General features: G+C 40.4%; 5 protein-coding genes across 7 annotated transcripts; all 5 read left to right on the top strand.

The window, feature by feature from the left end:
- Nucleotides 1–1405: 1405 nt before the first annotated feature.
- Nucleotides 1406–3672, top strand: hoxb13ab (homeobox protein HoxB13ab). The gene is given in 2 exon segments (NM_001139578.1): nucleotides 1406–2586; nucleotides 3060–3672. Coding segments are annotated over 2 exon segments (915 nt in total). The 5' UTR covers nucleotides 1406–1919; the 3' UTR covers nucleotides 3308–3672.
- Nucleotides 3673–25932: 22260 nt separating this feature from the next.
- LOC106607488 (homeobox protein Hox-B10a) lies at nucleotides 25933–32856 on the top strand. Its single transcript, XM_014204484.3, has 2 exons — nucleotides 25933–27398; nucleotides 28955–32856. Exons 1-2 carry the CDS (start codon nucleotides 26777–26779, stop codon nucleotides 29230–29232), a joined length of 900 nt encoding a protein of 299 aa, XP_014059959.2. The 5' UTR covers nucleotides 25933–26776; the 3' UTR covers nucleotides 29233–32856.
- Nucleotides 32857–38199: 5343 nt separating this feature from the next.
- Nucleotides 38200–42833, top strand: hoxb9ab (homeobox protein HoxB9ab). The gene is made up of 2 exons (NM_001141626.1): nucleotides 38200–38805; nucleotides 42224–42833. Exons 1-2 carry the CDS (start codon nucleotides 38292–38294, stop codon nucleotides 42457–42459), a joined length of 750 nt encoding a protein of 249 aa, NP_001135098.1. The 5' UTR covers nucleotides 38200–38291; the 3' UTR covers nucleotides 42460–42833.
- A 5598-nt stretch (nucleotides 42834–48431) lies between these two features.
- hoxb8ab (homeobox protein HoxB8ab) lies at nucleotides 48432–53260 on the top strand. Of its 3 annotated transcripts, none has more exons than XM_014204324.3 (3): nucleotides 48432–48552; nucleotides 50573–51452; nucleotides 52169–53260. In XM_014204324.3, exons 2-3 carry the CDS (start codon nucleotides 51029–51031, stop codon nucleotides 52483–52485), a joined length of 741 nt encoding a protein of 246 aa, XP_014059799.1. In that variant the 5' UTR covers nucleotides 48432–48552; nucleotides 50573–51028; the 3' UTR covers nucleotides 52486–53260.
- A 945-nt stretch (nucleotides 53261–54205) lies between these two features.
- hoxb7ab (homeobox protein HoxB7ab) lies at nucleotides 54206–59092 on the top strand. Its single transcript, NM_001141674.1, has 2 exons — nucleotides 54206–54871; nucleotides 58655–59092. Exons 1-2 carry the CDS (start codon nucleotides 54460–54462, stop codon nucleotides 58912–58914), a joined length of 672 nt encoding a protein of 223 aa, NP_001135146.1. The 5' UTR covers nucleotides 54206–54459; the 3' UTR covers nucleotides 58915–59092.
- Nucleotides 59093–60948: the final 1856 nt, after the last annotated feature.

Raw genomic sequence — 60948 nt, forward strand, 5'->3', positions numbered from 1 at the left:
TCGTTACCTGATAGCAATTCCAGACGCAGATTGACATATGTTTTCATAAAACTAATAACATCAGGCCTACCTTCAAAATGGCAGAGTCGGTGAGGTAACGGATTTTTCATCGCAGCATAAGGAGACATTTCAGATAAAACACCACTTTTACGCACACGCCCATGAGCATTTGCCCACTTATTCAATCTCGCGCAACACATTTGTGAAGATGCGATAACTTTGATAAAAGCTATATGAGTAACCAGTAACAATTTACTTATTCACTGTGTTTTCCATGTCGTTCTCTAAAAACTATGTGTAGCATTTAACGTATGGGCATAGCCTACACAGATTTTCCGAACTAAGAACCACTTCATGGCAGAATGAAAGCTTACTTTGCTTTTTTGAACCACTTCATTTCAGGTTTGACACGTTTGTGATATAATATTTATTTATTTATTTCGAACCTTTATTTAACTAGGCAAGACAGTTAAGAACAAATAATTATTTACATTGACGGCCTACCCCGGTCAAACCCTATCGCTGGACAACGCTGGACCAATTGTGCACTGCCTGGAATCGAACCAGGGTCTGTAGTGACGCCTCTAGCTTTAGCTATATCTCGAATAATGACAATAGGCCTATGCATTTCAGTATAAAATACTTAAATTCATAACTACAGTCATAACCACAGAAATAATGATTACACAAAGAATATTACTTTGAAGTGCCTCAAAACCCCAATAAATCTATTTGAACTTCAGCCGTATTTTAGAAATCTTAAGACCTCCAATCCCGTTCATAAATGATCTTTACGATTCCTTCAATAAGCCATGAAACATTGATCATGATATATTAAAAAAGCGCACATAATTTACTATTAAACGTTTAAAGAAGTTATTTTATGACCCCCGCTCCCCCCAAAAAATGTGGCAGGTATGTAATGCTATGTTATGCTTAGAGAATACTTTTATGACAACGATAAACTTTCTTCATGCATTTGGCAAGGACGATTATAAGTCTTTAAATATGTCCATAACCATTGGGAAATATTCAGCATTTCACATTAGCTAATTAAAGCCGAACCAAAAAGGCAAACGGTGTAACATAATCTGTTGGGTTTTGTGGTAAAATCTACATTAATAGTCATTTTGTGTGAAAGTAAAAAAAAAAAAAAAACATGTCTTAACAGTGTTCATTTTGAATTACCATTTCCCTATGTGAAGCCTATATTATTTTTATGCAATTATTTAAAGAAAAAAAGCAAACAGTGTTTTTCAAAGTAGGTTACATTATTACTGGACTTTTGATGGAGTGATTGCCAAAATGATTCATTCCCAGATTTTCTGCGCATTCAATAGATGTCATAGGCAAAATAGCCCTCATGCCATCATTGTATGGCGTTACTTAACATAGGTAGCCCTTTTCACGGTATTTGATTTAGATAGCGATAATTGTAATGGCTACATGCTCGTTGGTCTGCTTCCATTGGCCTTTGGAGAGGTAGACGCATGGAGCTTTGGGAAGCTTTATTCACCCTACAAATCCAGTACGAAATGCATGTAGAAAGGCTTTTGTACACCGTTTTTATTGTTATGCTGTGCTTCAGAATTGTAGTCAGAGGTTGAATTGTGTTATTTATTCGAGACAGTGTGTGTATGGAAACCGCAGAAAACACAACATTGGGGAATGGAAAATGACAAAACAATACGCGGAGAGCATCTCGTGCCATTTCTCCAAAGCAATAAAAATAATGAATTTGACTGACATCCCCAACAAGGGTTTGTTTTATTCATCACGTGGTAAGCTTTTCATCCAATGGCGATGCGCCTTTCCATGTCTTGGTCCGTTGCGTCAATACAGCTGTGGATGTAACCTGGTGTCCTACTCTGGACTTTGGTCTTTGAAACAGAATTCTCCGTCCGAATGGTGAGCGTGATATGACCACCTCCTTGGTCCTGAATCCTCGCTGGGCGGACACGGTTATGTTTGTGTATGAAAACAACTTGGATGAGTTGAACAAGAACATGGAGGGTCTGGTTGGTAGCGGCAATTTCGCGGCCAACCAATGCAGGAATCTGATGGCCCACTCCGCTCTGGGGGGTCACCCCTCTAGCTTGGTGCACACCTCCGGCTACTCCGCGTTGGATGTATCGGGCTCAAGCTCCGGGGAACCAGGCAAACAGTGCACACCATGCCCCGCGGTCCCTCAAGGCTCCTCCACAGGTCCCTTACCCTATGGGTACTTTGGCAACGGCTATTATCCCTGCAGAATGGGGCGGGGTTCGCTCAAGTCCTGCACCCAGCCCAGCGCGCTCAGCTACTCTGCGGAAAAATACATGGACACCCCGGTCACGTCTGAAGAATACCCGAGCCGGGCTAAAGAATTCGCGTTTTACCACGGGTACCCAAGCCCCTACCAGTCCATGGCGAGCTACCTGGACGTGTCGGTGGTGCAGACTCTCGGGGCAGGAGAGCCCCGTCACGACACGCTGCTTCCAATGGACAGCTATCAGCCGTGGGCACTGACGAATGGCTGGGGCGGCCAGATGTACTGCCCAAAGGATCAGAGTCAAGCCGGACACCTTTGGAAATCTGCGTTGGCAGGTAAAAACATATGCTCTGAACACTGTCTTAGTACATTATTAGATTACTGTAATGGGACACATTGTGACATGGGTTGGATAGCCTATATAAGGCAAATTAATTCACGCTTTTTTCTAATGCATGATTTCGCAATATAATTACCCTTCATGTTGTGCATTAATCGCAAGCCATCGAATACATGATGATTTTCAATCCCTTATTCTGTCACATGTTTGGGCTGAATATTGTATGTTAATGTATCTCTGTATAGGCACGCACGTTTATATGAGCGACCATTTTGGTCGTTGTAGTCTTCCTGGTTTTCTGAGTTTGTGAATACCTCATTGTAGTGTTAATGCATCAATATGTAGGCAGTTATACATTGCCGTTTCCCAAAAACGCAACGTGGGTTATCCCTTTCAATGAGAAAGACTGAATTATAGAATTAAATGCACATTTTCCAGACTCCAGTTTCTCTTTGTTGTCCATTACAGATGTAGTGGCCCACCAACACGATGGCAACTCCTTTCGTCGTGGTAGAAAGAAAAGAATACCGTACACCAAGGTGCAGCTAAAAGAACTGGAAAAAGAGTATGCCGCCAACAAATTCATCACGAAAGATAAGAGGAGAAAGATTTCAACTGGAACCAACTTGTCGGAAAGGCAGATTACGATCTGGTTTCAAAACAGGAGAGTTAAAGAGAAGAAGTTCGTGGCCAAAGTCAAGACCAGTGCGCCGTAGCCAGCCAGGCTTGAGCTAGACGATTTGGACGAGGGACATTGATTTTGGTGTATGAACCAAAAATGAAGGAAAGAAAACGTCGACGTGGTACCTTTTTTTGGATTGGGATTTGGTGTGCTATTTTGCCTGCGCAACTGCATCTCCAATTCGTCTTTTGAAAATAATAAATAAAACAAGAACCAAGCCCTCTAAAGACAATGTTTTAGAGGCCTGTAAATACAGTACTTGCCTGCTTTAATGTAACACTTAAATCTGCTTAACTGTTTAACTCGTGCTATACATGGGGGTATATATAGGCTATATGTTAGGTATGTCAATGTTGTTACTGCAGTAGAATAGGAAACGTATTATGCAATCATATTCCCAATATATACTGTTTATAACGCTTGTAAAACAGTACTTATAAAAATATAGCGTAATGCTTAATAAATTGTTTTAATCCCAGTATGTTGTATAAATTAAATGTTACTTCGTGGATTATATGTGTTACATATGTGATTCTGTTTGCAAACCCTGTTTATATAGGGATAGTTAAAGATAAAATAGAATAATGATTGGTAAAAGTACACATTGAAATATGGATGGTCTAAAACCAAGAAATGGAGTTCAGAAATTCCAGTGCAATGTAAAGTTACATTCAAACCGTTTATAATATATTTTAAATAGGAGTTTTACGCATTAAGTTAGTGATGTATTTTACATATTATGCTCCATCATGAAAGCTGCATAAAAACGTACATTTTCTAAATAACTTTTAAAGTGTCCATACCCTTTACAAATCATCTCGTGCTTTTCATGCCAAATAAACAGTCTTTCCGGGGCTCATGATTTTGGTGATGGGTAAAAGCTTACAATTGGCTCATTCATCCCCCTCCTCTCCCCTGAAACTATTCCCCAGGTCGTTGCTGTAAATGAGAATGTGTTCTCAGTCAACTTACCTGGTAAAATAACGGTCAAATAAAATAAATAAATAAAAAGCTACTGTGCCGTTTGTGCCAAATATATTATTTATTATAAACTGGGTAGTTCGAGTCCTGAATGCTGATTGGCTGACAGCCGTGGTATATCCGACAGTATACCACCGGTATGACAGAACATGTATTTTTGCTGTTCTAATTACGTTGGTAACCAGTTTATAATAGCAATAAGGCACCGTTGGGGTTTATGGTATATGGGCAATATACCACGGCTAAGGGCTGTGTCCAGACACTCCGCATTGTGTCGTACGTAAAAACAGCCCTTAGCCGTGGTATATTGGCCATATACCACACCCGTTATTGCTTAAATATACTTTGAAAGTTAAAGGCCTGCAAACACAGCCATTTTTTAAATGGCTAGCTATGATGTGTTGTATGTTATTACTTAGCCTTACTTGTATCAGCTACCGATGCTCTTATTACTGCTTCATTAATAGTCTTGGAACCCTTGGACAGTTTACGCAGGCCTAAGCCAATAGGCTACTTCAAAATATATATGAATGGTTTAGACAGGATTTTGTTAATTTGGTAGGCCTTTTTAAAATTAGCATAATTACTAGCCTATTCAATACGAAATCAGTCAAATACGGCTACAAAGCCTTTATATGCAAACTAAAACTAATGAAATTCACTTCAAGCGTCAAGAAATGAGTTGCATATTCAATATTGGTTGTTAGTCTATATATCCTGTTCTAGGTGGATACGAGAAATGTTTTGATGTTCAAGAAGAAAACAGAGCATGAGGCAACCTCAGACTTCCTTACTCCGGCCTTGACCTTGAGTGTCACGTGGTCACCATCTTCAGTTGTTGATATCTTGGATATACGGTAAATCTCACAACGTTAACAATATTTTGTGTCGTTCTTGTTTGGTGTGGCAGGTAGCCTAGTGGTTAGAGTGTTGGGCTAGTAACCGAAAGGTTGCAAGATCATATTCTCGAGCTGACAAGGTACAAATCTGTCGTTCTGCCCCTGAACAAGGCAGTTAACCCACTGTTCCTAGGCCTTCATTGAAAATAAGAATTTGTTCTTAACTGACCGGCCTAGTTAAATAAAGGAAGAAAAATGATGGAAAAGACTTAACGTAGCTTCTAGCCTTGGTTCCCCACACATGCTTCCATTCGTGTTGAGAAGACCTCATAGTGGCTATCCTCCTGCGTAACTATGAAATAATATTCTCCAAATGTTCACTCGTTTGGATAAGCAATTTTAGGCACTATAATCTGTTTTACAGTCTTTTAAGAGGTGATTTACGTATCTGTCCGGTTCAGAACAGTTTAATTGTTGGATAGTGAGCAGAGCTAAGGCGCACTCCGGCTGCATACTACTCTTAACGCCGGTCTAGATTAGTCAGGGTGTAAAAGGTGCTTCTTTATTCAAAGGTTTTACATCATCACCTTTGCATCGTCCTGTTGCTTTCTTTTTGCTGTGCTCTGTTTTAAAGTCAGTTGACACACCACTTAGGCATGCACTTCTCTCGTTGGTGAAATATAGACACTTTTGGGGAATGTTGCCAATGGGAAAATTTAGCAGAGCGAGATTTCGGATTAAAGCATATACTACCGACGCATTGATGAAGACGTAGGCGTACCATGCCGTATGTAGCCTAGGCAACACTGCATAAAGTAATGTAATAATAATAAACGACTACTAGCCACATAGCCCGAATGTAGGTTATTTCACTTTTCCATTGATAAATTCAACAACTACAAATACGAGCTGAAGCACTAGTCTTACGGTCCAACCTGGATTGGGAACGTTTGTGCTTGGTATGGATTCTGACAGAATTTGAGAGGAACGATATCAAAGCCCATTCAACACTGTAGATAATGATGCCAACGCTTCAGGTCATACCTTTCTTCTGCAGCTTTACTCATAGCGAGAGACGTTTGGAAACCCGTCTGAGTTTTTTGGTATTCCAACCCAAACCCACAAATGTTATCATATTATCCTGGTGCTACTCTCAGACCAGACATCACTTGACGTACGAGACCAAAATAAGACGATAAAAACATGTGGAGCTATTAGACCTCGTAGGTCCATTTCAACACAGCCTAAGGCGCTTGTATCACTTTTTTTGCTGACATAGAAACACATGGGCCTGAGTGTTCAGCTGTATGTGCTCCATAGCATTTCTATTCAGGTAAACCTCAGTAAATAGCAATGCCTGCCATTTGAAACCTTATTTGTAATGTTGTTATTTCAGTTCCATTGTGTTAAATACAATTGCATGATGTATTTTCCCCCAGTATATCTAATTAAGTTTGGGCATTATACTAAATGATTATAAACATGGCCTATAGCCAATTCATGGCGATTTTGAATGGACCGGTCATTTCTCAGTCCAGATTTCACGGCATGTGCAGTGCTGCTTTTCAGACCAACACAGCGTAGGCTAGACGTGTCTTGCACCGAACTGTGCTAGGCAATAAATGCAGAATAACATTCCTTCCACCGCTGGTTAACATTGAACTTGACAAAAGCATTCTAACAAATGGCGCGTCTGCTTTGTGTTTACGTTGTGGTTTAATGGTAGTTCCTTCTCCTCCTTTAGAAAACGCACAATGTGAGCATCAAGCACGGAAGTAGCTTTCCACCAGCAATACAATAAAGCTGCAATTTTCCCTTAGTTGAAATACCAGACCATATCATTAATTGTTTTACTCTTGAATAGTAAATTGTAATTGGTCGATATTTTATCAATGTATAGGAAATATAGCCATTTCCCGTTTCGTATGGCCTGCATCCACTTCAAGGACTTTAACGTGCATCTGGGCCTATCCCACTCTGGAGTGACGGATGATTGATGCTGTAGCCTATAGTGCCGCAGTACTGACGCAATAGTTTGGTTTTTGTTGAACGTTGTCTTCACTGTTATCATCATTTTGCTTTTGTCAATTGAAGATATTCTCATAACTCAAACGCTCCGGGACTTGAGTGTGCTTTATACCCAAATGACAATACAATATTAGTGTTAGGAGTATAGCCTATATCTTTGCTCAAGATTAACCGAGGTGTAACTTTAAACATAACCGTAAAGAATAGCATGTCGTGGATTTTTGAAGTAGGCAACAGATCTTATCATCATCACACAACATTCCAACTCTGAAGAAAATGCCATTTCAAAGTGTGACGCTCAAAACGAATTAATTGTATTACTGCTCTATTAATACTCATGGAACCCTTGGAAGTTTACGCAGGCCTAGGCCAATAGGCTACTTCAAAATATATATGAATAGTTTAGACAGGATTTTGTTAATTGGTAGGCCTATTTCATTTTAAAATTAAAATCAGCCAAATACGGCTACAAAGGTTAAACTGACTTCAGCTATAGGCCTTTATATGCAAACTAAAACAATTGAAATTCACTTCAAGCGTCAAGAAGTGAGTTGCATATTCAATATCGGTTGTTAGTCTATATATCATGTTCTGGGTGGATACGAGAAATGTTTTGATGTTCAAGAAGAAAATGAGGCAAATGCAGACTTCCTTAATCCGTCCTTGACCTTGAGTGTCACGTGCTCACCAGATCAGCAATACCGTTTGTCTCACGCTGATCATACATGTTATATTTATACGGGGAACGGGAGTTTCTACGTCCCTATGAATAGCCTATAGCCACCGTTATGCTAGATCTGATTATCTTCAGTTGTCCATATCTCGGAAATACAGTAAATCTCACAACGTAAACAATATTTTGTGTCAATCTTGTCATGGAAAAGGCTCTCAAAGTAGCTTCTAGCCTTGGTTCCCCACACATGCTTCCATTCGTGTTGAGAAGACCTCATAGTGGCTATCCTCCTGCGTAACTGTATGAAATAATATTCTCCGAATGTTCGCTCGTTTGGATAAGCAATTTTACGTACTATAATCTGTTTTACAGTCTTTTGAGACGTGATTTACGTATCTGTCCGGTTCAGAACAGTTTAATTGTTGGATGGTGAGCAGAGCTAAGGCGCACTCCGGCTGCATACTACTCTTAACGCCGGTCTAGATTAGTCAGGGTGTAAAAGGTGCTTCGTTATTCAAACGCTTTACATCATCACCTTTGCATCGTCCTGTTGCTTTCTTTTGGCTGTGCTCTGTTTTAAAGTCAGTTGACACACCACATAGGCATGTATTTCTCTCGTTGGTGAAATATAGACAATTTGAGGGAATTCTCATAATATTCTCATAACTCAAACACTCAGTGACTTGAGTGTGCTTTATACCCAAATACCAATACAATATTAGTGTTAGGAGTATAGCCTATATCTTTGCTCAAGATTAACCGAGGTGTAACTTTAAACATAACCGTAAAGAATAGCATGTCGTGGCTTTTTGAGGTAGGCAACAGATCTTATCATCATCACACAATATTCCAACTCTGGAGAAAGTGCCATTTCAAAGTGTGACGCTCAAAACGAATTTATGGATAGGACAGGCTATGTCACATATTGGCTATACATGTATGCTTTAATATCATAGTTAGGCCTACTTTACTTTACTCGATTTATTTGACAGGGACAATGTTTACGTCTGTGAAAATTGACGGGTATTTGGAAGCAAATGTAAAATATATATTTTAATACGCCTATTTTCCATTTGAGTGTTTTGTCTGAAAATATGAACTACTGCGATAGGAAAGTTACACAAAGTTAAATGAAATAAAGCAGTTTAATAATTGTTAACCTATTGAAACGACTTAATTCTATTAAATGTTTCTGGACATGGTAACTTTAGGCCTATTTTAGATTTGAGACATTCGGCTACTCAGGCTAATCTTTGAACCTCCTGAGTGTGCTTTAAAATAGTATATATATTTTTTTAAACAAGGCAGATTGACATATTAATTTGCAATCTGTCGATGTTAAAATATGAATGTTTTGACAGTGCTTTTGGTGGCTGGCTTGAAGACAAGAAGGAGAGTCCAAGCTCTATCCCGCGATGACTTCCAGGTCAATATCCCTCCAACTGGCCGTCCCAAGAGCATGCTTCATTTCTAGAATGCCAGACTCTTCTCTCTCAAGTTCACGTCCAGCCCCCCCCCCAGTTTACTACACTCTTTCACTTTGCAGACTCCTCCTCCCCCTAGTCTGCATTGCGGACAGTCTTTTGTTACACGGTGGACTTTGCAGTTGAACTTGAGACATCTTGTAAACAGTAAGTAGTCTGGCCCTTGTCTGGACAGAGGTGGTCAATGGACCTGAGGCTCAAAAGGTGTCCGCTGCATGCAGGAGGAAGAGGAAATGACTCTACACACCAGGCCTCCAACAATGCACCTAGTAATAGTGGTCAGCTCAGTCTGAGCTCCCTGAGATCCAAGGTGACACATAGGCCTACATGGTTTAATGAATTGAGAATAAGACCTGCATCCCCATATAGGCAAAAATGTGGACAAGGTCAAAATCACATAAAAACTTTGACGATATCTATATATTTGGGGCGGCAGGTAGCCTAGTGGTTAGAGCGTTGGGCCAGTAAGCGAAAGTTTGCTGGATTGAATCCCCGAGCTGACAAGGTAAAAATCTGTCGTTCTCCCAATGAACAAGTCAGTTAACCCACTGTTCCCCGGTAGGCCGTCATTGTAAATAAAAATGTGTTCTTAACTGACTTGCCTAGTTAAATAAAGGTAAAATAAATATACAATATTTACAAAGATAAACAATATATATATATGTAAGAACATATTGTGGGAAAAGATCATCGCTGAAAATCACCACCTAACGACCCGTTTAAAAAGGCACAACACTGATAAACTGTAGCTAAACTGTAGCTGAGCTAAAATTTCCCCAAATGTGTGCTTTAATAAAGAGCCTATAGATTGTAGAAACAAGTGATGTTTCTAACAACCACATCAGCTGCTGCCAACACTAGTCCAATAGGGTATGAACTCAACTGCAAATATTTTCTGCCGGTGCACGTGCTAAAGTTTACTGCCCATACAAGTGGTCAAATGGGTTATTTTGAACGGCTCACTAGAATATGGCCTCACCAGATTTTAGGATTGAAATGTCTTTTGTTGGCCTAAGCACTGTGTAGATGCTCAAACGTCACACACGTCTATCGTTTTCAACAATGTATCTGTTTACCCTAGATGTATCCAACATAGTATCATTATTATTAGGCATGTTAGCTCTGTAATAATTATTTAAAAATGAAATCCTAAAAAGCGTAGGGCTATTGTAATGTTTATTGTAGGTCTGTATCTTGAACTAATTATATGCAAGTAACAGTGATAATTGCAACCAATAACTCTGTTTTAAAACTATTTTATGTATTTGTTTTATGTCACTTACGCCCGCCACATATTACCATTAAGCTAACAAACTCCAAGCCAATAGCTGGATACTTACTTACTGACATTACACTTGTAAAGGAGAGTCATTAAGATTCATTGATACGCCTCTCGTCATGTTAGGTATCTATTCGTATGCCATTATTTACCTTCCTTGCATAGTGTCATGCCAAAGGTTATTGATAGGCCCATACGCCGCCAGCAAAGGGACTTTTGGATAGACACATTCAACCAGGCCTAGACTATTATATTTTCAGCTACCGGATATGGCTGAATAAATGGGGCTCTGGAAGACAAGGCTAGGCTACTTACAGGGAAAGAAATGAACAATATTTAAGATGAATAAAGACTATACTGAAAATAATATGAGAGGAAATTATACTAAAGGGTGACAGCATGGACTTGGCCTGCCTTTTGGCCATGTGCGAGGCAACTCAGTGTATATCTTGAATCTGGTTAGGTTTGTGCTTTCTTTTCTTATGTCGCCAGGGGATCTGGGAGCAGAGGGAGATGTGTTGGTGTTGACAAACAGGAACACGAGTTGGAACTCTCTAATGAACTCGCTAATGATCACCAGCCCACCCCCGTGCAATAGAACCACATCACAGCATCGTTCGGATTGAGAGGAAAAGCCCGCCTACTTAAACCGAGATCAACATAACTTTAGGACTACGCAGTAAAATAACCAATTGTATTGGCATGCAACACACAACTCATCTGTGAGATTTTACGGGGCACTACAATTATGTGGACCTTATAAATCGGAGTTGGTTTAGGAATAAAGTGAGGCAACGTTCTGCATTGTACTGGGCTAACTATTGGTTCCATTATTTTCCCTGTCATTGAAATCATTTACGCACCGACCTCCAGTTTTAGAGCCTAGTTATTATGTTATAACTGTTAGCTACATTTGGATGTATTTAGCCCACCAATAATTAATTTCAATAACATTATGCTGAATGTATTGTCAATAATCATATATGGCTATACAGGTTAACTCATGGCCTACAATTGCAAAAATAGATTTAACCATTTCGTGTATCGGAACCGAATAACACAAATATAGCTATATCTACCATGTTTATTAGGTAATTGTAAGCAACAACCTCCATCTTTCACCTTGACCTGTTGTGTGGAGATCTCCTTATAGGAACAGTTCACCCAAATTACAAAATTACACGTTGGTTTCCTTACATATGACAGAAATCCATGCTTTGGTTTAGTTTCTCTTTCCACGTGCGAATGTTTTAGCATTTGTGGCACAATTCCCATTCATGACATAGGACGGATATTAGCATTTTGTTCAAAACATCTAAAAGTTACTTTGTTAAGCTTCACACATAATTTGAGATACTTTGGATGATTTGGACATGATGCGCAAGAAATGCTGATATCGGTCCCATGACTTGAATGGGATTTGTGCCACGAATTCCTAAACATTAGCATGTGGAAACAGTGCCAGGGAAACTAAACCGAAGCATGGATTGCTCTCATACCTTGCCCATTGACTGCTTACAGGGTAAGGAAACCAATGTGTAATTTTGTAATTTGGATAAACTATCCCTTCAATCTTGCTCCATGCCTTGCACACGTATTAAAATCTGACTCGGTACATCTGGATGAGTTGTGTAACTAGAATCGTCATGAAAGGCGTGGATGTTTTTAGCAGCCCAGTACATTAGCCCGCTGGCATCGGCGTGGATGTGGTCCAGATGTGTTGGGCCGCGCCAGAGTGCAGAGGTGCCCTACACGAATCAGCAGCGTGTTAGAAGCCGAGGCCAAATTGACCTTACTCGCATTTTCTGGTCGCCGATTCCATATTTTGATGGCTAGTAAAAATTGAATTTTGTATCATGACGTGGGTGGTTTGTCAACACCTCGCGCCAGACATTGCTCTCCGGGGCGGTGGTGTATAATGGACAAGTGTTGATGCCAGGTGTTGGAGTGTAGCAGCGAAACCGCAGTTCACAAAATGGCCTGATATATTTATTGTGGTTTTTGCAGGCCATTGTGTTTTTTAACGTTTTTCCAAAACAATAACACACAAAATCGTCAATAACATGTACTTCGGTTAATTCATTCTCTACAGTCATAATTGATCACAGTTTTTTTCGGTAGACAATAGCTTCCCGGGTTATAAACCCTTAAATTAGCCTAAATTGGGATACACATAGTTGTACAACTTCAGAATTGTGCAGGTTTAAGATATATAGACAACGTTATATTAATGTTATATTATATTCATGGAATATTAATGGTTCTATGATATAAATTCTAAACGTAATATGCTACCAATTTCTTTATTTCGATAAGTGCGTAAACAAAGACTCATTTAGCCTTATTAGTTCTGGAGAGAGAGAGAGAGAGAGAGAGACTCGCAAATGCAAGCTTCAAAATGACCAATCGATTACAATTGAAAGTTGTTGAACTGTTAATACATTTAGCCTGAATATAGAAAGCGATAGGCCACAGTAAAATGATAAATGATCAATAACTACTGCACACACACTTCTTATAATGAAAAATCTAGGCTACTGAAAGAGCTACTGTCTAAATATTACAATGCGGGTTCTTATGCATCCGTCGAAATGTGCAATTTTTTGTTATGCCTAGGCATATGCTGTGTCATGTCAAATACCTCAGATTTTGCTGGAAAACATACATACTGGGTTGTAATTTTGCATTCTTAAAAATATTTGCTCTTATTGTCGCATGAAGTATCTCTAGAGGCTTTGCTAGTGGTTCAAAGACAAAAGCTGTTTATTTATCCTATTGCTTTTTTAACCAAGACAATAATATGCATTGTATACAATTCCGATTTTGAGTTTTTTCAAATCTTGATTAAAATGTTGTATTTGATCTGGTCCTACGTAATCTATTCGGAACAATACAAGAGGATCAGATGAAAATGGTAAAAACGTATTTATGTATGATCTAAGTTGTTCTTGAGTCGACCTACCTCGAGCTGAATTTCTCTCTTCCCTGTTCACCTTGTAAAAAGTAATTTCCAGCAATAATATCTATCGAAAAAAGTATACAGCAGAAGCTTTCTTATTTTATGGATGTTTAATTGTCCTTTTTTGAAATAGGATTTTGCAATTGAATACTCAAATGATATGGGCGTATTTTGTGCTCCCAGACACAGAGCTTAGGCCTATATTTTCTGACATTCAACAAGTTATCATTAGCTTCACGCACGTACCGATTAATCTTCATGAATCACGAATACCTTTTGGGACCTGAAGAACTTCACAGTTTTCTCTTTTTTTCTGTATGTAAAATTGCAATTTTGTGCTAGCCTTGTTATGAGTTAGCCAACTCATGTTTTTTTGCAGTGTGATGCTTGATGATTGACATGATAAAATAAATAATGTATTGAAATTGTATTCATATTTGATTTATAGCCTATTTCCCAATCGCTTAGTAAAGCAGGAAGGCTTAATTTGGACTTCTTGTCGGGGTAGCCTAAGTGTTTAAAATTGTTTATGCACTTCTAGGCTGCACTATAAACTTGTAGAATATAGTTGTGTTAAAATATGATTGCTACATTTGATATGAATTCGTATGCATAGTCAAAGAGACAGGCACTTTTGTGCAACATCCTTCTCTTCAGTAAGTCGGCTCTCTTCTGCCATCTTGCGTCGTTTTGAGTGACATGCAACCAGATAGTTGCATTAAACGTCCACTAGTAGGCTACCCATGAGGTCGGTGGAAGAATTTTCCTTCAAGGGAATTGTGCACAGACCGCACTCACAAACCAAATATACAAATCTTTAGATCGGGATTTGACATCAAATAAAATAAGGAGAGTTATAGAAACTATACTTTACACAGACAGAAGATCATTTCTTGGTTTTGTCTGCTTTCACGGTTACTCAAGGTCAAACGAGATCTTGAAGCGAGAGCCTCTGATTAGAGAACGGCCTAGTGTTTTACGATTTCTTCCCAGTGACGACATAGGCAGCTCGTTTTACAGGAAGGCTCTTTATTGAATTGTTCTCGCTCTGATAGGCACCCGGGACATTGAGCGTGTGTTCCCCATCTTAATTGTCTGTCGGAGGCAACGGAGTCACTGAAATACACAACTATAAAATACTTCACCCTTGTCCAATGATCTAGATTGGCTGTCACCAAATATATATGAATGAAAAATAAAACTCAGGAGGTATTGGAAAATACTTCTTCGCATTGTGCAGTTTTGCTTCCATTTTGAGAAGTAGTCCTATATGCCTACATGCGTTTTGCATGATTTTGAATTAATCAACTGGCGTAGTGGATTATTTATAAGTATCGGTGTTAGTCAGTCCTAGAAGTTGGTAATTCATCCATCATGAGATCACGGGTTGCCTATCATCATCTTTACATGTCGATGTTTGATTGCTTATCACAGGTGCTGGTAGGGCCTACTGTAGGCCATGTACAGTATACTATACACTGTGTAATTCTTCATAATGTTTGTGTGATGTACATTTGATGCACAGAGACAACAATATGCCCAACAGGCTAAACATGACTAAAACACTGTTTCCATTCAGAATGCAGTTTATTAGATATTGGGCTTTTGTTAAAATGAATAACGTACAAATAATATACTGCATGCATGACAAGTAGGCAAAGTGGAAACCAAGGGAAATACTTTATGAATATGCTCTTACCCTCGTTAAACGGACTATCTTACCGATCCATGACTTCGGTGATGTCATTTACAAAATAGCCCGAACACTCTACTCAGCAAACTGGATGTAGTCTATCACAGTGCCATCCGTTTTATCACCAAAGCCCCATATACTACCCACCACTGCAACCTGTATGCTCTCGTTGGCTGGCCCTCACTACATATCTGTTGCTAAACCCACTGGCTCCAGGCCATCTATAAGTCTTTGCTAGGTAAAGCCCCGCCTTATCTCAGCTCACTGGTCAAATACCTCAGAGCCAACACTTCCTTTGACCGCCTTTCCTTCCAGTTCTCTGCTGCCAATGACTGGAACGAATTGCAAGAATCTCTGAAGCTGGATTCTTTTATCTCCCTCTCTAATTTTAACAATAAGCTGTCAGAGCAGCTTACCGATCACTATACCTGTACATAGCCAATCTGTAAATACAGTGAGAGAAAAAAGTATTTGATTCCCTGCTGATTTTGTACGTTTGCCCACTGACAAAGAAATGATCAGTCTATAATTTTAATGGTAGGTTTATTTGAACAGTGAGAGACAGAATAACAACAAAGATATCCAGAAAAACGCATGTCAAAAATGTTATAAATTGATTTGCATTTTAATGAGGGAAATAAGTATTTGACCCCCTCTCAATCAGAAAGATTTCTGGCTCCCAGGTGTCTTTTATACAGGTAACGAGCTGAGATTAGGAGCACACTCTTAAAGGGAGTGATCTTAATCTCAGCTTGTTACCTGTATAAAAGACACCTGTCCACAGAAGCAATCAATCAGATTCCAAACTCTCCACCATGGTCAAGACCAAAGAGCTCTCCAAGGATGTCAGGGACAAGATTGTTGACCTACACAAGGCTGGAATGGGCTACAAGACCATCGCCAAGCAGCTTGGTGAGAAGGTGACAACAGTTGGTGCGATTATTCGCAAATGGAAGAAACACAAAAGAACTGTCAATCTCCCTCGGCCTGGGGCTCCATACAAGATCTCACCTCGTGGAGTTGCAATGATCATGAGAACGGTGAGGAATCAGCCCAGAACTACACGGGAGGATCTTGTCAATGATCTCAAGGCAGCTGGGACCATAGTCACCAAGAAAACAATTGGTAACACACTACGCCGTGAAGGACTGAAATCCTGCAGCGCCCGCAAAGTCCCCCTTCTCAAGAAAGCACATATACATGCCCGTCTGAAGTTTGCCAATGAACATCTGAATGATTCAGAGGACAACTGGGTGAAAGTGTTGTGGTCAGATGAGACCAAAATGGAGCTCTTTGGCATCAACTCAACTCGCTGTGTTTGGAGGAGGAGGAATGCTGCCTATGACCCCAAGAACACCATCCCCACCGTCAAACATGGAGGTGGAAACATTATGCTTTGTGGGTGTTTTTCTGCTAAGGGGACAGGACAACTTCACCACATCAAAGGGATGATGGACGGGGCCATGTATCGTCAAATCTTGTGTGAGAACCTCCTTCCCTCAGCCAGGGCATTGAAAATGGGTCGTGGATGGGTATTCCAGCATGACAATGACCCAAAACACACGGCCAAGGCAACAAAGGAGTGGCTCAAGAAGAAGCACATTAAGGTCCTGGAGTGGCCTAGCCAGTCTCCAGACCTTAATCCCATAGAAAATCTATGGAGGGAGCTGAAGGTTCGAGTTGCCAAACGTCAGCCTCGAAACCTTAATGACTTGGAGAAGATCTGCAAAGAGGAGTGGGACAAAATCCCTCCTGAGATGTGTGCAAACCTGGTGGCCAACTACAAGAAACGTCTGACCTCTGTGATTGCCAACAAGGGTTTTGCCACCAAATACTAAGTCATGTTTTGCAGAGGGGTCGAATACTTATTTCCCTCATTAAAATGCAAATTAATTTATAACATTTTTGACATGCGTTTTTCAGGATTTTTTTGTTGTTATTCTGTCTCTCACTGTTCAAATAAACCTACCATTCAAATTATAGACTGATCATTTCTTTGTCAGTGGGCAAACGTACAAAATCAGCAGGGGATCAAATACTTTTTTCCCTCACTGTAGCACACCCGACTACCTCATCCCCATATTATTACTTACCCTCTTGCTCTTTTGCACCCCAGTATCTCTACTTGCACATCATTATCTGCACATATATCACTACAGTATTAATGCTAAGTTGTAATTATTTTTGCCTCGATGGCCTATTTCTTGCCTACCTCCCTACTCCCTACATTTGCACACGCTGTCACATGCGTCGAAATGAGTAGACCAAAGCGCAGCGTGTATAGTGCTCATATTTAAACTTTTAATGAAGACACTCGAACCAAAACAATAAAATGACTGACAACAGTTCCGTAAGGTACACTGACAAAACGGAAAACAACTACCCACCAACAACAAAGGAAAAACAGGCTGCCTAAGTATGGCTTCCAATCAGAGACAACGATAGACACCTGCCTCTGATTGGAAACCATACCCGGCCAAAACATAGAACACAAAACATAGAATGCCCACCCACCTATCACACCCTGGCCTAGCTAAACAGATAAAACACAGCTCTCCTAGGTCAGAGCGTGACAGTACCCCCCCAAAGGTGCGGACTCCCGGCCGCAAACCTGAACCTATTGGGGAGGGTCCGGGTGGGCATCTATAATTGGCGGCGGCTCTGGTTCGGGGCGTAGCCCCCACACAGCCCGCTGATCCCCCCGCTTCTGTGTCGCCGGAGGAACCAGACCGTGGATCAACGCCGGAGGCTCTGGGCTGCAGGCCGCCGCTGAAGACTCGGTGCTGAGGAGCGTCGCTAGAGGCTCCGGACTGGAGAGCGTCGCTGGAGGCTCTGGACTGGAGAGCATCTCTGTAGGTTCCGGACTGGGGACCTTCGCTGCAGGCTCCGTGCCATGGATCATCACTACTGGTTCCGCGCCATGGATCATGACTGGAGGCTTTGTGCCATGGATCATCACTGGAGGCTCCGGGCCATGGATTATCACTGGAGGCTTCGTGCCATGGATCATCCCTACAGGCTCCGGGCCATGGATCATCACTGGAGGCTTTGTGCCATGGATCATCCCTACAGGCTCCGGGCCATGGATCATCACTGGAGGCTTCGTGCCATGGATTATCGCTGGAGGCTTCGCACCATTGATCATCACTGGAGGCTTCCCACGGGGAGCTGGAACCGGTCTCACCAGACTTGGGAGACGCACTGAGGACCGCGTGCTCAAAGCAGGCACTGGCCATACTGGGCTATGGAGGCGTACTGGAGGAAGAGTGTGAGGAGCAGGCACAGGACGTACTGGGCTATGGTGGATCACTGGAGGGAGAGTGCGCGGAGCAGGCACAGGACGTACTGGGCTATGGTGGCGCACTGGAGGGAGAGTGCGCGGAGCAGGCACAGGACGTATTGGGCTATGGTGGATCACTGGAGGGAGAGTGCGCGGAGCAGGCACAGGACGTACTGGGCTATGGTGGCGCACTGGAGGGAGAGTGCACGGAGCAGGCACAGGGTACACTGGGCCTTGGAGGCGCACTGGAGGTCTGGCGCTTAAGGCTGGCACAACCCGTCCTGGCTCGATGTTGATTATAGCCCGGAAAGGGCGAAGCGCTGGTACAGGACGAACTGGGCCGTGCTGGTGAATGAGGGGTACCGTGCGTAGAGCAGGTGCAGGATAACCTGGGCCGAAGAGATGCACTGGAGACCAGATACATTGAACCGGTGAGGTTAAGACCTGAGCCAACTCCCCGTGCTTACCGTGGGGAGCGAGTGACTGTAGAAGCACCGTGTCTCCCTGGCTGCTGGCAACGGTGAGGAGCTTGCACCGAGCGCACCAGGCTGTGAGTGCGCATGGGCGACACCGTGCGCACCACCGCATAACACGGTGCTTCTACAGTCACTCGCTCCCCACGGTAAGCACGGGGAGTTGGCTCAGGTCTTAACCTCACCTTCGCCAATCTACCCGTGTTCCCTAGGTCAGAGCGTGACACACGCTGTACATAGATTCTTTCTATTGTTATTTTATTTTGTGTTATTGACTGTACGTTTGTTTATGTGTAACTCTGTGTTGTTGTTTTTGTCACACTGCTTTGCTTTATCGTGGCCAGGTCGCAGTTGTAAATGCGAACTTGTTCTCAACTGGCCTACCTGGTTAAATGAAGGTGAAATAAAAAAAAGACCACATTTTTATCAGCATGTTTATTTCATCACAGGCTTTTTCAGGCTGAAGTAATAACCAATCAATGTCTCCGTCCTCCTGGATTCCAGAGAGATTGTGAATGATGGTTCATAGTGGACCCATCATTGCATCTTTCTCTCCCACTGCAGAGGGGCACACCAGAACAGTACATCTAAGGGCGGTGGACAGATAGAGAGAATGGAACAATGATGGAAAGAGGAAGATTTTTTGGATGACATTGAAAGTGCCCTTGATAAAATTGTGGGTTGAGTTTAATACCACGTCTATTGTGGTCTGATATATCAACATGTTGGAACAGTCTCTGCACAGGGTGTCATTGTTAAGCCAGATTTTGGCCATATTAATTGGATTAATATGCTAATTGCAAGCAGACCATCCAAATCATAAATGTTTGGGCCAAAAGTGTGCAAGCTAGTCAGATTGAAATTTGTTTGTTCATCAGCAGTTTTTGTCTTGTTTTGTTAGTCACTGACAGTCACTCAATTAGCCATGTCAGCTTCCAATTTTTACATTGGTAAGTTTTTCTAGCCAGTTATCTAAACTTAATCATAGTACACACCCGGCATGCAGGGCATGTGCCCAAGGGCCCTGACCTCCAGGGGGCCCCATTGATTTTGTTAGTCACTCTCACGCATGGCATAAGTCATGGCAAAATGTATAGAATTGCAGGAAATTAGCTTTAAAACTGCAACATTTTCTCTGCGCTCCATGGCAAAACGTGTAGAATTGCAGGAAATTAACTTCAAAACATACATTTTTTCTCTTCTGTCACAAAAAATGTTGCCCGCTTGGAAGGGGGACCCCCCCCAACCAAATATTACTTAGGGCCCCAAAAGGCTAGAGCCGGCCCTGGATGGAGTAGACAACATCTGTGATGAGTCTGCTTTTCACATTTGTTCTTGTGTAAAACAATGTTTGGTTGTTAATCTCCATGGACAGTCTGTTTACTGTGTCCGTCATAGGCCTCATTTATATACAGATGCTGCAGTGAAACTTAAATATCTATATCTGGGCATTTGTGATTAAAGCTAGTATCCTTAGTTGCTACATCCATTTTTGCACTTATAAATTGACAATATATACCCATTGATTCTTGAAGAATACAACTTAAATGCCTCATGAGCTTATTTAAGTGGTTGTATCCCATCAGAACCCAAAATATAAGCTTGATTTACTCCAATGTTTGTAAACAATGTAAATGTAAATAAACACAGTATAGCATGGTTAAAACGACCATTTTGACATCATGGATGGTCAGTCCTTGCATCCATACCTCTGTCTATGAATATGATAGTGGTTACACTTCTCCAGGCCCATCCCTGAGTTTTTTTCCAAAACAGAGGCGGGGTGTTGGCTTTGTTATTATTTCAATTAAGGATTCAAGCTTTAAAGGGTGCAAAATATATCAGTAATGTCGAATGAAAGGAGAGTAGATTTTCACTGACTTATTGTTTTGGGGCAGACACCAGTACCTTCCACTGCAAACTTTTGCATACATAAATCAGCTTTTAGTTTTCTTCCACCTTATTTGTGGAACAATCTTCAAAATGTTCTGACGTGATGTTTTGGTGCCTCTGGGGCAATTCAGAAAGCTGATTGAGGGCCTTATTGCCGATGACTGTGTTTGTTTTTCATGACCTTGTTTTTCGTTCTGCTTGCATTTTTGTATTTACATTGATTTGTGTATTTTCTGTAATTTATGTCATTCAGGGCTCACCTGTAAAAGAAACCTTGGTCTCAGTATGACTCCCTGATAAAAATGAAGGTTAAATTAAAATAAATACAGGAGTCAAAGTTAGGCAACACTGTCACCTTCTGGTCATAGTATAGTATTGCACACCGAAGGCAGACGTTCTCTCCAACAGTCAAGTCTCGTTTATTGGTCTTGGTTAACAGTATTTCAACTCAAAGTATTAATTCAAAAGCATAGCTCTTTGCAGATTTTTAAATGTTCATATATTCGTGGGCTAAATAAGATGGTTTCTACAAAATCTAAAATACGGAGCAATTTTGAAATACATAGCATATTAACGGGAAATACGTTTAGATTGAGTCCATCTCATTTTGATTGTGCTAATGGGTGACGTCAATGCAAATGATATAGAATTAATACATTGACATTTGAAAGGATAACTCATCACGCAACACAAATGATTTAAAGCATGCTGTTCTGAAATATATTTATAAACATGAAATTACATTGTCTTCTACACAATGAACACCCCACTACTAAGAAGCAAGCACCTTAATAATAATAAACACATAACAATAACAAATAACAATCAATTTACTTGTCTTCTTCTCTCGCCTCTCCTCGTTTTCGAGTTATGACAATAATAATAATGATAATAATAGTAATAGTAATGATAACAATAATAACGATGATCCTTAAAATAACAGACAACAATACTACAAACAACAACAACAATACTATTAGTGTTGTTTTTAAATTGTAATATTTACCACACCAATACAAGTATTAACAATACTAATGGGTTTATTTGTAAAGATTGGTGAAATGTAAAATTAGGATACACGCCTGCTTCATGCTTTAAAACCTATTGGTGACTAGATGCAGGATATTGAAATATCTCGGTCCTTGCAGAATGTTGATACTTTGTTGAAGTTCTGTTTGAAAATGATGAAATACATAGCACTACAGTATATAATATACTGTTCTTAGTGTGTGAAACGCCCTGCATTACGCACAAGATAATCGATTCCGTGTTGTTTAGTTTTCACCCTCTTATTTCAGCTTTTTAACTATAAAATTAGGATTTCATATTGAACGACTACTCTGCACTTCCAATCATGCGTTAGATGCCAAAATTGTAATCTGCCAGATGAGACTTGTTGAAGTTCAAATGTGGCATTCTATTTCTGGTTTACGGCACAGGAAACTTGTAATTGTTAGCAGAACTTGCATGTGGGTTTGTCCATGGCCGTATGTCCCAAAGTCAACCACTTACTGTAGTTCTCACTGCGCACAGACGTCCGTTTAACGTGTAATTTTCATTTACATTTGGTTGAGTTGTCAACTAACTCGAATGTATCGTGAAATCAACAAAACATGTCACCATGTCATTGGATTTAGGTTAAAAGTTGAGTGAAAAAAAAGAAATTCCCTTACATTGATGACTTTTTGCAAATCCAATCAGTTTTCCACGTTGATCCAACGTCATCACATTGTTTTAGTTTTTTTTTAAATGACGTGAAACAACGTTGATTCTACCAGTTTTTGCCTAGTGGGTTATTTCTCTTGTCTTTTGCAGAGAGGATGCTAGATCTATTTCCAGATAGTCTTTCAAAAGTGTGCACGTCTGAAGATTTGTACAGTATTGAACCTAAACTTTCAGTTCCAATAGCCTCTTTTTTTTGTATCAATTGCGTGACCAGTCGTAATGAAGAAAAACTGAGGAGATTCCGAATTTGGAAAAATTGTGAGGTAGGTAAGAACACTGGAAAATATTTTAAACTCCTATTGTCATTATTTACCATAGCCTGCTCATGGGCCTAGCCTACTAACGTTATGCGATTCGAAAATTGTTCAACCCTAGACTACGAATAGGCAACTTGATTTCGTCAACACCAGACAAACACGTATATCAATACCTGTGTCGGTAATTTGGCAAAGGCCCCATGCTGGAAAACATTGACTCGTTTTCCGTTGAGGAATTTAGATAAAGCCAAGTGAGTAGCACATAGCCTATGAATAGCCATTTCCAGTAATGTAGCCCATGCACTCAACTCTAGTGGAGGTGCTCGACCTTCCAACCTCAAGGTTAGACTTTCGAGTTGTGCTGATTATAAGATATGCAAAACAGCTCGTTATAATATGGTTTAATTCTACTAATGCACTATTCTACTATTCTCAGCAAGTAATTCACTCACAATTCTATTTTCATTCAAAAAACTATCGTTGCACGGATTCGTCTTTAAAAGAATCAGCCTTTGAGAGGAAATATCTGCATAAGATCGATTCCATTACCTTCCAGAGCAGTGACATAGCATTTAGAGCCTTTCTCAGTTGTAAAACGTTATAGCAATCTGGGGGCTCCGTAGTCATGGATACAGTTAAAGGAGTTTCACCGATGTTCCTCTCAGCATTTGGAGAGCAATTCTTTGTGATTATGAAAAAGGAATGTTAGGAATATGTAAATCGTCGGGCCTTCGTTGCACAAGAAAAAGTTGGGGCTTAAATCGTGCTTTGCCTGTAGAATAGTCTTCTATCTGGGCTCCTAGGACATGGCCGTCATTCCAAGTTCCCACACAAATGTTTATTTGCTTTAGTGCAGCCCGCCAGACAAAAAGTAAACAGCCGGGTTAGACTGGTGTTGTCAGCGTCAAAACTGTAGTGTCTGGGAAACTATTGGTTTATCTTTTGTGAAGGAAGATACAAATTCGTTTGGTTTAGCATCAAGAGGCCTATAGCTTTAAACCAATAATGTTTGTCATACGTCAACATCCTCGAAGTCTAGTAAGCTTAGGTTACTTTTTTGAGTGCAGTTTTACTGTAGGCTAATACGTCTTCCCATAGCTTATTGTTGTTATTGACTACCTACTTGCACCATGCCATATGCATCAACGTTCATCCCACGATGCTACGTGTGCAGTGCAAGTTAAAGCCACATTGAATGATGTAGCGTAGGCCTACTGTAGAATAGTTAAATTATATAGAATGTAAACAATTTAAACATAGGTGATGCTTTTAAAGTTGTATAGACAGACCTATGTTTAAGGACACATTTGCAGGCCTATGCAATACTAACGCGGTAGCAGTAGCGATGGTCGTTCTGCGCCCATGCAAACGTTAAATACAACCTTTTACATCTTTCTCAGTTGAACGTTTTTTTTCTTCTAATATAGGACATATTTTCCCTCAGACACGGTTCTTATGTATTCTTCTGTCGAAGTCTGACCTCAACATGTGTAGGCTAATAGCCTAATATTTATGATAAAGTCTATCAGTTTGCAATAGTGCTTTTTTTGACCAATGAGTTTTTTAGCAAAACGATTACCTGCAACGAATCTAAAATGTCTATCAAATGGACAGCCGCAAGGGCCTATTGGTTGACGAGAAAGAAAATGAGCTGTTATGTTTCTTAGCAATGTGTTTCATACGTACGAAATATGGTTATAGCACATGGACCTTTTGGTTTTGATCAGTTCTATACAGTTTAGTGAACTGTAAGAATTAGGCTACATATTTATGTATTAGTTGCACGCAGTCTTTGTTGTCTGTCCAACATATGGTATTAGTTAGCCTGTAAACGCAGAACATCAAGAAAGGCGTATAAACCTTTAGGCCCTACAAATTCACAATATTATATCTGTACCCAATATTCAACGTGTGCATTCGACGTGGCATGAGCCCTTCGATTGATTCAACTGTACAGCGACATCTGGAGGCCACAAAGGATTTTTGCTCGGGGAGATTTCCAAACCTTTCTAATTTCCCTTTCTTTTAGTAACCTCGGTTTTAACTATAACCGTTATATGCATTCAGAAGAATCTGTATTCTCAGTCAATTTTCAACATGCACAGTGTCCCTTAAATCTTTTTTTTTTTCATCAAACCTTTCACATCATTGCTGTAGACTACTCCACTGAGTGGGCCTTGTTGAATGAACACTAGGCCTGCCTATTTAGGATACATATTTTGCGCATACTTGGGCACCAAAGAGTACGTGTAAGTCTATCGTTGAGACATACAGATGTTTTTACTTGTTTCTAAATTCAGAATTTACGCACGTGTTTCGAAATGAAACATACCTGCTATGCCAGCTATTTTCTTTGGCCATATTGCCTAATGCATTAAAATGTTGCCGCTCAAAAAATATACATTATTATTACAATTTGAGGCTTAATTGTAACCCTGATTGTGGGCCGTGACATTTACTTTCTTGTAATTTCAAACATGTAATACTAGATAGCCTATATCGAAAATTATACAGTTAGTTTTTACTTCAGCTCGTTCGTGTGCCCACAATAGGCCTATCCTCTAGCTAAATATGAAAGTCAGTCCTGAATTAAATGATTGTTTTCATGCCAAATGTAAGTGTCTATAGGTGTGACTGAAATAATACTTTACATAAAAGAAAGGAAGCAATTTCATCATGTTTTAGGAATGTGTGTGACGGGTACTCTTCATTTATTAAAAAATGAAACAATTGTAGATTTGCAATGTGCTGCTAAGAAGGTAAGAACATTTTGACCATTTCTGTTGTAACTATAGGCCTTAGTTGTTACTATCATTATTGTATTATTACTAAACAATACAGCGTTAAAAACACATTTACAATATGAATGTAGAGTCCTTATATATTTTATCCATAGTTGGAAAAATTCAAGATTTTCTTTAAAGCTGTGGGGTTTATGTACAAATAATGAACAACGTTTACAGAATATAAATAATCAACAGCAATGACTCATTAGGTTATAAGGAGCCATGGCTAAGGTACTGTATATAACCTGTACTAAAACACAAATAAGTGTGTGATTGAACAAAGTATGAAGTAATCATCCATTTAAAATATGATATGAGGTCATAATATTTGTGCGTAAGGTAGTAATGTTTGTGCGTAATGATGTAAGTGATAGGCTATTGTTAGGCGTGCATTTGAGCTAATAACTATTGTAATGTGTATGACATTGCTGCACATTTCGTCGAATGTATAGGCATAAATCTGACTGATAAATTTGCCATTTTAACAAGGGATTGTAGCCGACACGAAACGCTGCTTAATTTTGACAACTGGTTTGAAAGCTTTAATTCTATAAAATCATACACGTTAGGAACGCACATGAATATGCTCATACAGCTTGGAATAGAGTCAAGTCAGGTGTATATATATTATTAAACCGAGTGAGTGAATTACACATCTGTGTCCAAAATATAATTTAATGCAGATGTTCCATCTAGCAGTGAATAACATGTCAATCTCTGCCATTTTGAAGCCATTTTGAAAACAACTTCGCTACTTGCATTGACACATTGGCGACATGCATTTAATTTAATTAAAGACGGATAAGATAATAAATGGATACGAAATCAATTAAACAGGAAGTTCTGGGAATAGGAGATTTAGGCACTTGAATCAACCAGCGCCGCAAGGGGAGGAGCCTGCCGGTGAACCCTAGACTCTATTGGGTCCCTTGCAGGAAGCTGCTCGACAGACTTTTCGTCAAAATATGTCCTAGCAATGTCAAGCTCTGAGAGATTCGTTTTCACGGCGTCCTTGGTTAACTCTTTCGTGGTCTGCCGTCCAAAGGAGCCCCCCTTTGTTGCCCACCCTCACTAGCACGCTGCCTGCTCTGACCCGGACTGCAGTGTCCAAAACAGCTGTGGTTCCGTGCCAAACACGGCCATACCCGGGACAATGAACCAGCACCAGCCGTTGCAGCCGCAAGAAGCAATGGCTCAGCCTCGATACCAATACCACCAGGGAATACTGAACTGGGACGTGCCACACTTGATTCCGGTCCGGGTGCCGCAGGTCAGTGCGTGCCCTTACAGCGCGTCAAACAGAAAAGACAACTCCTCCTATTTGCTTCTGGAACCTAACAACCACTCAAAACCGTCACCGGACGTGTCTGCCTTCACCAGACTAATGTCAGAGATGGGCTCCATGACGGGCGGTTCTGGTCCAATTCAAGGCTACTTCCGCCCGGAGCAGTCATACTCGGGGATCAAAGTCCAGGAGTACAATAACAGCGTGCACAGCTTGCCCACGACCAATCCACCGCGCTCTCCCCACTCAGACTCGCGCCATTTGTGCAACTTGAGCTTCCCGGTGCTGCCATATCCAGACACTGACATCAAGCGCGTTATTGATGACTTAGCGCTGGGCAGCAGTGAGTGTCAAGCCCAGAGAAGCGATAGCAGCAGCATCATCCTGGCCAGTCAGACCAACACGGGAGACTTAGTCATAGGTTTACGGCGAGACAAGCCCTCATCAGTCTTACCCGAGGGCGATAAAAGTCCCAGACAGGAGACGCAAGGTGGGTAAATGGAATGAAAAGGAAAAAAGCTCTGAAAAGATAGAACGCGACCATGGCAATAGCCACAGGAAAACATGATCCGGTCTATCGAGACATGGTGATTTTTTTTACTAAGGCTGTTAAAGGGATGAGAGAGGAGAGGACAAAGGGAGCCATTGCTCAACATTTATTTATTGCACGGAACTACCCTCGCCAGGCTAAATTGCACTCAATTTTACTGTGCGCTCTTTTGAACATCAAAACAGCGGAAGTCTCCTTTGTGTTTAGGGACAGTTAGCTAGGTGTAGCCTACAATTGATTGTGGGCCCAGGTTTATGTGAGGGTAGGCTATAACCGACTGACTCAGTCTCACAATAAAATCTAGGCTAAAGCTAATGCTAGCTTCCATTTGCCTGTTGCAATGCTAGATGCTACAGCTAACACGAATATAGTTTCGTAAAATGAGCACTGAGAGACGCCGTAAAATCTCTCATTTGAAAAAGGCACCATATAACACGAACGTTAACCAATGAACCAAATATTGACCTATTTCAACTCAGGTTGTAAAGTCATCACGCATGCCAATATTTGACATTGAGTGTTCAAATATTACGTCATTTTGTTCAAAATAATATTTTTAAGTACAACTATACCGTGCTTGTCAATAGTAAATATCGAAATAAGTTGTACAACGGCATTTGGCATATTAAAAATAAATTGTCATTATAGGCCTGTCATTATAGGCCTAGTGAAACAGATGAATGCATCAACAACAACCCATTTCTTGTATGTGAAATATTCTGATGTCTATAGCCTAATCAGAATAGAGCTTTGCCACATAATGATTTATTGAGTAGGCTAGCATCATTTAGCTTAACAATAGCCAATGCCTCGCTGTAAGGCTACACACCATTCACATCATCTGCTACATTCAGATAGACTACTACTTTTCTTTTTGTCCATTTACAATTTAAACATAGGAAAATATTTAGATTCGTTAAAGATTTGATCCAAACATGGGCCTAGCTTCGTTTTGTGTTTGACGCATGGGTTTCTAGACAAATGGATTTTACTCCAGTAGGCACGACAGTCGTTAAATTCAATACCAGAATTGTGAGACCTATTCCTATTCCTCTTCTATGCATGTGTAGTCCTACATTTTTCAATTTGTCCTTTTGATAATAGTTTGTTCTTTTGATAATAACCTATTCACGCCCAAGTAGAATGTAAGTCGTTTTTAGCTAAGGCCTACATGATAACTAACCTTGCATTTCAGAGAACTACCACACACACACACACACACACACACACACACACACACACACACACACACACACACACACACACACACACACACACACACACACACACACACACACACACACACACACACACACACACACACACACACACACAGGGGAGAGAGGCATGTCACGGGACATTATATCCCGTCATAAACTGAAATTATCAGCCAGGTAATGCCCGGGAGAGCATTTTCGAAATGTGCATATCCTAAAACAAAGAATTCGCGCTCTGCCAATCTATCACTAAATACATGTTTTGTCTTGTTTTGACAGAGGATGCAACATTCGAAAATGATGCGTCCTGTGGATGGCTGTGGGCGAAGGCGGGGAGGAAGAAGCGCTGTCCTTACAGCAAATACCAAACCCTGGAGCTGGAAAAAGAGTTCCTCTTCAACGTGTATCTGACTCGCGATCGCCGCCTGGAGATCGCTCGCAGTGTCAACCTCACTGACCGTCAAGTCAAAATCTGGTTCCAGAACCGCCGCATGAAGATGAAGAAGATGACACGGGAACACAGAACCAGGGACACGGTCACACATTTCCCCATCTGATTCCTCACAAACATGGTGCGCAGCGACAGGCCTACATGGACATGACTGAGTGCAGGAGCACGGGATGATGCAAAGTCAATAATAGGATGGACCATATACTGAAGGATGTGGCGATAGAAGGTTCTGATTTGAAGGATGTGGAGATAGAAGGTTCTGATCTGAAGGATGTGGAGATAGAGGTTCTGATCTGAAGGATGTGGAGATAGAGGTTCTGATCTGAAGGATGTGGAGATAGAGGTTCTGATTTGAAGGATGTGGAGATAGAAGGTTCTGATCTGAAGGATGTGGAGATAGAGGTTCTGATCTGAAGGATATGGAGATAGAGGTTCTGATCTGAAGGATGTGGAGATAGAGGTTCTGATCTGAAGGATGTGGAGATAGAAGGTTCTGATCTGAAGGATGTGGAGATAGAAGGTTCTGATCTGAAGGATGTGGAGATAGAGGTTCTGATCTGAAGGATGTGGAGATAGAGGTTCTGATCTGAAGGATGTGGAGATAGAGGTTCTGATCTGAAGGATGTGGAGATAGAGGTTCTGATCTGAAGGATGTGGAGATAGAGGTTCTGATCTGAAGGATGTGGAGATAGAGGTTCTGATCTGAAGGGTGTGGAGTTAGAGGTTTTGATCTGAAGGGTGTGGAGATAGAGGTTCTGATCTGAAGGATGTGGAGATAGAAGGTTCTGATCTGAAGGATATGCTGGATGAAAGTACTATCTATGTCCTATACAGTTTGCATGAGGATATGGTGGCTCCTACCGGTTACAATTGAGTTTTTCCATGAAGGAGAAATATCGGGAAGCTTTTTCTTTCTCCATACCCCTGTCCCGCAACACCCTTCATAAAAGCACTTTATTTGATCATTATTTAAACAACCGTCTTGTAGTTGTTTCTTGATAGTTCATTGGAATGATTGCAACGTTGCTTAATAATTGGTATTTTTGCCAGACATAGGCTACCGTCTTGAATCGAAAACTATTGCTTACAGTTCATGCATGCTAGGCTATGGGAAGCCAATTTAAAAGGATTACTTTATTTATGACGTGAGCACTATTTTATTTATTTTCGGACGTAATGTATTTGTAAGCGCTAAAAAATGTGCACCAATAAGCACAATATTTTGAACTTCAATTTTGTAAAATAGGAAGGATTTAAAACATTATTTCTTGTTTATACGGAGTCCCTTTTCAGCTTGACTTGAAACAAAGGATGTGTTGATTACAATAATGAATGATTTGATTATAAAATGTTTTCTAAATGAGAGCATTTGAATTAAAGGTTACGCTTTCTATGATATAGCGAAACAGGTTCCTACGCACATGAGCCCACCACGTTCCATCAGGCAAGCCTGGGAAATAATATATATTTTTGTCTTGTATTGTAAATTTCTAAGCTAATATTTGTTTTGATATAGTTTCGCCTATCACTTCTGCTTGAATAAATATTCCCCAGTTCCTATATTTCTTAATTTGCAACTTCGATATGTATAGATAGATGGAGAAAAACATACAGAATATTTTGTTTTGGGTACATCCCATTGCAACAACTTCTAGTTCTAGACAACCTATTACCACCCTTAGCCCATTCCTCTTCCTAGGAGCCTACTCCTACATGGTCATATGAGCTCCAGTAATGTGATTATTCTTCCTGTAGTGAGGATTGTAATTGCTGTAACTATGATTATTAGGCTAGTATGTGTGGTTTGCAGTAGCGTAGTTGTATGCTGTAATTTCCTTATCATAACAAGCAATGCCAATGCATATATTTGGTTTATACAAGGTCTATTTTAAAACAATTTAATCTGATTTAGAAGTGGTTCCTTGTAAAAACTAATAATATACATAATATACTTTGTCAAGGTTAGCCTACATCTATCGTATCCCTTTAACTTTATTTACCTTGTTCACTACCTAGCTGCGTTCAGTGGCCACCATTGTTTTCTAGCCTACCTTCTGAATTCAAAATATGTATATATTTTTTTTTCAAAAGCCAAGTGGCAGATGCCAGAGTTTCCGCTGCTGATTTGAGGGTTGTTAGCCAACGTCTTTAACGTCCTCTGGGAACAGTGTAGGTCTACATGCATTCCACATAGAATTTCCTCTTCTTTTTCTTCTTCCAGATTGTTAGAGATTGGTCGAGCTGGAATTATGATCTGGTCTGTGACATTTATAGCCTTTTTACCACATCATCATGATAACCACTGCACGTTAAAAAAAAGTAATAACGTGCGCGTATTTAGTGTGTGCATATGATTATTTAATCCCCATTGATTCCGTTTGTATCCAGATTTATGGATTCATTCGACGTTATTGACGTTATCTATCGTTTCATTCTGCATGGACTTTTTCTGATATTGTTTGAATAGGAAGATTTGATGGAAAACACATGGCGCAACTTCCCCACACTGGATACTGGATATTGGCCTTTTGTCTGTTGGCCTTTTGTCTTAAAAGGAGACTGTGTAGCGTCTCCTGCTAGCATCGCCATATTGAGGAGCGCACGATTTTAGTGACGCTGTCTGGGGCATCCAGGTTTTATCAGGGGCAATTGACAGGGCATTTATTGTAGACTCAGGAAGTCCGGGTAGCGGATGTGTCCCAGGGATTATAGTACTGTACTTTTCACTACAATAGTATTGCCTGCTATTGTGGTTAACAAAGACGTCTTAACGTGCGTTATAGGCCTTTATGTGCATGATTGAAATGGCATGGGCATGCTACTTCCTCTCATATTCTTCATTCCTACTGTATTGCAGTTTGTATCTTGTCTCGTTTTATAACTGCTGATCACTTTAGTAGGGTAGTATATATGGAATAAAGGCTACATTTATAAAAAAAATGTTATTCATGTAGCGGAACCAAGAATAACGTTTATGGATGGTCACCCACGTTTAAAAGGCAATGAGAACTTGTCCAGTGGCTCAATCAGGTTCTCTGAAGGTCTTTGAAGAGAATATGAGACAAAGCTGTTGTGTGATTTAGGTAGTTTCAAGTTGTTGGGCTGGACGCGTATCACAGGAACCTGAAACTACCTGAATTACTCCAGTACTGCACATCAACGCTCGTGCGTAATGGACGAATGCAACAACAACGAGAATGAGCCGTTTCCACATGTCTGCGCACTACCCTCCATTTTGTTATTGCACACTAAAAATGGATTCAATATTATCTAGAAAAGTTGTTATTGTTGGCATGTACTTCACTCCCAAGAGTCAACTTATTGCTCATGGGCTTGTGGGGAGTTAAACGGCTAATTTAAGCCTCCCCCAAAATACCTGTGTACACCTGGGTGTGATGAACGCTTCTTCTAATATAATACATTGTATGAAGTACAGCATGCCCAGATGCCGTAAATTATCTACATTAAAAACACCAGCACCGGGCTCTACCTCATACTCACACCAGCTTGTTTTTACTTTGCGTCAGGGGCAATGCTCATATGTAATTTGCAGGCAATTTAATAGCACATTAACATTTACCGTCTACAATACATTTTCTAACTTCTATCTTGTTTCAACTTTGTAATACAAGACAAATATCATTCACCATTTTTTTGTTCTAATTTTCTGCATTGTGATCACGAACTTTTCAATAAACTTCAATGAACAAAAACAAACTCAGAAGCCATATAAGCTTTTGATAAATGTGTTTTATTTCTTACAGATAAATGTTACAGCATTACCGTTGATACCTTCACAAAGTATTCATACCCCTTATACCACATTTTGTTGAATTCAAAATGGATTAAATATATATTTTTTCTCATCCATCTACACACAATGCCCCATAATCACAAAGTAAAATCATGCTTTTCAAAATTTAAGGCAGATTTATTGAAAAATAAATACAAAATATCTAATTTACATGAGTATTCACACCCTTGAGTCAATACATGTTTACGATTACAGCTGTGAGTCTTTCTGGGTAAGTCTCTAAGAGCTTTGCACACCTGGATTGTACAATATTTGCACATTATTTATTTTTTTATTCCTAAAGCTCCATCAAGTTGGTTGTTGATCATTGCTAGACAGCCATTTTCAAGCCTTACCATAGATTTTCAAGGAAACTTAATTCAAAACTGTAACACGGTCGGTCAGGATCATTCAGTGTTGTCTTGGTAAGCAACTCCAGTGTATATTTGGCCCTCGTGTTATAGGTTATTGTCCTGCTGAAAGGTGAATTTGTCTCGCAGTGTTTGATGGAAAGCAGACTGAACCAGGTTTTCCTCTAGGATTTTTCATGTGCTTAGCTCTATTCCGTTTATTTTTATTTAAAAAACTCTCTAGCCTTTGCCGATGACAAGCATACCCATAACATGATGCAGCCACCACTGTGCTTGAAAATATGAAGTGGAACTCAGGACATAAAGTAATTTTTTTTGACACATTTTTCACAGTTTTACCTTAGTCCCTTATTGCAAAACGGATGCATGTTTTGGAATATTTGTATTCTCTAGAGGCTTCCTTTTCAATCTGTCATTTAGGTTATTATTGTAGAGTAAGTACAATGTTGATCCATCCTCAGTTCTCTCCTATCCTTAAGCGGTTTCCTTCCTCTCCGGCAACTGAATTGGGAACGACGCCTGTATCTTCGTAGTGACTGGGTGTAATGATAAACCATCCAAAGTGTAATTAATAATATTCAATGTTTGCTTTTTATTTTTTTTAACAAGGTGCCCTTCTTTGCGAGGCATTGGAAAACCTCCCTGGTCTTTGTGGTTGAATCTGAGGGACCTTACAGAAAATTGTATGTGTGGGGTATTATTGCCTACAGTGAGTCCATGCAACTTATTACGTGACTTGTTAAGGAAATGTTTACTCCTGAACTTATTTAGGCTTGTCGTAACAAAGGGGTTGAATACTTATTGACTCAAGACATTTCAGCTTTTCATTTGATATTAACTTGTAAACATTTCTGAAAACATAATTCCACTTTGACATTATAGGTTATTGTTTGTAGGCAGGTGACACAAAATCTCAATTTAACCGTTTTAAATTCAGGCTGTAACACAACAAAATGTGGAAAAAGTAAAGGGGTGTGAATACATTCTGAAGGCACTGTACATCCTCATATATAACCCAAGGGTTACCATGAATTTTACCACAGGAATGTCTTTATTGGGAAAATGACTGTTATACGTGAATGGCTGACACACTTTCTCTTGTTTGTTTTGATGATTTCATGTGAAAGAGTATCGACTTTTTGGACTGGTATGAAGAGCGAGGCCCTTAGGTGTGTGTGTGAGTTGTGTGTTGTGTGTGTGTTTGAGAGAGAGCTGTCATCATGAAACCTAACAACTTCATTAACTTGGTCTGAAGGTGGATTCTTACACGTTCAATGGCAATGAATTTAAAACAGGTTAGCCCCGATCTGCCATTGCATTCTGCATTTCAGTTGGCAAAGAAGCCTATTATCTACTTCCCCAGAGTTAGATAAACTCATGGATACTATTTTTTATTTCTCTGCATCCATTATGAAGGAAGTTAGAGGTAGTTTCGCGAGCCAATGCTAACTAGCGTTAGCGCAATGACTGAAAGTCTATGGCATCGAGTAGCATGCTAGCAGTTACCACATACTTCCACTCATTGCTCTGTCTACTAGTATGCTAGCAGTTCCCATAGACTTCCAGTCATTGTGCTAATGCTAGTTAGCAATTGCAATAACACTACTTAGCAACTTCCTTCAAACTGTACGCAGAGACATAAAATGGTATCCATGATTTAATCTGACTCTGGGGAAGTAGATGAAGGGTTTCTTTGCCAAAATCCTGAAGTATCCCTTTAAGCCTTATCCAGAGGGGGCTCACAGAAAGATGACAGAGTGTAACACATATTCATGTCAGAACGGTAATTAACAGACATAGTAAGTTGGTATGCAGTCATGTCAAACGTCTATGTCTGTAGTATTATTTCAGCAGTGTTCACGAAAACATGAGCCTTATTTAGACGCTAGCCGAAAAAGCTAAAGGTCAATTAATTTGCATTTCAGCTACAACTTCATGATATGTATTTATATATTTATTTTTTCATTATATTTTATCTGATCAGGATAGATAAAGTAATGCATACGAATAGCATACGTTATATAGTATACAGAGAGCAAGCATATGTGTTAACTATTTCCCACATACAATCATGTCTTGATTATTCATATCTTAAAGGCAAAGCACTTGTACTCAACATTCCACAGAAAAGTAAGGCTGATTTATTGTGACTAGTTGTTGCTGAAATGTGTAGGTTACTGTTGACTGCTTTAGGCTAGCAGCAACAATCACCGAAAGAACTGCAGACTGCATACTATTTAGCATATAGGCTAATATTAGCTGCATGCTATACTAATGCTGAAGCGTCTACTACTAACCTATATAGGCCTGCTGCTGCTGCTACTACTACTACTACTACTTTCTTACAACGCACTGTTATGTAAAATGCATTGTGTTATATTTAGTAAATAACCTATTACAGTTATGTAGTCCCAAGTGCAAGCGAGCTAGCTGTAGTAAGAACATCAGAACCTTTAAAATCAAGCATTTACTGTCAACAAAGTAGGATACAAATAGATGAGGCCTACTTGGAGATGGGGTTGGTAACATAATCACAGTTGACATGAGTTTCCTAATATCCTAATCACTTAAGGAATTAGACTGACCATTATATAGTGGGATTTACAAACTAATATTATTCACATAAGACAGGAGAGCAACAAAATATTATTCATATTATTTGAACGTTGTATAACACACCAATATTCCTTCCCTCTTTTTTTGCGGACAAATTAAGCTACATAGCATATAAAAGCATATAGCCAAAGTTAATTAACAACATTTAGGATAAAAAAGTTTCTGGATAGAACCAAAAGGGGTTATATGTCTGCCTCATATATGGCACCCCGTAAGGTTCTATAAAGAACCGAAATTGGTTCCATATAGAACCCTTTATGGGATGGAACCCAATGGTTCTATATGGAACCTTACAGAGTTCTACATATAATCTTTAGGGGTGCCATATATGAAGCAAGCAATAGAACCCTTTTTGGTTCTATCCGGAACCTTTTTTCTACGAGTGTAGGCTACTCACAAAACGTATTTTATTAGCTCTCTTCTGCAGAAATCCACTCAAGAGACTTTCTGAGTGTCTTTAAACAGTTCTAAAGAACCTGAGCATAGTCATAAGATATTTCATTTTGCACGTCACTAGTGTTGCCCATAGCTTTGGAGAGGCAATACGATAGTTATTGTAACTCCTGGCGATATTAGGTTTCTTATTGAAAAGTGGAGGCCTTTGCAGTGGGAAGAAATATCCGATGATTAATTATAAGTATAGATAAATGTGTTTGTTTCATGGTTTGTTTTAAGTTGATTTAACAATGATGTGATATCACACCCTTATTATTTTAACTTGTAGGCCTATCTCCTTACCAATGATTACATTTTGTTACGATAGTTACGATACAACAGTCTACAACATTTAATTAAACGTTGCTCTTGACATTTTTTTTTAACATTTCGTGCGGTTTGGAGATAATGTTTTCAATATTTACTACTCCAATGTATCTAATTAAGTTGTTGGCACTTTGCACAGCGGGTATTGGGTGGAGTTTATTAAATTATCAACGCAACATTCAAGCCAGTGGAAGGCTACACGCAATGTTATATAGTGAAAAACATTCAAATCACCTTACAGATGAATCTCATCTACCCAATTCCCTTTCGCATGTTATCGTGCTTTGGAATTAGCCTATATATTATTTAACATAACAGCTGCTAGGCTATTTAGTGCTCAATAAATCTGCAGATATATTCGAGTGCAAACACAGCGCAAAGTTTTATCAGCCGTAGGTATTCCTATATTGATGTTCGTTTTTGCACTTGATAGAAGTTGTTCTGAAGCTAAAATGCATTAGTTGCTAGCACGAGAGCCAGTGGAAGGCAGAGAGAGCATTGAAGGCCGAGGCCAAAGCTTTGACCCGCTTGAATGTGACAAGTCATGCACAATACCTGGAAAGCTGCCAGAAATAAATATTAACCGTCTCCAAACCGTTAACTTATGAGTCTTCTTCGCTTTCCCCCTGTATCAGTAAAATGGTTATCATCCTCTGGGTTTTAGAATATCCTGGTGTAGTCTCACTTCTGCGGTGTTTACTATTTGTGTCTGAGTGTGAAGTGAGCGTTTTTGTCAGTGGCAGGAATGCTACAGCAGAGTCGTTTACGGTCCCCGCCACAGGCGATATATCAAGTCTATAAAAATCAAAGCTGCCTGATGTAGTATTTTATTATAGTATTAAACGACCAAAAAAGTTCAAGTAGTTCCTTCCATAAAGACAGGGGATTGGCACGCATTAGTGTTTAATGCGCTCGTTAAGAAAAATTACTCTTAACCTTCCAATAAAGCATGAACATAGACATTTCCTACACCAGAGGAAACTCAGAGGCAAGTTTAAAGAAAACAAACCAACATAAAACAATAAACATAAAACATAAAACGTTATCGGTGATAGACATCCAGAGATGAACGTGAGAGAAATAACGGCGCCTTAATAGTATTCCAATGTTACTTTGATTCTGATGATGTATTGGGCGTTCATTCACGTAATATATTGGATAAGGCTTATTGTATTCAATGGCCTTGTTCCATGAGACGTATGCATGTATCAGTTTGATAAAGAGAAGAATGTGGTCGCTTATTTTGTCGTCCATTGTTTCCAATATGCATGTATAATGTCGTTGGGATGCATAATTCAACTGGATATTTCTACGACGGCCTACAGATACCCACATATAATATGGATGCACTCAAATTTTGCATATTGCATAAACAAGACAATTTATTTAGAGAGGAAAATATGTACAGTGCTAGGAGAGGTGCAGCCCCTTGGCGGATTGATTTACGCCCCATTGACGCTTTATCAGGCTCGTGAAAAAAGTCTGACCAATCATTTCGCTCCGAGCGCACAGCCCCAGCAACCGAGCTCTACTTTGTTCGTAGGCTAGTAGAAGGCTAGTAAAAAAGACTTCTGTCCTACATGTTTTCAATTCAATGAACCGTGAATTGTATAATGTCCGAGAATGTCCATTTCTGGAACTCTGAGCAACTATTATGTGGACTCTATAATAAGTCACGAGAGCGAAGATCCGACTTCAGTCAGGTTTTCCAATGTACAGTATTCGAACTCCAGGCAACCGGGGGGACATGGCGAGCATCCCGAATTCCCCTCTTGTAGCTTCCAGCCTAAACCTCCAGTTTTTAGCTCGTCCTGGAGCCCGTTCAGCCCCCATGCCTCCAATGGCTTACCAGCGGTTTACCATCCATACATCCCGACTCAGCCCGTGCCTTCCACGGACACCCGATACATACGCACTTGGCTCGACTGCGCTCCGCGCTCGGAGTCCCTCCCCGGGCAGGGGCAGGTCAAGATGGAGCCGCTACTGGGACACCTCGGGGAACCCCCCAAAATCGGTGGACACGAGTACATTTTGGAATCCTCTTCGGCAAGAGAGATGAATTCCAGCCAGGGCTCCGGATTCGAGGACAATAAGGATATCTGTGAAGGTACCGAAGACAAAGAAGGGCCAGATCAAAGTAAGTTATAAAACGAGGAAGTGAACAGTCTGTAAAGCTTTTAATGCTGTCATAAAACAGGAACAAAGAGATAGCGAGCCATAGAGGCTCACTACCATATCTGGTCCGTAGTGTGCGTCTAATTTACTATGTATGTTTACGTTAGAATTATTATCATACATTTATACATACACCAGGTCAAGGTATGGATGGTACTCTGTTTTGGAGCTTGCGACATTTCACGTGCGCGGTTTTCTGCGCTGTCCTGCCTTAGTTTTGGGGACCAACTGGTATTGAATATAATTTTACTGCAGTAAGTTTTGGCACACCGTCTCTGAGAACAGGTTATCTGCGCTCAGTTGCACTTTAGTGCAGTTCATTTTGTCAGCAGCTTGTTTTAATCCAGTAATAACTGAACAACACCTCAAGAAAAACGTCCCTCTATTGAACTATATGCCAAGAGCCTCTTCAGTGCAAAATCAGGGTTTACCAGGGAAAGGCCCTCTTAACTCTAGTCAATATTTTAGTGTAAATATCCTCTTTAATGGACAACGAGCCTTTGTTTCATTCACGTCGGATGATAGTAGTCTATTTATACACATTTAATGTCGTTTAGAAGGTGGAGTGTGGGGGATTGGGTTATATGTTCGTTTTTGCAATAATTATTATTATGTCAAAGAAACCGCATTGACGACATTTTCTGGAAATAAAGTTTTATTGATGCCTTTAGGGCTGTTGAGTGGGCAAAAGTCTCTCTTTAACGCCACAAAATAAATCTGAAACATTTTCCAAGTGAGACTCACAGTTGGGTTTTTTTTACAAGCAGACTCATCTGTCTGAGCTATATGACATTATGTGGAGGATGTTGGTCACTGCACTCTCAGTTGACTCGCTGTTCTAGCCATGCCTATGGTTGCCTTGACAGAATAAAATGAAATTTCTCTCCTTTACCAACACTGCCTCATAAGATCAGGCTGGCTATTAATCAGGTCTGGAGCCGAGCCGGAGTGGAAACCTATATATTTGTATTACTCCGCACAGCACAGTCTTGTTGAAATAGGCCGTGCGTGCTCGCCCGGTAACGTTTTGGTGCGCCGGGAAACTGAGAGATATATCACACATCTGAGGCCTATCCTAGATTGGATGGGTCAAGGTTCTGACAGATGGTCATTTTCTAGTAGTATGGACTGACGGTGGAGACGAACGTTGATTGTAATCCACAAAATGGGTTCACGCACTACGTGAACTCTCTAATGGATGGTGCGCAACAGAATTCCCCTTTGTGTTGCCCTGGGCGGCATTCCAGAATAAACTACGGGCAAAGGCAATGAAGTTGGGAATTACACGTCCCTCTTTGTGCTAGCAGCGGCTTGTGAGTGAAAAAAAGTGATTGCCCCTGAAGTTTATTAAGTTATAAGACCAGCCAACATCACTATTAATTGTTGTGTGTTGGCTCCCTGGGAGAGTTGAGGAAAAACATATAAAATACGATGCAATCTCAATGTAGAGAAATGCAATAACGAATCTCTCTAGGCATATACGAAAGGTCAATTTCTCAGACTATTAAGGTAAAATTGCAAAGAGACATGATGGTATAATAACGGTCTGTAGCCATTATGTGTTTCCATCCCAACATTCGTCACAAAACAGACCATGATCATCCAACGACAATACCCTCTTAAACGTGCATTGTTGCAGATCATGTCTCGGAGCTTATAAGTATTTAGATGGCACACCTCTATCTCCGATGTGTCCGCCGGCAACGGATAGCTTTACAGGGTTATCAATCATCCCCGAGGGATTATTTCCTTTCATGATAACAATAGGATTGCGTCATAAGATTTAGGATATTAGAGACAGTTGATGTGGTATGAAAGTGCGTGTCTAGGGGCATGGGCCGATTGGATTTCTCTACGTTGGTTACATGTATGTATCCTAAGAGAAATGGCCATGGGCTTCAATGAGCCCAGATTTTTTTCATCTGTAGAAATGCCCGGATCCATTGGCCAAAGCTATAACCCTTCACATATCCGTACGCGTTATGGGATAGCACTGGATGGTTTGTCATGCAGTGACAGGAAAAGCCCTGACTTTGCACGGGATGAATGACACTAGGTGATTATGTACTTGGGGAATGCGAAGCACCACTTTGCGTGTCACAAAGCCCACTTCTACCTCAGTGCCTCGGAACAGGCATTGGTGTCCACTTGCAGATGCAATCGATCCAATGCCATGCCTGGGAGATTTATATCCCCACGGCCTTTTGAGTCATCAATGTATTCTCAGTTTAAGCTTTTCAAGGCCGTTTGAATGCCATGGTAGCCCAACTTGCAGGCTCTACACGGTGCTGTTATACAAAAAGCAACTGTGAGGAAATGTAGATGGGCCTACATGAAAATACATAGCATGCATTCCCGAGAAAGCCACCAGAGAGGAGAGGCGTCTCCACGGAGACAGCAAGAATTATTCCCCCTGGAACATTTCCCATAAAAAGGAGATAATCCACTTTCCAAAGCAACCGCATTTCAGGGGGACTGCATTTTTGTTTGGGTTAGGCTCTGTTGCTCACTATAGGTCTCTCATAGTTCCAATGCTTTTGGCTCTGTTGGGGGAGGATAGCGTCTCCTCATAACCATGCTGCGCTTTCTTCACTAATTGGATTCGGCTGAGGCCTGCTAACCAAGCGGAAGGGTGGAGTGCATTGCCATGATTGGAGGTTCTGACAAAAAAAAAATAAGGAGAATCGTAGTTTACGAGATAACATCACATCCAAGTGCTCCACCCATTTAGAGTGTACTTCTCACAAACAGGGTGATTTTCAAGGTCTAGTGGGGTGAAGGACACGAGTACTTTTTCCATTATCTTTGTGTTTCCCATTTATGACATAGTTATGGTAACATGAAAAGACACCTTGTGGTCCAGGAAGTACTTTCATGGTAAACATGTACAGTGGTCCTGTGTGGCTCAGTTGATAGAGCATGGTGTTTGCAACGCCAGGGTTGTGGGTTCGATTCCCACGGGGGACCAGTATGAAAAAAAAAAAAAGATGAAATGTATGCATTCACTACTGTAAGTCGCTCTGGATAAGAGCGTCTGCTAAATGACTAAAACGTAAATGTAAAAAAATGTGAAGGAACTGTCCTCTAAACCCATTTACAATACCAACCAAGGTCACCTTCGGCCCGAGGGGAGGTGAGGAACTACTTTCCTCTCTCCTCTACTCCATTACATTACCGAACACGGTTCCATTTGGAGGAATATGAGCCTTGGCTTTTGATATCACTTTAACTCAATGATATAACGCATGGGCATGGATATCTTGTTATTACGCACGCATGTTTGTATTTAGTTATGTTATGAGGCTTGCTAGTCTAGGGCCTATTCTGGTCTGTGTTTGTTAGCCATTTACTAAAGGTGTCTGTCTGACTTTCCCTTGTAGATGACCCCTCTGCCAACTGGTTGCATGCCCGGTCTTCCCGGAAGAAGCGGTGCCCTTACACGAAATACCAAACCCTCGAGCTCGAGAAAGAGTTCCTCTTCAACATGTACCTCACCCGGGACAGAAGGCACGAGGTAGCGCGCTCCCTGAACTTGACCGAGAGACAAGTCAAAATATGGTTCCAAAACCGACGGATGAAAATGAAGAAAATGAATAAGGATCAACCCAAGGATTAAGAAAAAAGGGGAGTGCTATTAAAAACACCACCATTACAAAGAGTCTGCTTTCTCGTTACTTTTCCCTTAAATAGGCATACATGGACTGTAATGGGTAAAGTGGGGGTGCAGGAAGCTTGTTTTTATTATTTTCCATATCGATGTGAAATACCCTCTGACATTATAGAAGCGCAGACCAATAGAGAAACCCCTTATGGTACATTGTAGCTCAGTTGGTATAGCATGGCGCTTGTGACGCCAGGGTAGTTGGTTTGTTTCCCGGGATCACCCGTACGTAAAATGTATGCACGCATGACTGTAAGTCGCTATGGATAAAAGCGTCTGCTAAATGCCATATATTATACTATACAGTAGAAAGGAGGGTGGATTCACGCGGCTCTTTCTCAAGCACTACTTTTATCACTTATTTATTGCTTTACGCATGACACCAACGCTCATCAGGAGAGGCATGGAGGTGCTGAAACGTCGGTTTCGTGTGGTCATTAATACATAAGAGAAACAGTTGTGGTTACAGGGTGTGCGCGACCTGCATTTCTTCTTATCTTTTAGTTTTTTCGCTCCATTCCTCTGTTCAACTCCATATATGCGTCGTACGTAATGATGGTGCTAGGCCTATAACTGATCTTTCACGAAAAATACATGTATTTTATTTTCCCGAGCAGCAGTTCCCCAATTCAGTTCCCCAATGATGTTATATTTTAAATCGATGAATAACCTAGTGTAGCGTCACATCCCCCAGAAGCCCCTTTGACTGGGTCGTATTTATCAAAATATCAGGGTTCCAGGTATTTGTTGTAATCCCTTTAAATACTAACTCAACAGGTATATGCACACTCTTATATGTATCTCTTTTTTCTACATAATAATTTTACATTCAAGTTCCTTGTGCGTAAAAGTGCGTAATAACCTAATAAGGGTTTCATATGGAAAAGTCTATGACATGGCTCTCAAACCCTGTTCGTGGAGAGGTACTCTCCTGTACGTTTTCACTCCAACTCCAGTTGTAATGAACCTGAATCAGCTTATCAACCAGACAAATATTAGAATCAGGTGCGCTAGATTAGGGTTGGAGTGAAAAGCTACAGGACAGTAGCTTTCCAGGAACAGGGTTGGAGAACCCTGGTCTATGGGGTATTTATCCGTTAACATTTCCTTGAGACCAATGTTACTATTTCGTTGTGTAATTGCTAAAAAAAAAAAAAAAGTATTTTAGACTACTTGATGTGTAAATGAATCAGGAATACGTGTTTTCGGGTAGATAGCGCGGCATGGTATATTTCATTGAAGTATCATATGCAACATGTTAGATCACATTCAAGATGGAACCTTGTTCGCGACTGGGATTAATCCTAGTTTTATATAGTTTGGTCTGCCAATATAAGGTCAGTAGATCCAGTGGCCTTTAGCCTACTTGCTTTGATCTAATGACTGTGCAGTCTAACAGTGGGACGTTTTGAACATTTACGTGGAAATGAAAGGGCCTACAATAACACGCCCTTTTACACTCTCTCTCTCTCATTTTGATATATGCCATAAAAAAGATTTACTCCTATGCGCTTAAATACAGGATATAACATATGTCGAAGAAAAACAAGCCTACATTGTCTAAGAATAAAATGTTTACATTGTTAGCGCATGCCTAATATCATAATGAAATGTAATTTATTTCTTTATGTTTGTGTGTTTTGGAAATGAAAATCTATCTGAAGAAAATGCGCCATGCTATAGCAGTTTTTGGACGGTAATATTTCTAATTAATTGTAAATAGGCCTAGGTGAATAACCTCGATTGTTTTTATTGGAACGAGTTGAATATGTTCAAAATTGGTGTTTTGGGAAATGACATCGGAGTTGAATGAGCAGACGTCGTTTTTCCAGTTTTAGATATTGTTTACATGTTCTTGTCCAGAATGTATTGAGCATTAACTGATTTAACCGTGTTGTCAATACAATAAGGAATGATGTACTTATTTGGTGTACATGTATTTGTGTTTGTTTGTTTGTGGGAGTACTTACAAACATACTGGGACACTCTTGTGATGCATTTTCAGTGAGATATGAAATGGGTGGCGTTTCTGGAGTCGCGCGCATGCCTGGCCTTCATTCAGAATATTAAGGAGCATTAAGACCCCATTGTGTCTCCATGCGCTCGAGCCTCGCATGTCCACGGCAGCTTTCATTGCAGAGGCCTTCAGGTCATCTCAGTTGAACTCTTCGTTTTTTAATAACAACAACGCTGTAAGGACCGACTCCAGAAACTACTAACCCCCTCTCAGTCTATTTTTTTTTTTTTATATCACATTAATCTCTTGTGTCCCTCATGTAAATTGTATTCAGTCCTGTGTTGTTTATCTGTGAGATAGCACTGCTGATGCTGGATTCGTATTAAAAAATAGTTTACATTAGAACAACGTCTCTGCTCTTTTTACTGCTGTTGATAACTTCATGGAGTTGATATGAGATTCAAATGAAAATAAAGCAGTTGTATTTATGATAGCCAATTCATTTTAGACCGTGAGAAGGTCTCATGAGCGCGCGTAATAGGGCACATATGCGCCTTCTCTGCGTGTGAGTGACAACAAAACAAGTTTGAGGCTTTTTATATTTCCAAAATCACTTCATCTTTTAGGAGGAGCATGTGTTCGAAATATGTCTCGTGCGCCGGAGCATTTGTCTTGAATTGTACTTGAAAGAAAGGAGTCAAGTATGCACATGGTTCCCTGAAGAAGACTGCCCCAGACCCTAACATTCATTAAGATGACTCTATGGCAATGTGTATCTTGGCGTTTTCATTTAATACGTTTATGACAATAAAAGTGTGGGTTATGTGTATTTAAAATGTCCCACTCTGTGTAGAACCCGAGAAGGGGATAGAGAAGAACGTGGAATGAAACCAATCTGCTGTGTTGTACAGTGCGTGGAAAATACTATTCATGGGGCCTGTGGCACATGGCTAGTGAGGTAGGTTATGATTCTAAGACCCATGTTCGCTTTTTTCCAAAGATGAACGCAAAGAATACTGTATGATTTTTTAATGGGTCTTTCCAAAAATGTCACGCCCAGCAAATGCCCACTCCTTTGCATAATGAGTCTATATATTATACTTAACTAAAAAGCAGTCTATTCATGAACTTGGAATAAATCGTTTTATAGATTTATTGCCTTATTTTGGTACAGTGTGGTGCATAATGGTACAATTCATACCCTACATACTCCTGTAACATCCCATAATAAACAATTATGCTAATGTTTCATCGATTTATTTTTCAGAAATGGGAAATAACAACATGGGCGTTGGAGACTGGAGATTGAATATAGGCTACATGAGGTTGAATGTACAATAACATTGTTGGGTGTTATTCTCTGAATCCCTGCAGCCTATAGTAATTAAAATATGTCTTGAAGTTCGGGCCAACCAGAACTACTGGCTTGCAGATGTGCAACTGAGACATGAACGTTTTTTTTTGCGTCGCCAAGCATATGGGAATAAAAAGCCTATTTCTTCTTAAGTAGGCTAGAGGGTCAGTATTGGTTATTATGGCTCTGTACCACCCAATTCTGGGCCTGTTATGATATTTTTCAGGAGGAAACAAACAGCAAAAAAGGATGTGGGCTTTCGTTTGGGGAGGAGGAGATGGGGAAGCCGACTGTCATAAAAGAGAGAAAGAAAATTCAATGCGGTGTGCCGCAATAAAATAATATGACTGCAATAAAACTTAATAGGGTATACCTTTCTGAAGGTTAAGAACTAAACGGCTGTAAAGCAAACACGGGGAGAAGGAAAAGTTTCAAGTCCTCCTTAATAACTGTTTCGAGGTGTGGTGTGGTAGGCCTAATCCACGTTCCTAGACTGGGGATTTACTTTGTTCCTTTGCGTTTTGTCGTTTATTGTTTGCTGCGTTTGTTGTTTTCGTATTCCACTAGGAGTGTGGGGGGGGGGGGGGGGGGGGGGGGGGGGGGGGGGGGGGCTTGCGTGGCGAGGTCTGGACTTCCAGATGAACCGCCGGAGTCCGGTGTCCGCGAAGCCTCCCTTTGTTTCACTTCCGAGCGCATCCTGACCGCCCTATAGCAGTGCCATAAAACGCCACAAAAAGATTCTGGCGAGACGTCTGACATAAGGGAACCTTAATCTGTTAACAACCTCGCCCCCAGGCTAGGCTGGCCATTTTGAGGCAGAACCTTTGATTGTTAGGTCATGGAATAGCTTATGGTCAGAGTGCATCTCTCTTTCTTTTAAAAACGATGTTTTCCCATGTTTTCATTTTCAGTTTGCAATTCTGTTGTATGACAGTATGCTGGGATTTTGCATACAGTCATTGAGTAAAAAGGCAAACTCCTGGACAGAGTAAATTCAATTTATCATGGCAATTTTATCATACACCAGATTATCATGCCAAATGTGAAATTACAATAAACATTGCAACCTCTTTTTGACAATCATTAACACTCTTTTCAGTACTTGCTACCACTGTGAGGCACACAATTAGGCTGCTACTACGACCTTTTTCAAAGAAATGACCATAAGTATAGGCTACAATTAGGCCCCACAACAATAACCAGAGATGAACGATAAGCAAAATGTACATTATACTGTCTCTAAGTTGTTTTGACATTTAAACCTCTGCAAGCTACACTTTTCAAATATGCGCATAGTCAATGAATGTTTCTATTCACATTGTTTTCTTTTCGTGATCAAGTTTTTATTATTTTGTTTGGTTGTCAGGACAAACAAAAAACACAAACCAACAGAAATTACACAAATACACACTTATCTCTCCCCCCCCCCCCTGCTTCCAACCCACAAGACCTGCTTACTTAAGTACATATATTAAAATAATGCCTTTATACTACCAAGTGTTGTAGTCGATAAGTTAATATTCTCTAATTTTGCACCGTGTAGTCGAGAGATCATATGAATACATGTGCCAGGAGTACCCTGGGGGCAGAGCATACAGACAGGGGTTGAGTTTATGTTCACCCGGAAAGTATTTTTGGAGTCGCAAAACTCATATGGGCAAAATGAATAAATAGCTTTGACTTCTAAATCTCTGCAAGCTAGACTTCTCAAATATGTGCACAGAAAATAAATGTTTCTATTCATATTGTTGACTATGTTTTTCCATCAACTTTGGCAAAAAGTTATGTAAATGATCATTTCCTAACATGAGCTTGACTCAAAGTTCTTCAAATAAATATTCGGATCGTTCTTATTTTCGTTTGAACCATGCACGAGAGAGGTCGTCGAATAGGGTTGAAGCATAATTTGCCCTCGTGTTTACACTTCTTTCGTTTTAGAAATAATTAATAACCTCACCTGCCATATGCTTACAAAGTTTCATAAATATTTTAACAATTTCGTGTTTATTTTTTTATTGAAGTTTTTACATTATTTAGGTTATTCATCTTACATTATTCATCCCAAATGATATGTTTAATTTGTTGTCTGCATATAATCAAATACAATAAGGTATGCTTTCTATTAGGTAGGCAGCTGTTAGAGTAACAACTTAAATGAAACAAATATGTATTATATTCTTTCCAACAATATGTAGGCCCATGTACGGCAGCTAATTTTTCTTACAAAAATAATTTGTAGGCTACATATAGAAATGACTCGATTGATAATATGTTGTCAATTAAATAGGCCTAAATAATTACACATTTTTAGCAATATTAATTCAACTAGACCGCATTAGGCCTATGTATAGACTAACATGTCTTCAGAAGAGGAACAGAAGAGGAACAGCTCTTGTAGACTATATGTTTTCTTATTTCGAAATAAGGCCTATACTTTCACTGTTTAGTTGTGAAATACCGTCATTATGTTGGTTTATGTGTCGTGTTTATAGAATCATAAACTGGTATTAACTTGAAATCCCTGCGTCACACCTAAAAACGTCCTCTTGGTGGCGATGTTGGTCCACGAAAGAAAGCCTCCACTGTGTTGTCTGCCTATCCGGAAGTCCTTAGAAAACTCAGACAGGCCACTTTACACCACCTAAACTTGGGCGAAGAGAACCTCTTGCTTCACTTAAGAGATTTTGAAGGGCCGCAAGAAGATTAATATAGGCCTATATGTTTCTCCTGTATTAGGGTAAGATTTCAATTTAGACCTATATATTTGAATAGTCAAACAGAAGCGCATTGACAATGATTTGGGCTATTTGTTTGCTTCCTCAGAAACGTTATTAGCCTGCAAATAATGTTTTGACCCTAAAGCACATATATAGAGGGCACAGCTCTTCTGAGAGGATTATATAGCCTACTAATTTGTAATAATTGATCTTCTGTTGGTTTAAAGTTATTGTCCATGAATTTGGGAATAATTACTAAAATCAACTCAATGTTGTGAAGGTTTTTTATGATTTATTGTTATTCGATTGCAATATGTTTAACTTTGTAGTACAACTATTAAATTCATTATTCGGATCGAAAAACGCTGTTCATATTTATGTTTTTTTACAATGTAACGAAATATGGAAATAAGTGACTTGCTGTAAACCGTCATATTAGAAGTAAAATGCCGCTAAATTGGGTAACACGCTACATTGGTAACGCTTTAGCGCTGTGGAATATGTTTGAATTTACATTAGAACTCCCTGATATGTAAAGGACAACAGTTCATTTAGTGTAGCTAATTCGAACGTTTGTTATATTCCAATAGATAGCAAATTCATTTGGGTTAGAACCTTCATTAAAATTGCAGTACACTCTTAACGTAGCCTGTCATGAATGCACAAGCTATAAAGTATGAAAAAAAATGGCAGACAAATTGTCCTACTGTAAATTGGACATTCACATGGCATATGTTTTAAAGGTTTCCAAAAACACGGATAATAATATGTTTAAATTTTTTTTGCAACGGTTACATTTGACAGTAGCCTAGCAGGGCTAACACTTGCATACGCACACCGGGAATAAAATAATGCACGCAAAAATTGATATTTTCTCACTTAATTTCAACAATCCTGAACATATAGGCCTATATCTTACATAATATCGGAAAACTGCATAAAACAACAATAACAAAAAGTTATAATTCGTTTGGCTCCTATACTACAATGTAAGTCATATACTGGCAAATACAACCTAACTAAGACGTTATCATAATCTTCATTATCTAGGCTAGTTGTCCTAATACTAGAATTCTGAATAAATGCTTGACGACACTCCTGGCTTCAATTTGTAAACGCAAACTACGCTCAGCCTATTTCTCAAACCAATCGCGTAGAGATAGGCCTATATTCTCTTTAAAACGTATTTTAGTCCCAATCCTAACAATAGTTTCGTTTTTATGAGGTCATTAACGAACACAACCTTTCCACAAGTTATCCCCTCATTAGTTATTCCAGAAAATACGTCTAGGGGTTAAAATATCAGCTTCTATAATGACAGTCCGTACGGAAAACACAACTAAAATGACAATTAAATACTTGAATATTTCTGTATCGGTGAAATTGCTCCAAGTGAAGCATTTATGGCTTTGGTCGTGGAACCTCATAAAATCTTAACAGCTTTTTTGATGCAAGGTGTAAACAACAAACAGCCTCAGCGTTAATTGCATTTTATAGTTTGTTAAACCATTTACAACCACTTTCTCCATTATACCCCGAGTGGCGCTCCTTTCAGACATCTTCACATCTTTATGAATATCATATTTATAAAAAATACTATAATCAAAATGTTAAATCTGACTACCTCGTTTGTTCTCAACAAGCCTCAGACGCTGGTGCCGAGGCTTTGACAAGTTGTTTTAGAACTGCAATTACATTTATAGGACTTGTTAAAACTGATACCAATTACATCGTGTACTTTCACAATTTGCAAGGGCGACCCTGACATTTTCGAAAAAGAGGATCCCACCTCATTATAATTTAGAAATGAATGAGTAGGCTATATGTGCATCCCTTCAGGTTGACCATTAGCTAGGCTACATGCTAAAAATCAATCTCTCCAAGAGAGGTTTTTAGAGTGGGTAAGTTGTGGTGGGTGGGGGGCGCTCTCTATTTGATCTGATGCAAAGCGGCAGATTTCTCATTAACTTACCCGCTTGAATATATTAATGCGCATATTCTCCCCTCCTCTCTCCCTCGACCCCCCTCTCTTTCCCCTAGTCCATTGCTCCCTCTCCCTTTCTCTTTTTCTCTCTTTTTCATTCTCTCACTCCTTCCATATCAGAAGCCCGCAGAGTAGAGCAGTGTCCGTGTGGGATGCGAGAAGCCAATGAGATGAGGACCCGATAATAGATGCAAATTATCGTGAAAAGACACCGCAAAATATGAAACAACTCATTTGCAGCGGAGTAAATCACAGAAAACTGTTTGTGAACTGGCACCTCATACCAGAATTGTGATGCAGGAGCACTTCAGTGGAGACGATTTTATGGAATCGGCATGATTGTGGCTTCGGCTATTTAGATTGGGTGTTTTGAAATACAACATCAGTCCATATATTGCGAACCAGCTTGGGTTCTTTTTTTTTTTTTTACCCAATAACTCTTCAATTGCCTTCCTCACGAGCGCTTGAGTCTTTATAATCACAAACAACAACAAAACCAACAACAACAAAAGATGAGTTCATATTTTGTCAACTCTCTCTTCTCCAAATACAAGAGTGGAGACTCTTTACGTCCCAATTATTACGAGTGCGGGTTCGCGCAGGACCTTGGGAGTAGACCCACAGTAGTGTATGGACCAGGCACTGGAGCAACTTTCCAACATCCCCCTCAAATCCAGGAATTTTACCACCACGGAGCGTCCACGCTCTCCAGTGCCCCTTACCAACAGAGTCCCTGCGCCGTAACATGCCATGGCGAGCCGGGAAACTTCTACGGGTACGACGCTCTCCAGAGGCAAACCCTTTTTGGACCCCAGGACGCAGATTTGGTCCAGTACAACGACTGCAAGCTAGCCGCTGGTGGTATCGGGGACGAGACGGAGAGCACGGAACAGAGCCCCTCTCCAACGCAGTTATTCCCGTGGATGCGACCGCAATGTAAGTCAGACCTAAAACTGAAACACTGCTTGTGGGTATGCATGAATAGCCTGAAAGGGGTAGAATATTAAACCTCAAACCATTCGCAATTAGGGCTGAGGTGCGTTTCCTGTGTTCAAAAGGAGAGACAAAGTGCTTTTATTGTTTTATGGTGTCCAAAACTTTACAGTTTAATGACCCCGCCATATACAAGAGAGGGGAATAGAGAAGAGAGCAAAGCTTTTCTCTCCATGTGCGAGCTGGCCGGCAGCTGATTCTCTTACTTCTCACCGAGGTTAAAGTTTTACTACTCGCTTTTACGACTTAAAGTGGTCTCGGGGATTATTTCGCTACAAGGTGGCCATTTCCCACAGGTTAGGCGCTTTATGGCTTCACCTAATGCTCTGAGTAGCCTATGTGTGGGCGTAAGACATTATTTGCTTTGGATTTTATTTAATATCCTATGAATGTGTGGACATTGAACATCCAATCACTTGAATTGTATTGCAATGCTGATAAATCACTTGGAAGTCAATCTAGGTTTAAGTAACCTCGGATATATATAAAAAATGAGTGGATTATATAATTGATAGCTTCACTCTGTAGGCCTAGACAATAATAATTGCTTATGGGGATATTGGGAATGGAGATTAGGGGATTGCATTTGGGAACTTGTATAGGCTATTCGTAATGGCTATTTGTATGTTTTCCTCAAACATGTCCCCTCATTTTGCCAGTAGCTGCCGGGCGGAGGCGAGGCCGACAGACCTACAGCCGCTACCAGACACTGGAGCTGGAGAAAGAGTTCCTATTCAACCCCTACCTGACCCGCAAGCGGCGAATCGAGGTATCGCACGCCCTGGGACTGACCGAGAGACAGGTCAAAATCTGGTTTCAGAACAGGAGGATGAAATGGAAAAAGGAAAACAACAAGGACAAATTCCCCAGCAGTAAGACAGAGCAGGAAGAGATCGAGAAGGAGAAACGACAGAAGGAGCAGGGCGCGGGGACACACTCGTCCGGGGAAGACTGCGACAAAGCCAAGCAAATGTAAGCTATAGGGAGGAGATTAGGGGGTCGAAATCAGCACCGCGGAAAAGGCAGCGAGAACGATAAGGGAAGTGGGGCCAGCATGTGGTTTTGTCTCGGAACATGGCAGTCTCTGGCTAGTCGTTCCAGGTTTGATTCATTCGGTTGGAAAGTCTCCTGACGGTGACAAAGGACAGGACCATTCACATTGTGGTTGTTGGGAGACAAAACGAAACATTTGAACGGGAAATGAAGCATTTGTACTTTTTATCTGATGTTGGAAATTATTATTGTGTTAAAAATAGAGTCCTTTCATTGTGGAACAATTATCGTGAAAAAAACAAACATTTATATTGTTAGAATTTTGTCATTAACAATTATCTTGGCAGCTGTATAGTTTTTAAGTTAAATTGTGCACTTTTTACTGTTCTCACTTCTATGTTATGACGACGTGGCGAATAATGAATTCCAACAACATGAAACTGCCTATTTATGCTGTAGGCTTTCCTATTTTTACACTTGTCCTTCCTTAGTTCGTTTTGATTGATGGTATTTTGTTGTCTTCCTTATTTGGGTAAGCATGCGCACAGTGCAAACATGGAAAAAAATGAATAAAAATACAAATGAAATAAAAAAGGATGTCATGTGACCCCTCGTTTAACCAGAATGTGTACTGTAGGCTACTCGTGAATTAGTTTATGGGGACTTGATGATATGCTTTATTGTTCTTCATCACTTTGTTCTATTGTCTGAACCTGGAAGCGGCGGAAGACAGAGGACACAATAAAGAGAATCTGTGACATCGTTGCTGCTTCATTTCCTCTCAAGGTGTGAATCCCAATAGCCACCGTCACCACACAGACTGACTCAACCAATTAGTAATCTTACCCATATTACACAAGTGCATTAAAACCTTCACCAAACCAATGAGTGTGTATGGCTACTGGGTACTGGGTGCACACACTTCTAACAATGTAGGGATTGACGCGCGGTCAGAATTGTGTCGTACATGTTTATCTCCACACAAGCTCGACATAGATAAGGCCATGGCATGTGGAACCACACTGTAAAGTCTGGCTAAATCATATGACTATTGGCAGTAACAACACCCTCCCCCCTTCAGAAAAAAACGTGAGGATATTTCCCTTCCCATAACAGTCACATTCATGTTGAGTCTTATTCGAGAGGGGGAAAGAAAAAAAAAGGTGCATAAAAGCACCTGTGCGCCAGGTAAATCTTGTCAAACACTGGGAGAGCGTGGTACGTGGCACTAGGCGACTCGAGACAGCTACTGGCCTCCCTGTTCCGTAAAAACAAAAGTGCTTGTGTTGTCCAGAGCTTCTCTGTCGTGCTGGAGATGGAAGCTGTGGAAAGAGGGATGCTCTGAAGCAGAAATTCTCCCAGACAGGGCCGGAGTTGGCCGGTGTGGGCTATACTGGTCCCTGGACAGGGTACAGGCATCGTGCGCAGAGACCACAATAACAGACAGAGGAACTTCCTGAGAGATCCCACCACTGGCAAGGATAAGTAAAATCGATATGGAAACTAATAGGTTTTTCTTATTTGTGTGGTGTCCAACGAGAAGTCGAGGACATTTTAAGATCTGTCTGTATACATTCAGTTGGATATTTGTAAGCATCAGCCCTTTTTATCACTGTGCAAGGCGCTGGGTGATTACATAATATATTCTATTGACTATCGATTTGTTTGTGTTCTAGTTAGTTCCTTGATTGGAGGTAGGCCTACCCTTTGGCTTACAGTGAATAGACTGAAGTATTTTATGTGTATGGTCAGTGGTGCACTATTTTCCACATTAGCTGAGCTGGTTGGAAGCTCTGCTGTTATTGGACGAGTTTGTATCACATGGCCCTCGTCACGTGCCCCCTGAGGAAAAAGGGGTGATTTTTGGTGTAAATCTAGACTGTAATTCTGTAATATATCACAGTACCTCGTAAAACCGACAGTAAAACCTCCCGGCCTACAAATCACCGGTCAAATTATGAGTTCATTGTATTATGCGAACGCTTTGTTTTCCAAATATCAAGCTGCAAGTTCGGTTATTCCAAGTGGGGTCTTTCCCGAGCAAACTTCTTGCGCCTTTGCGTCCAGTTCACCGGGAGCCAGCAGTTATGTCTCGGGCTCCGGCGGCGCAGGCTTCTCCTCCTCTTCCTCCACACTGTCGGGACTGTACAATAACGCAGGGAACATGCCCACCCAAACGCGCAGCATGTATCCCTCTGCGTACGGGCTGGGCACCGGCTCTCTGAACATGCACTGCTCCCACTTTGAACACCCCAACCTCTCCATGATTTGCTCCGGTGGTGACCCGTCCAAGGTGTCCAACTGCGGTAAGGCGGAGCAGAGACAGAACGAAGACAGTTTACGGATCTACCCCTGGATGAGAAGCTCAGGTATGTGAGTTTAAAATGTATGTTTTCAAAAAAAGAGGAGGGGAGAAAGGAATGGGGCTTTGCTCCGACCTAATAATTCTCGTAAACGGTCTTTAAACAGTGCGGTTGCGAAGTGGTCAGGGCTACTTCCTGAACTATGCTTTACGCCGCTTTGCCTGCGCATCTTTTATTGCTATATGACCTCAATAAAACCATAATTTAAGACATCTGAATATTCATTAGGCGGTATTGTGTTAAAACAGAGAGAGAGGGCGTTGGATTATTTTACACCGTCCTCGGGTGGAAAGAAATAGCCTACATCGGCTATTCCATCGCTTTCTGTTGTTTATGCTGTTTCGATAGGATCTCGTGGTAAACGCACTCTACAACACAGCATAATATCCAGATGCCTGGTCTCTGCCCCGTGTTCACTGGCTTATATTATTATCGCATAAATGCCTCTGAATGTTGCAAACACTGAAAACACTGTGATGCTAACAGTTGGTTAGCTCTTGGTTTGCGATGTTAGGCTGTGTTGTTTTGTTATAGAAACGCCTTTGTCTGACATTCTGCACTGGCTTGTTGAATAGTTTCAGTGGGTCTTACAGCTGCCTGCAGCCCACACAACAAACAAGTAAGTCTAGTCTGAGAAAATGATGCTTACAAAATAGCAATTCATGTTACGCCAGTGTTTGATTAAGTGTAGTGTCAAATAATGTCATGCGTAAAACGGGGGGGTGTGTGTGTGTGTGTGTGTGTGTGTGTAGATGTGTAAGTGGCTGTGTAGCTGTGGTATGTGTCTCTGCGCGCGCCTGTGCGTTGTGTGCACATTAGGAGGCTGAACAACTACACACCATCAACGAACAAGCACTTTTAGTGCGCGCGGCTCATGTGAAATAGTGGCTGACAACAATTTTGTCTAATAATTTTCAGTAACCTCTCAAGGCCTTGGCTACTATTACCACAAAATTCCTATCAGTCAGTTGTCAATGTAGTGCTCTCTCCTCTTGTTAGCCTCTGGCGTGAAACGAACAACAGCTTCACTAGTTTTGAAACATACGTCCTCATTAGCAGGGCTTTTGACATCTACTAGCAGGCATTCGTTGCCACACGTTTTCTCGTAAATGTATGCTCGTCGTGTAAGTTGTGTGTAAGCTATTCATGTCCTTGTGTGAAATATGCATACTTAAAAAAAAAAATCCTAACGGTAGCGTGCTCCTGCCTGGTATGTCTGTCTCTCTTTGCCAGCCCACCGCTTGCAAATTTGGTTATAGGAGCCAACAACTGACTTTGAAAACCTAATTTAGATTTTCAAGTGTAATTTTATGAGGCTAAGACTATTCATACACAAATAAATATAACAAATCAAGACATTGCTCAAATTGACTAGTAGGTACACTCGGTGATGGACAAGCAGGTAGGCAGTCTATCTCCCTCTCTCTCGCTGTCTCTCGCTGTCTCTCTCCCTCTCTCTCTCTCTCACACACACACACACACACACACACACACACACACACACACACACACACACACACACACACACACACACACACACACACACACACACACACACACACACACACACACACACACACACAACATATATGTTTTCCACTGACATGCCCACCAGTATGGCATGGCCTAGCAATGAACTTATATAATTGAATTTAGATGAAAGGACATAAAGAGTTGTTTAACTAGACTATTTGAGTGTGATGTTTGAGCCAACAAAGCACATTTTGAAAGGAAATATATGCTCTGGAAATACACCCACTTCTCCATAACAAATGAAACTTCTTAAATAATACCCTTATCAAATGTAGTTTATAGATAGTCACACACACACACGTACGCACACACACGCACACGCACACCGCACACACACACACACGCACACAGAGAGAGAGAGAGCGAGCCCTCTCTCTCACACAGACATTAACTTTCAATGTCTTATACTCCGGGACGGGTGTGTTGTAGACTATGCTCGAGCGTACTAGAGGGTCTCTGAGAGCACAATGCTCGCTCTTGTTAAAACTCCTGACAAAACTGCGTTTCACGGAGAATAATTCCAGCCAAGCCGTTTCTCTCTGCTGAAACACAAATCACCGAGGACACCATAGGAGAGAAAAATATAATCAATAAGAATACCCCCCTTTCTCTCTCTTCCTCGGCTGGCTCCCCAGACCTCCAAACCTCCTCCTGTCTCATTTCGAGCCAGTTTCACCCAGAATGTGACACGTCGCCAGAGAGGAAATGAGAACCACACCAGTGACCACGGCGTGCAATAAAACCCCACAGTGCTGCAGCTCAGCTCAGACTCCATTCGATGTCTGCCTTGAGCGGAAACGGGAGGAGACCCGTCCCATTCGCAACGTATGCGGAACTTTTGGAAGTAAAACCACTTGTGTATGTAAACAGGGAGTGATCTTGTTTTGCTCCTCGCCTATATGCCGTCGAGGTTTATTCGAGAAGGCCCTACGCCCAATTACGATAGGGGTCCTGTTGTGTGGGGAAGGTTGTGTTGTTGTGCACACCAAAACTCCCAATTTATGTTCCAAGGAAATGGAATGTTAGGTATTTTGTGCAAAAGGAAAATGCATGAATATACAGCTGAGTATTTTCAGATGGATTTTATGGTTTTATAGCCTACTTCTATTGTATAAGCTAGGCTACCTGTTATGGAAAGAACTTGCGCGCCCTTTGCCACTATTGGTTTGAATCCTTGCCAATTGAACGATACAGCGTATCAGTCGATATATCATTACAGGTAGATGCTATTTCTATTAATTGCATCATGAATGTCAATGAAAAGTAAGTGGCGCTAAGTATAAGGCTATTTTAGATACATTACAAAAATATAATGTATTATGCACATGATGGAATAGGAAACCTATAGATTACCTACGCTTGTAATACAAGCATTTAAAGGCCTATAGTATCTCATTACAAATATTGCTTATTTATTCATATTGTTTTCTTGTTATTTTCATGAAACGTTGCTGGATTCTAGGCCAAAATGACAATAAGGATTTTTGGTGAGCCTACAGTCAACGCTATCTGACCAGGAATACTAATGAAAAAAACACTGCAATTTATTTATATTTCTGATAAGTGATACTTTTTACTAGAATTCCATAACAAAATAACAGTGTGGAAATTGCTATCACTTCCATTCAGGCCTGTACATCCGCTTCCCTCTTACTACCCCACGGTTATACCTGCGGGGATTATAAAACTATTTACTGTACACTTAAAATTAGTAGTGGAAACAGCTCGTAAAATGTACCTTTTATGTGTTTATATTTGCTCCGCAAGGCTTGTTTACAACATAGACCACTACTGAGGTAGCACAACAGATGCACTACATTTGGCCCAGCTAGATTCAGAAATGTAATTATTTCCCAACCATGAGAAATATTCCCCCCAGTTGCCTTTTAACCTCCGAGAAGATAGTAAATAATAACAATATCCTCTCCACAACTAATCCTTCGAATCATATAATCTTCAGAAATATAACACAATTGTTCCCTTTATTTCAGCAAATATCGCAACATTCCCCTCCACTGGACTTATGCTTTCTATGCACTTTTATCAAAGCTTTGTTATTTAGGTTTGAAAAAGAACCCACAAGATGTAGCCTATAGGCCTACACGTTCACAAGAACAAAAAAAACTATGTCTATCTAGAGCATTCGATTTTATTAACTTTTTTACTATTTCAGTTTGTTGAGAAAAAAATGAAAGGCGTTTTCTCTCGATCTCTGTCTGTTCAGTATTTTCACACAAGCTCTGCCTCTGTTTACAGGTGCAGACAGGAAGCGAGGTCGACAGACGTACACGCGTTACCAGACGCTGGAGCTTGAGAAGGAGTTCCACTTCAATCGCTACCTGACTCGCCGAAGACGCATAGAGATCGCTCACGCGCTGTGTCTCACCGAGAGGCAGATCAAAATCTGGTTCCAGAACCGGAGGATGAAGTGGAAGAAGGAGAACAAGACGCCCGGACGGAGCTCCCCTGCAGCCGAACCGCCGGGGGGCGAGGAGGACGAAGATGAAGACGAGTAGCGACGGTTTAAAGGACGGTGAAAAGACTAATGGGCACTACATGAGACTGATATTATATTAAAACCGTAGGGGGAAACCGTGTCCCCCCTATTCTTACACTGAGTTAAACATACAATGCTACCTATAAGATTAATGATTCATTCATGTAGTCTAAAGCCACGTCTTGTTTTGTTAAAAGTACAGTGAAATTGTATAAAGAAAAACATTACATTGATTTCTAAGCGATACTAAATAAGCTATTGTTGCTTACATGTTGATTTAGATAAATATTATCTAGTTTTTTTTGGCATAGATCTGTAATATTGCAAAACCCTAGTTGAGAAAACGAGCCTATATGCGAGAAAAGGGATCGGATTTGCGGCAGTTTTGCAAGTCTACGATCATCGTTGTTATTATATGTTCATTCTCTGTCATCTTGTGATCTTCTGGATGTATATTTTATGACTTGTTGTAAGGGCTTTTACCCCTATGTCAATTGATTTGACGTATTTTGTTTTTATTCTCGACATGTAAGCCTACAGTGGACCACGAGATGTAGGAATGTGTATATTTTCGTGTTGTGAGGAACTATTTGTTATCCAATTGCACAAGTGTTCTGTTCATGCCAATAAAACAAAAAGTCATCAATTACAAATGATTTTGTTTTTGGATTTCTCTTGGGTATATGCTACATTCCTAAATGCTTAGGCACTATATGTTTGTAATACATAGGCCTATGCGATGGGCGATGGCCTGTCGACGAGGCTTAGGCTATTTGTTGAAAAATAATATTCTAATCAAAGATTAAAAAAGAAAAAGACCAACGTTAACATGTATGATGTTTCAATGACTAGGTCTACAGGCTACATGTACAGTTGTAGGTGATATATCTTCGTTTCATTTCAACAAATGAGCCTTCATTAAGGCTTTTGTCGAACAAAACTAGTGGAAGCATGATACTATCCACAATTCTTATCAGAATTTTTTCGCTAATTATCACATTTTGTTGATAGTAGGCTAGCCTTCCACTGGCAGGCTAGTCTGGTCAAACAAATAAATAGGCCCAGTCATTTTGTAGGCCTTATAGCAAAGTGTTCTAATTTTCATTGAATATTATTTTGAATCTGTGTTTGTAAAGTCAAGATAGTCTAACCTGTTTTCATTTCTAAGACAGTCCAATGTTTAATATTGATTATAATAGGATAGTGGTATTGCTATAAACAGCCTATCAGTATCACGATTTCATCATCCTGTTCAGTTGATTGATGCAAGTGTTTGGGTTATTTTGAATATTTCGTTAATTGGTATACCTTTTAGGCTAACCTATGGATGTTAAATCTACCCGTTTGCCATGGAATTGTTGGCTATAGTCTCTGCCTTGGTTCTGTGCATACAACACTGACCAAAAGAAGGCTTATATTGGGGGTTGTAACTAATGCGTTTATTGCATCAATGAAAGACCGGAAACCACCATCAAAGTAACAAAAAAATCAACAAAATGGGAAACAGGCGCTTACGAAAACGTCTGCTCATGTGACAGGATTGCAAGACCAGCAACAATACCCGTCTTCAGAGTTTAGTCTTTCCTTTTTCATTTTCGTTAATAATCAACATATTTAATTTGCTTATAGGAAGCATCAAATTGCATCGTTTAGCTATTGTATATTAGACGAAACAGATACCAGGATGCAAATGCATTTCATTCTCTTTAGGACCTTCTTTCTTAGAAGACATCTTTATGATTTGGGCCTTGGCCACAATGCGGCGATTATATGCCGCAGTGCGAAACATTTTACGCACGCCTTTTGTAGCATAGATATTCAGTTGAATGTTGATATTTGCATATTTCCATGGTTGTGTTGTTCCACAATATTCGATTAAACCTTCTTTATCAAAGTATCTCCTACTGGACATTTTGGTAGACCGGAATGCTTTGTTGTTTAACTTACACGCCTCAAAGTCTGTTTACAATGCTATATCGTAGCCGTGCAAGACTTTCTCTTCTGAAAATTGTTTTATTCTGAACATACACCACCAATACACCGTCAATACATA

The sequence above is a fragment of the Salmo salar genome, chromosome 06 (genome assembly GCF_965601325.2).
Source record: "Salmo salar chromosome 06, fSalSal1, whole genome shotgun sequence".
Classification (NCBI taxonomy): Eukaryota; Metazoa; Chordata; class Actinopteri; order Salmoniformes; family Salmonidae; genus Salmo; species Salmo salar.

Bases quoted from the DNA above. Each gene is read 5' to 3' on its own strand.
- LOC106607488 (XM_014204484.3), top strand. From the start codon at position 26,777: ATGAACCAGCACCAGCCGTTGCAGCCGCAAGAAGCAATGGCTCAGCCT. The intron at 27,399-28,954 runs GTGGGTAAATGG...TTGTTTTGACAG, and splicing joins TCCCAGACAGGAGACGCAAG to AGGATGCAACATTCGAAAAT.
- hoxb8ab (XM_014204324.3), top strand. From the start codon at position 51,029: ATGAGTTCATATTTTGTCAACTCTCTCTTCTCCAAATACAAGAGTGGA. The intron at 51,453-52,168 runs GTAAGTCAGACC...TCATTTTGCCAG, and splicing joins CCCGTGGATGCGACCGCAAT to TAGCTGCCGGGCGGAGGCGA.
- hoxb9ab (NM_001141626.1), top strand. From the start codon at position 38,292: ATGTCCATTTCTGGAACTCTGAGCAACTATTATGTGGACTCTATAATA. The intron at 38,806-42,223 runs GTAAGTTATAAA...TTTCCCTTGTAG, and splicing joins CAAAGAAGGGCCAGATCAAA to ATGACCCCTCTGCCAACTGG.
- hoxb7ab (NM_001141674.1), top strand. From the start codon at position 54,460: ATGAGTTCATTGTATTATGCGAACGCTTTGTTTTCCAAATATCAAGCT. The intron at 54,872-58,654 runs GTATGTGAGTTT...CTCTGTTTACAG, and splicing joins CCCCTGGATGAGAAGCTCAG to GTGCAGACAGGAAGCGAGGT.